This window comes from Rhipicephalus microplus, chromosome 7 (assembly GCF_043290135.1).
Source record: "Rhipicephalus microplus isolate Deutch F79 chromosome 7, USDA_Rmic, whole genome shotgun sequence".
Taxonomy (NCBI): Eukaryota; Metazoa; Arthropoda; class Arachnida; order Ixodida; family Ixodidae; genus Rhipicephalus; species Rhipicephalus microplus.
In genome coordinates, this window is record NC_134706.1 from 14,087,159 (window position 1) to 14,159,247 (window position 72,089).

Sequence of the window (72,089 nt, forward strand, 5' to 3'; positions counted from 1 at the left end):
ACTATCGGAGGCTCAACTCGATTACAAAGGACCAAACTTATCCAATTCCGCATATTGAGGAAAGGCTTGAGCAAGTCAGCAGTGCCAATTTCATCTCGACTTTGGATTTAGTCAGGGGATACTGGCAGGTGCCTCTAACTGAAAGGGCTAGTAGGCTTGCGGCGTTTATTTCCCCGATGGGAACATTTCGGCCGAAGGTCCTTAGTTTTGGATTAAAGAATGCCCCTTATTGCTTTTCTGGCCTAATGGACAAAGTGTTACAGGGTATGGAGGACTTTGCCCTCCCGTACCTAGATGATATTGCTATTTTTTCTTCTTCCTGGATAGACCACATGAAACACTTGCGAGCTGTGCTATGTCGTCTGCGTGAGGCCGGCTTAACAGTGAAGGTTGCGAAATGCCAATTGGGGCGCGCTGAGGTAGCTTATCTAGGGCATGTAATAGGCCAAGGCTACCGCCGGCCGTCAGAAGTAAAGCTGGCCGCAATAGACAACTTTCCCCAACCACGAACCAAGAAAGACATTCGGTCGTTTCTTGGATTGGCCGGTTATTATCAAAGGTATATCCCGCGTTACTCTGACATTGCAAGTTCCTTGACAGACGCTCTTAGAAAGACTGAACCCCAGACCGTAAAATGGGATGGGGCCAAGGAACATGCATTTTCTACGCTAAAGAAGGCACTAAAAAGTCAGCCAGTGTTGAGCGCGCCTGACTACTCTAAGCCGTTCATTCTTCAGTGTGACGCCAGCGACCGGGGTATGGGTGTCGTGCTTTGTCAGAGGGGAGAGAACGACCAGGAACACCCTGTACTGTATGCCAGTAGAAAGCTTTCTGTTCGTGAGGAAGCATACAGTGCCTCAGAAAAGGAATGTGCCTGCGTTGTTTGGGCTGTGCAGAAGCTAGCTTGCTACATCGCCGGTTCTAGGTTCACAATAGAGACTGACCACTGTCCCCTCACATGGCTACAGTCCATGTCATCGAAAAACGGCCGTCTTTTGCGCTGGAGCTTAGCTCTTCAACAATACACCTTTGATATCCATTACAAGAAGGGTAAACTCAACAGCAACGCAGATGGTCTGAGTCGTTGTCCCTAGTACCCCGAGGGCTTCAAAACGATTTTCTGCTTTCTATCCTCGATTTGAGGCCCACTAGTTTTCTGTATTTATCCAAACATGTGTCAAGTGTTTTGTTTAATGTCTTCAAAAGTGGCTGATGTGGTGTTGCGACTCGGCGGGGGCCACAGGAATAAAGTTGAGGTAGAAGGAAATGACTTCCACAGGTGAATCTAAGTCTGGTGATTCTGAGTAGGGAATTGCCGTGTGCTTGCTCGTGTGTGGGTGTGCTTTCGGCGCAGTTTCCGCAGTTCCTCATTGGTGGTGGGCGGAAAATATGGTGGAGAGGGGTCACCTCATCCCTGCGAGCAACGCCCTCTTGGTCAATGATCATCGGATCCAGTGTTCGGGACAAAAATAATAGAGGAAGAGCCGACAAGCTGCAATACAGATCCCGCTGCACAGTACCTGCTGGCCACTGCACCTCGGGATCTTCTTTCCCCGGCGGAGAGGCTGTTAGGACCGGCGCCAGGTCTGACAATGGATCGGCGTTCCTTTTGATGTTCCTTTTGAGTCGCCAAACGGGTGGGCGGCCGGTGTCCGCCATGTATTGTTCCCACCTGGCCGGAGGGTGCGGCGTCCTGCCGCCGCGGCGCCGTGAGCAGTTCGGGAGACCACCGGTGCAGCTTCTTCTTTGGAAGATGACGGCGGCGGCGGCGGCCGGGAATCGTCCCGCTAATTGAACGAGTCGTTCGGCACCCTTTGAAGCTTGTTTACGGCGGCCCTTTCGATGGATGCAGTCATCAACTCCAGACCCCTCGCCCAGCGACACACCTTGACGGGGGGGGAGCCGCGTTCGTGCCACATGGCCGTGCGGTGACCACGCTTCAGTTTTGAACGTTCGCGTGGACCGTGCGTGCTCGTCACCCTCGCGGGTAATGTGTGGTCCGTGATTGGACGGTGCCATCTGTACGCGGTCCCCGATCTAGGGATCTGGGGAGGACAGACCCTTTATAATGAGCCCCCACGGCTCATTCGGTGCTTTTTCGAGTGGAGAGCTCGCCATGTACGAAGAACGCCACTATATATCTAAACTTTCTTATTGACCTCTCTCTAATGTAAATAAACGTCTGTTCTCTGTTTTCCCATATAAGCATTGCTTCTCGCTATAAGGGACGAGTCCGATGGGAGCCAGCTACCAACGACGAGACCCACAGGACCCAGACCACAACAACTCCCTCACCAGAGAAGGATTGGCCACCCTGGTGCAGTATCTGGGCCCTACCTCCCACATGCATACGTCAAATAACTCACGGCCCTCAGTCCCCAGCAGCTGCGAAGCAACTGACCACGGCGGCGGTCAGATCTGCAACGCAGCAGAGGGTCCTAAGAATCTCTGGATCCGGACAGGCCGCCATTGGAACCTGAACTTGGCAACGTTTAACGCTAGAACCTTATCTAGTGAGGGAAGTCTAGCTGTACTATTCGAGGAGCTAGAAGGTGTTAAATGGGATATAATAGGGCTCTGTCCTCCTAACCTCAGTGAGTTTAGGAGGACAGATGAGGCCTATACGGTGCTACAGAATGGGCACATTCTTTGCTATCGGGGCTTGGCAGACGGAAGAGAACTGGGAGTGGGGTTCCTAATTCACAGAAACATAGCTGGCAACATAGAGGAATACTATAGCATTAATGAAAGGGTGGTAGGTATCGTAATTAAACTGAATAAAAGATACAGGATGAAGGTAGTACAGGCTTACGCGCCTACATCCAGCCATGATGATGCTTCAGTTGAAAGCTTCTATGAAGACGGGGAATCGGCAATGAGTAAGGTAAAAACACAGTATAGTGATGGGCGACTTTAATGCAAAGGTAGGAAAGAAGCAGGCTGGAGACCAGGCAGTAGGAGATTATGGCATCGGTACTAGAAACGCCAGAGAAGAGCTACTAGTAGAATTCGCAGAACGCAATAATTTGCGGAATTTGAATACCTTCTACCGAAAACGAGAAAACCGCAAGTGGACATGGAGGAGCCCCAATGGCGAAAATAACAACGAAATAGACTTTGTAATGAGTGCACACCCAGGAATCGTGCAGGATGTGGAAGTGTTTGGCAAGGTACGATGCAGTGACCATATAATGGTATGATCTCAAATTCGCCTAGACTTGAAGAAGGAACGACAGAAACTGATACGCAAGAAGCCAATCAATGAGCCAGCACTGAGAGGGAAAGTACAGGAATTCAGAGTGTCGCTGCAGAACAGGTACTCGGCTCTTAGTGAGGAAACCAACCTTAGCGTAGATACAATGAATGATAATCTGACGAGTATCATTACGGAGTGAGCAGTGGAAGTTGGAGGCAGGGTAGTTAGACAGGACACTGGCAAGCTTTCCCAGTAAACGAAGAACCTAATTAAGAAGCGTCAAATCATGAACGTGTCAAGTACAACAGACAAAATAGAACTGGCAGAGCTTTCGAAGTTGATTAATAGACGTAAGGTATGCGATGTAAGAAGGTATAACATGGAGAGAATTGAACACGCTCTGAAAAACAGAGGAAGCGTCAAAGCAGTGAAGAGAAAACTTGGGATAGGCAAAAGTCGGATGTATGCACTAAGGGACAAAGAAGGCAAAATAACTACCAATATGGATAGGATAGTTAAAATAGCGGAGGAGTTTCACAGAGATCTGTACAGTAGCCGAGACAACCAAGACATAATACTATAAGAACTAGCAGTAACCCAGATGACACCCCACCATTAATGATAGAATAAGTCAGAAAAGCTTTGGAGAGCATGCAAAGAGGCAAAGCTGCTGGTGAGGATCAGCTAATATCAGATCTGCTGAAAGATGGAGGACAGATTGTGTTAAAAAAACTAGCTACCCTGTTTACGAGGTGTCTCCTGACGGGAAGTGTACCAGAGTCTTGGAAGAACTCTAACATCATCTTAATACATAAGAAATGAGATGACAAGGACTTGAAGAATTACAGGCCGATCAGCTTGCTCTCTGTAGAGTACAAGCTATTTACAAAGGTGATTGCTAACAGAGTAAAGAAAACATAAGAATTCAATCAACCAAAGGAACAAGCAGGATTTCGAACAGGCTACTCAACAATTGACCACATTCATATTATCAATCAGGTAATAGAAAAATGCTCAGAGTATAACCGACCACTATACATAGCCTTCATAGATTACGAGAAGGCGTTTGATTCAGTAGAGATATCAGCTGTCATGCAGACACTGCGGAATCAGGGCGTAGATGAAGTGTATATAAACATTCTGGGAGAAATCTACAGGGGGTCAACTGCTACCATAGTGCTTTATAAAGAAAGCAACAGAATACCAATCAAGAAGAGTGTAAGGCAGGGGGACACAATCTCCCCAATGCTATTTACCGCGTGCTTACAGGAGGTTTTCAGAAGCCTAGAATGGGAACAGTTAGGGATAAGAGTTAATGGAGAATACCTTAGTAACCTGCGCATCGCCGATGACATTGCATTGCTGAGTCACTCAGGGGACGAATTGCAACTCATGATTACGGAGTTAGACAAGGAGAGCAGAAAGGTGGGTCTTAAAATTAATCTGCGGAAAACGAAAGTAATGTACAACAACCTCGGAAAGGAGCAGCGCTTCGATATAGGTAATAGTGCACTTGAAGTTGTAAAAGACTATGTCTACTTAGGGCAGGTAATAACCGCAGAGCCGAACCACGAGATTGAAGTAACTAGAAGAATAAGAATGGGGTGGAGCACATTCGGCAAGCACTCTCAAATTATGACAGGTAGATTGCCACTATCCTTCAAGAGGAATGTATATAACAGCAGTATCTTGAAAGTGCTTAGCTACGGAGCAGAAACCTGGAGACTTACAAAGAGGGTTCAGCTTAATTTGAGGACGACGCAGCGAGCAATGGAAAGAAAAATGGTTGGTGTAACCTTAAGAGACAAGAAGAGAGCAGAGTGGATTAGGGGACAAACGAGGGTTAAGGATATTATAGTTGAAATAAAGAAGTGGAAATAGACATGGGCCGGGCATGTAGCGCGTAGACAGGATAACCGCTGGTGATTAAGGGTAACTAACTGGATTCCCTGAGAAGGGAAGCGGGTTAGGGGAAGACAGAAGGTTAGGTGGGCAGATGAGATTAAGAAGTTTGCGGGTATAAATTGACAGCAGCAAGCACAGGACCGGGTTAACTGGCGGAACATGGGAGAGGCCTTTGTCCTGCAGTGGACGTAATCAGGCTGATGATGATGATGATGACGATGATGATGATGATATAGGGATATAGAACATCTACGTATAGTTTGTATGTCCAACCATTGGTGAGCACTCTATGCGGTCATCGAATGCATCATTGCAGGACAGTACCTTTGGGGTGACAATATATTGCAAGTACATGGCTCGTATGAGGGCAAGTGGGTTTAGCGTGCAATACTGGCTTTGCGGCTAGCATTAGCATAACTCTGTGCGCTCGTATGATTGATGTGGCTGAGCTGGAGGGAAAGCACACAGCCACCGAACAGTCGTTATCAGATGGACGCCGTTACGATGGAGTTTGCCCTTTTGAGAAAGTCACTTGGTAACAGCAACAGCATACGCTAAATGTAGTGTATACGTCATCACGTGTTCTGTACGCCATTCTACGAATGTGCTTCTTTCACTTTCACAGAGCAAATAATCTAGCAGGCAACTGCAGTGGTATACCATGCGCAGTATTCACAAAACATTTCAAACATTAATACTAATATAATAATAATAATAATAATAATAATAATAATAATAATAATAATAATAATAATAATAATAATAATAATAATAATAATAATAATAATAATATTGGCAGATCTCACGTACAGTGGAAATCGATGATATGCGAAGCACGAATGAGTATGGTTGATATGTTACTTTAAAAACAGCACAAATTTTCGAGGACGAGGTAAGTTGTGCCGTATTTGACTTCCGTGTTGATTATCTCATTTGCACGTGTCATCTACTTTCGTCATCTACTCACGTCGCCTGATACCAAATTCTGTATATCTGGAGCTAGTTAAACGGCCGCGAGCACGCTATGAACGTAGCGTGTAGTCACGTTTTTCTTGACACGCATATCACGATTATCGTGTTTCGACGTGCTATTTACTTGTGTCGTCTATTCAAGTCATGCTATATGAAATTTAGTATAAGTGGAGCTAGCCAAACGGCCGCACGAACGCATCATGGGCGTGGCATGTGGTCATGCTGTTACATGACACGCATCTCATGATAATCAAGTTTGCACCAGTTACATACCTTGGTCGTTCATTGCCGTTCTATATTACCGAATTTGGTATATGTGAAGCTAGCTAAACTGCGGCAAGCACTCGTAACGTTGACGCGCACGCACGCTGGGCACAGCGACGCTACGCTAGCAAAACGCGAGCGCGCCTCTCGGCAAGGCGAGGCGGCAACCGGCGCGAGGTGCGACATGCTGCATTTCGCGCCCATGACGTTACCCAGACTGCACCGCGTCTGCCTAGCTTCGCGACGAAGGGACGCCTCCTCTAGGAAGATGCCTGCCGCATGAGAAAAAAAAAACAGCTGCCACACCCTTTCCCTCCTTCATTTTGAAATTGTTCTCGGTCGCTAGCGTCACCTGTGGCGGACGGTGCAACAACTCAACACTTTTGCATAGCCTCCGAAACAGTGGTGCTCAGTTGCAGGTCTCGAACAACTCTCGACTGACGCGCTCCTAAGGGCCGCAGATGAAAAACGCTTAGTTCGTACCGCCCGTCGCCGTGATGATAGTGTCGGTCGCGAGCGCCACCTCGCGGAGCTTGTTTAAAACTGAAGGCAGGCCAACTCCGCTGGGAGCGCGAGCCATTCCTCAGGCATCTTTCTAGCGGAGGCGTTGGACGGAGGGACACCGGGGCGTGCCCAAACGCGCATGCGTCAGAGCAACGCAGCGCGGCGCGATCGGCGCCTGGCATGGCATCGCCAGCGTGACGCGCCAGAACGAACGCCGGCGCGCAAGCGAGGCTGGTCAAGTCGAAGTGTATTGGCGCCTAGAGCGTGGCATGTAGTCATGTTCTTACATTACACGCATCTCATGACTATCATGTCTGCACCAGTCACATACCTTCTGGATCAATTCCCGTGACATAATACCCAATTTGGCATATGTGAAGCTAGCGGTACGGTCACGAGAGCATCGTGAGTGTGGCATGTAGTCATGTTTTTACATAAAACGCATGCCATGATTATCATTCGGACGTGTCATTCACATATGTCATCCGTTCGCTTTATGTAATACCGAATTTGGTACAACTGAAGCTAGCGAAATGGCCATCAGCGCATCATGACCGTAGCATGTAGTCATGTTGTTATATGACACGCATCTCATGACTATCATGTTTGCACCAGTCATATACCTTCGTCACGAATTGACGTTCCGTAACACCAAAGTTTGTATATATGTGAAGCTCCGCGAAACGACTGCGAGCGTACCATGAGCGTGGCGTATAATCATGACCCATGACTTACATGACATTCATGTCATGATTTCCACGTTAGGGTGTGTCACTTGTATTCGCCATGCAGTCATGCCATACTATGCCAATTTTGCAACATGTCATGTGAACGAAACCACCGCAAGAGCAGCAAGACCATGAAATGTAAATCATGACATTCATGACATACATATCATCATAGTCATGCTATGACTAGTCAGTTATGCTCATCATACAGCCATGTTATGCCATACCATATTTGGTATTGATACCAGTACCGAAACTGCCAGCGGAGCTAAAGGTGTCGTAGGCGGCTAGATAGATAGATAGATAGATAGATAGATAGATAGATAGATAGATAGATAGATAGATAGATAGATAGATAGATAGATAGATAGATAGATAGATAGATAGATAGATAGACGGACGGACGGACGGACGGACGCACGGACAGACAGACAGACAGACAGACAGACAGATAGGCACAGATAGATAGATAGATAGATAGATAGATAGATAGATAGATAGATAGATAGATAGATAGATAGATAGATAGATAGATAGATAGATAGATAGATAGATACGCTCAAAATCATCGAAGTTCGCTTAGAAATTAGAAATGCTTTGCATTTAATAATAATAGGTAAAAGACTAAGTTCCCCAACCACGATATTATGATGAGACGCGTATACGCGCGCTTCACTGCAAATGTCGTCGAAAGACGATATTTTTTCGCCAGCGGTATTTTTCTCGCACAGCATCGTATTTTCAGCGCCGCGTAAAAAAACACTAGGGTCTTTAAAATCGCGTATATATCTATTTTCCGATAAAGGAACACACCGCCCAATACTCAGGTACTGATTTCGCTCCTCAGATTTGCGCAACATTTACTTTTCGATCGACAATGTCCTCAAGTCTGAACGCAGCCACCAGTTCAAGATGGCTGGGCGTTCAGCAAGCGCTTAAACTTTGGTCGGTTGGTATGAGTAGGCAGACGATGGTAGCGTTGTAACACTTTTATTGTGTGGCATTGAGGCCTACGGGACGGCTCTAAGCTCTCCCATAGTAGAGTACCAAGTACTCTAAATCGTTACCCACTTTCTTTAACCCCCCCCCCTCCTGTAAGATGGAGGCTTACGGGACGGCTTTATGCTCTCCCGTAGTAGAGTGCCTAGTACTCAAAATCGTTAACCACTTTTTATAAAGACACAACGTCTAATAGAAGGAAATGCAAACAGAAGCCCTCACAGCGGTTTATCACCGCTTAAGTGGGAACACACGAACACGCGCTTATGCAGTCGCAGGGATTTATACTCACTGCAAGCTCAATGCGTGCATGCAGTGTTTGCATCCAAGCCGCTGTTGCCTATCTTTTGTCTCGTTGGCAGTACTTAGCAATGCAGATAAGGTTGATGTGTACAGAACATTCGAAATGTTTCGCATTATAAGCCGTCTGAAACGATGACGTGCGAATGATCGCACAACGTTAGCTTCCAGCTTCTTTTGTATACACAGAGCCCAAACTGCGTTACAGTGTGATAATCCCCAATAAAACGGGGTATTCTCCACCACAAATGCGTTCTGGATTGCCATTTTGTGTGGTCTCCATAAGCCCAATCGGCGCTTATTATCGAATCGCATCTATTGATTTCTGCCACTCTTTATTTTGTCTACTGATTTTTTTTCTTTTTCATTTTCGCACTCTCGCTTTATCTCACTCAGACAGCCATAGTCTTACGTGGTGGCATGGCGCTCCCATGTGATGCATTTTAAGGGAGAAAACGTCCCCAGAGACGAGATTTTCGCCCGAGATTTTGAGCGCTTAAGTGGAACAAACGACGAAACCTTCGGGCACCCGGTGATATACTCGCAAAAAAAAAGAAAATAATAATAATAACCAAGCTCTGCAATCGGTGTGAGCGGACTGGACATAGAGATTTTTCCCCCCCTTTTTTTTCGGCAGCCATATTTATGCGTCGGGATATAAAGAAGCAATCGCACGATGCCTTCATTAAAATATTCGAGCACGGGAATGGAGTGCTGCGCTTTTCACACTCTTTTTTTTTCTTTATTTAGCGCTTTTCACACTCAACGTAGCTTCTGTGTGGTCGCTTCTTTTATGGGCGAAACTCCTTAAAGCGGCACCCGTTCGTCCCTCGTCGTAGTACATAACATGTGTTACGCTTTGACCTGCAAGGTGGTGCCGGTGGGAGATTTCTCCTGTGCGTTGTTGAACAATAAAGAATTCGCAGCTGCGCGTTAGCTGAAAGCCAAATTCTCCTGTCTATCTCTCATTCCCCATTAGCAGCCATTGGCATGTACATTGAGCACCATCTGACAAAAAAGGGTTGCTACGTTGTACTCGCTGGGCGTAACCTCCTTGGTTTTAGAAAGGTTTAGCGAGCATTTGGTCGCAGTGCCATGAATACAGTGAACTAGTACATACCATGAACTCGAGGTGGTTAAAGGTGGGAAGTAGACACGAAGCGCAAGCCGTAAGAAAGTGTGCGTGTGCAACCTCTCGTTTAGTTCTTGGAATGTCCGCTGGATGGCGGTGCTTCTATATGCGGAATATATGATGAAAAGATGCGAGATGGTGGTACTTGTAGTGTTGACTAGATGGACGAACGGACACACAGACAGATGCATGAACGGACGAAGGGATCGCTGCACGGACGGATGGATGCATGGACTGGCGCAGGGGCGGATGCAGGTCCGGATGCATACACGAACGCAGGGACGGACGCACAGATAGACGTGCGGATGCACGAACAGACGCATGCATGGATGGGTGGATGGACGCACGGACGGTCACACAGATGGACGGAAGCAAGAACGAATGGACGGACGGATGCTTCGCCCCACTCTCCATCATTCACCCCGTGGTTAAAGCTTTTCTTCTTCAGATAGTTGTGTCTCTGCCCCCTTTACACCGAAGTGTTTCCAGAACTTGCGAGTGTTATTTGAAAGGAAATTCGGCAGAGTTACGTTCAAGTAATGATCTTTTGCAGCTTTGGTTTTATCTCAGAGATCAGTTTTAACGTATTGCAGTTGTCGAACTGGTTTTGCTTGTTCTTTGCTGTTTTACGAAGACGAATGACGCGACGTTTCGAGTGAATAACTTTACGCGTGATTCATGGGTTTGACCTCTGCGGCTTCCTAATTTTGGGGGAACATACTTATCGATGCAAAAAAACAATATGAGTTGAACGTAATCGAGAGAGCGTCTGTGTCACGTGATGTGTCAGACGCGAGTTGTCCAAAGCTGGCGAACTACACTCTAAAAAAATAGAGCTAGTAAAAAGGGTGTCTTTTTGTCCCACAACAATAATCGTCATCTATATTGCGTTCCATCCTTGCGCTATCGCCCGGTGCCCGGTACATTCCGGTCACGATCGACATGTTTCAAGTTTCAAGTTTCAAGTTTCAAGTTTCAAGTTTATTAAATGCCCATTATCAGGGTTACATTGCATTTTCGACAGGAAAGTGGCCAGCGCCGAGTTTTCAAGAAAGGAAGCGCACGCAAGCCTGATCACGATTATTGTTGTGGGGCAAAAAGACACCCTTTTTACTCGACATTTTATTTTTAGAGTGTAGTATTCAAAGTCTGTAAGTATGCTGTTGCCACGCGCTCTGAAAGTCAGCAGTCACGGACACTTTGCTACGATTGGTTAGGGTATTAGTAATAGGTAAAATGTGTAGCGGTATGTCGTGGTCCGAAATGACTTAAATAACACTCGATTTAACAGCACTTATCGGGAAGTGTTGGCTGAGAAGGATAGCATCGAAAATGTTGTTTACGGTACCTTGCGTGCATGTACACTGTAAAAAAAAATGTCTCGGTACACAGCAAAAGCTGCTGGTAAATCGTTGCCGGAGGCATTCTGTAAATGAGTAACAGCAGGCTCCGTATCACGAAGTCTCTGTTATACATTTTTCCGTATTCTCTTTCACATCATATCTGTATTCCTGAACACAGCAGATCTGTTATTTCAAACACAGCAAATCTGTTAACCCAAACACAGCAAATCTGTCAACCCAAACACAGCAAATCTGTCAACCCAAACACAGCAAATCTGTTAACCCAAACACAGCAAATCTGTTATTCCAAACACAGCAGATCTGTTATTCCAAACACAGCAAATCTGTTATCCCAAACACAGCAAATCTGTTATCTCAAACACATCATGACTCTGTTTGTAGGAATACAGAATTTGCTGTATTTAGAGGAGGAATAAACGGAGATCGCTGTAGAGCAGTCTGGCTGTAAATTATTCCGTTATTATTAATGAAAACAGAAGCTTCAGTAAAACACCTGGTTTCGTTTAATGGCTTTTCTGTGCTTGACTAAGGTTTTGTGTAGTTTCTTTGCCTTGAAGGAAAGAGTTGTTTCACTGAGCATAAAATAAACTTAGTTTTGGTAGTAACTTAATTTGTGAAAAACTAACACAAGCTTTTGTTGACCAGTACTGTCGAAAAGCCGATGTTTTACGGGATGGAATGGAATGTTTATGTGGCTGCCTGTAGATTCTCATGATTGAGTTTTATGTCCAATTTTATGTACTGTTTCAACCTACACTAATGCAGTCTTTATGTACTGTGTGTGTGTAAACCACCCCTGCTGCTGCATACCAAATAAATAATAATGCAACATTAACAAAACACAGATGAATTTATTTACATATAATACATGTGCTGTAGCTTGCTACATCACCATTCTTCATCACTTCAGCATGTTTATGCCTGAAAAGAATGTGAAAAACAAGTGATCAAATGAATGCAAGAAGCAACTTACACACACTTTATAATGCCTTCTCTGTGTATGTATATGGCCCTTGATACAAAAAGTAGGGGCACGTGGTAGAGCAAAATGTGAAAAAAAAAATCGCTTTGTTTTCTTTGCAATTTGGGGAGGGGTGTCCCTTTGTGCATCCACATTCGTGCTTTTCATAAACAGCATTTTTGGTGGCTCAAAACCAGTTTTTCCAAAAGGAAGTAGCCAGTGAAAACACACTCTAGTGCAAGCCCCTTGCATTCGCTCTATGCTTACGGCCTAATTTTCTGACGTACAAAAGTCAAAATGCTTGTCTAGAGTCAGCTGTGTATAGAAGATTGTCGGGTAACTTCTAAAGCAGTCCGAAGACACTGTGCACCTTTGTATTCACAATCCGCCTTCAGAATACATAGGTTGGAACACTTTCAGCTCCTAGCATCATTACACCTTGCATTTGCCGTGCTTGTCGATAACCTTAGATGCTGGGGGTAAAGAAGGTTCTGAGGAAGTGTAAATTTCGTTGAAGCCCGTACAGTTTTCTTGTTAATGTGAATAAATCCCTGTGACGTACTGAGGTGCTGAACCAGCAAGCTCTTTATTGTTAAACCTCCCAGCCTTTTCAGCATCTTTCGAGGTGAATCACGTATATACATGGGGACAACGGGTATGCTCTAATGGACATGGACTAATATTTCTGATGCAACTGAATAACAATGTGTGAGAACGACTCAGTGTAAGTGTTGAGTTAATGGGAATTGAGTCACAGAATCTTTCCTTTCTTTGTTTAGGGTGAGAGTCCTAGAAATGGCGACATTGAATATTTTTTTTGCATTTAATAATGGTAGTATCACACGAGCCTCTATTCTGAGATAGGATTGAAGCTTGGCCAAACTACAATGAATTTGCTGGAAATCGTTGACCACACTTGACGATACGTTGCAGATAGAGCTGAATGACATCTCACAAAAAAAAAAAAACAAGACAAGCATTGCGAGAGGCTCCACGGCGAAAAATTGACTTTGGCAGTGATTACCAAGCTTGTAACTACTAAACAAAATAATTGAACAGTGTTTCTGACAGTGCGATCACTTTTCACCTGTTTTTGAACTTTATTCCATATCTCAAAACAGTTTTTTATTACTTAGCTACCATTATTTCCCATGTATTTTAAGATAACCAGTTGATTATTTTTTTTGTATACAGCTACTGAAGCAAAATAGAAGCTATGCACTTTACCGTTATTGTGTTACAAATTTTCATAGATGCCAATTAACTCAAAAGTCAAGCTCTAGTGGTAAAAAATTCACAAAAATTCTATATTATGAAGTTAAAAGAGCAAAAAGTTTGGAAGAAAATGATGTATGGATTATATGAATATCCCTTTTAGTCACTGAGAAAACTACCTAAAATCAGCAAAAATGCACAGGATGTATAGGGCCTGCCCGGCGCTCCTGAGAAGTTTCCCACTGGCTCTGATCATGCTCAGAATGAGCAGTTACATTTTCAGAAATATTTGTTGCTATTGTATAGCAGAATGCACGGGTGAATACCTATACTGATTTTCAACTTTGCATTCTGCTGTTAAGCTCTATGTGCCACATATAGCTACAAATTATGGCTGAACTTTCTTAATATAGATTTACCAGCGCAAAAAAAGACGGCACATATTTTAATCATGAACCAACTCGCCCAAGCAGCAGCTTTAGTGAAATTTTTTAAGCACTGTTTATTGATCACAGAATGTTTTTTTTCACTATGCTGAGGTGGGAGGGGGGGGGGGTTGAGGATCCTGTAAAAAAACTGAAAGAGCTTGACCTGAACTAAGAAACATCATGTGAATATACACTACACTTATTCGTAGCCAGGCGGTGGCACACCGGGCCCGTGCCTCTCCCCTCCTTCCCCCCAAACTTTTTTCTCCATGAAATACTTAGCGCAAAATTACCATTTGCCTGCCCAGACCTCTGGTTCAGATCAAAAAGGGCCCCCTCCCCCTAAAAAGTTCTGTGTATGCCCTTGGTTTAGATGAATGAATTTCCAAACCCTGTTTAACATAAGCATCAGTGAGATTAGATAGATATATGGGGTTTAATGTCCTAAAACCACATATGGTTATGAGAAACGCTGTAGTGGAGGGCTCCGGAAATTTCGACCACCTGGGGTTCTTTAACGAAGCATCAGTGAGATTGATAACTAGGATAAAATTAAGGCCAAACCTTCCATTTTTCTCTTTTCACAACATACTATATGTCCTTGGCACAATTCACAGTATATAGAAATCTCAATTGAGAGTGCATTTTCATGTGCTGGCTCTTGTGAAATAATAGCAGTATATTTTGACTACACTCCGAAGGACAAAAAAAAAGAAAACGCCAGGCTCATAATACTTACAAACAAATTAAATTGAAAATGCAAAGCCACAATCAAGATAATATTCAGCTCTAATAACCGGATATCATCAGAAAATGTGTATGATTCATGCTCACACTTTCACTGATTGAAACGCAGCTTCTGGGCCAACTTCATTATCTTTGTGTGCACACTTGTGCGAGACTTCTGGCCACCTTCGCACCTGCTGCCCTTTTTCGTGTTGGAGCCCTTTAAGGTTATCAAGGTGTGGTTCAAATGAAACATATGAGAAGAGCACAAGGATGGGTACAGACTCGTCAATGGGCTTCATTTAGAACACGTATGGTTACACGCTACAGTCTGCAAATTCCTCATCTATGCATCATAGACTTGCATTAATTCTTGTACAATCTGAGCCAAATACGCTGGCCCAATCATTTTCCTCCTGAAAAAAAAAAAGAAGACCTCAGCAAGCTTAGGAGCCAATTGGTCAAGGCTGCATCTCCGAATTTCATTCTTGCCAGTAATGGCTGTCATAGTTTCTGACAAGTAATCAATGGACTTTCACTGAAGTCAGAGGCAGATAAGACCCTTGTCAGGAATCAACAACTTGTGTTCCCTGCGCCGTTCATATATATATTGGCCTGTTTGATTGATGTAAACATTCCTCCTGGTTTGATAAGCAACTAACAAACTAAAAGGTGTGGCACTTAGTGCAATTTTACACACCCTACTAGTGGTTTGTACGCTCCCAAAATTTTTCCAAGGCTTCCTTTGAAAAAATGTGCAATGGCCTTTTTCAGTCTTCGAATACGCACAATCATAAAATAAGTCTTCACATGCTCGTGGTAAATATGTTCAGAATGTATGATCTGATGTTAAAGTTGGGTTAATATTAAAGCACAGCATTTTGTCTGGTGAGCTAGTTTGTGGGTGAAGGTTACTCTTCTGTGCCGTTCAAGGTAAATGCTAAGACCCCGCATTGCCTCTATGAGGTGTGCAAGATTGCACTAAGTGCCACCCCACTGAGTTCGACGTGCGCTCGTCAAGTAGGATAACGAAGTCACTCAGACATGGAGGAATGTTAACATTGGTCATACAGGTCAATGTATAAATGAATGATGTAGGGAACACCAGCCCTTGATAAAGACCAGACAAGGTTCTCACCTGCCCAACTTAAATGCATACGAATTGTTTACTTTTAGTAAACCATGGCAGACTTTACTGGCAAAGACAAGAATTGAGATGCAGTTGTGACCCAATGGCACTTGAGCTTGCCTAGGCTTTTTTCCTAATGAACAAAAGCAATGATTGTGTCTGTGATACTTCACTCAGACTATCAGAATGAACGCAGGTTCCCTGCATGAGTGTACTGAATAAAACCCAGTTGCAGGTCTGCCCTCATCTTCCACTCTTCTCCTCCGACAACATCTGTTATTTAAGTGTATAAGTATCTACTGCACCTTGTAGCTGGAGTTAGGCTCACACTCATGTTGTAAAATGTCATCAATTTACTTGACCTCCTCGCACAACAATCAACACATAATGATATCGACAAGGGAACTCACCCAGTGCAATGATTGTAGGCGTTGATGGCAACTCGGCAAGCTTTTCAGTGATGCTTGTTCCCTCCTGGATGAGCAAAAATATCCCATGTACACAAAAGCACAAAGAGATATGTACAGTTGCGGCCATTCCAATATATAAATCAGAGATGCGATCCCTGCAATTCCGTTTTCCACCATGGTTCCTGGTCTATTGCAGGCTGTGTGCACCAAGTACAAATTACCTACCTAGGAGCCTTGAAACTTGGAACAATTTTAGAGCAAAGTAGAATGGATAGCGAGCACGCAAAAAAACCTGCTCACATTTTGATTCATTTTTCTCTTTGGATTACAGCAACATCATAGACAACTCTGAATGATTGCAGGTCAATATATCAATGTTAGTGGTGATAGTATTGCTTAAAATTATTTTGCATGTGCGACAGCAAGGGACAAAGTGAGCAACATCTTGCAACAACTCTGGCCTATTCCCATTCTTAGTGCCCTCCTCACTGCGTCGTAATGAGGCACTACAGCCAAAGTGACGAGAAACATTGTTCTGCAGTGCATTGCAAAAAACTAATGCTTTGTGCATGTGGAGCACTCTGATTGCACACAAACACTTTTTTTCCCATTGAGCCTGAAAAAGGCTAGTAAACCAAGTTTGTGCACTGTGGTTCACCATGCGTGCACCATGCCCCAACACAGTTTTTGTTGCATGAAGTCTCACTTTTCACAGCGCTACGTTCCTTCTCATTCACTCTGTGAACTTTATAGTCGGATGCTTGGGGACTTCACTCCCTATCCTAGTGGCTCTGATGAAACAATGGCACCTGCCCGCACTAACTGTTGGCTCAAGGGCAGTGTATTTTTTTTTTCAGAACATTTTTGTGACTACGACACAATGCGGATAACCAAAGTAAGTTCCACAAAAAAATTGAAAATTGCCTTTTTTTTACACTATCTTCAAATGCTGATACTTGTGACAAAGCGCGTGTTCCGGTGTAATTTTAATGAATAATGCTGCTGTACAAAGCCACCAAAATTACCTTAAAATGAAGCACAAAGGCAAAAGATATGCAAAGCTACACTATCCTCCTTTTAACTTGTGTCCAGCAATTCATGAATTAGGTATTTTTGGATGTTTAGCATATTTGTTCTGTCAAAAAATTTTGCTGCAGCGGTCACTAAATTCTCATACGGTAGCATTGCACTTGTTCTTTATGGGAAGAAAATACATCGATTAAGAAGTGTAAAAAAGTTAAGTCTGCTCAAAGTTCAGAAATTGTGAAATTAGAAGAAAACTGATTTCAGCAGTCAAAGTTTAATTTTCCTTTATACAAAAGCAGCTTTTTTCACAAAATTCAACTGAAAAAGCTATTGTTTTGTGCTAAAAACCTGCACAGCATTCAGTCGATCCCAGATATATTGAACTCGAAGGGGATCGCGATATATGTAGTTCAATATATCGATGAGTCGAAACACAAAATATGTGTATTTAAGGCATAAATTAGAGCATCTCAGACCTAAAAACAGTTTTTTGAAATCCTAACAAGCACTTAAAGAATGATTCTCTCACAATATGATAAAGAACAAGGCCTGAACATCTACTTTTGCAAGTTATCGCACTTCATTTCACTTGAAAATAGTCTGTAAACTTTTCTCTCTTTTTGCGTGCCACCAAGTTTCAGTTGTCCTCAATATCACTGGACCCTTCCAAGTAAGCAAATTCAGCTCATTCGGCCACAACAGCGCTGAGTGGCACTGAATGCCAATGTAAGCTCCGTAGAGCGTTGGTGGCGAAAGCAATAATTCCACGGCACCGTCAACATTGGGCATCATCTCGGCATCCATGCAGTCAGAACCAGCGACGTCGTCTTCTGCTCCAATGAAGCCGCTCGCTGTCCGAGATGGTGCCCGAAAACACTAACAAGGCATAGAATTTACTGAGGCATTGTACGCCCTTGACAGCAGTCATGACGCACTCAAAGTCGTCACCTGGCACAAAGCCCGCAAAGAAACAGTTCACGACTGTGCTTTACTTGAGGTCGCTCCTAGCACCAGCCATGATTTTTATCGCTACGAGCGTATCAATGTGTAGCGCCGACTTCCAAATGATGATTTATCAGTAACGAGGCGAGAAGTACACAGGTCCACAAGCCACAAAAGGCGATGCTGCCCACAAACGAGCAAGCTCCCACCGTCAGCATGTTGGTGATAGCGATGTCACTTGTGGCTTTGTCATTTTGTAACCGACAGCTGTTGCTTTGGTGCGGAAAGCTAGAAAAAAGCGTAGCCTCCGAAATGAGCGTTCTAAAACCGGAAGCACCAAAATACCTCATGAAGTTGCACATCTCGAAGGCCACGCTTTTCAGTCCCACATGCCATCATACACGATTGAATGCGAACATCGCAATGAGATCACTAAACTTCCTTAAGTCATTCCACTTCGTTTTGGTGCCCTCGGTCATCACCATGCCCCCACGTTAAAACCTGCAGATCGCACATCAAGCATACCGGTGCACTCACAAGTGCTGTGCAACGAGCTAGATCAGCAAGATGGAGTTTCAATGTTTCACTTTTCAGCACCCCCTTTTAGTCACTTGCACGCGAAAAGGGATCGGAACTTGTCGAATTGTGGCTATAAATGATCATTATTTGTTAGGAAAAATGCAATTTGTGGGCTTTAGCGTGGCTCAGAGTTCAATTTAGCGGATGTTCTGCTGTGCGTGAGTTCGATAGATGTGTACAGCAGTCCCGTATTTTTGCATGGGAAATTCAAGGGGATCTCTCAACTTTTTGATATAGCCAATAATTCGATATATCATAGTTTGATATACCCGGGATCGACTGTATTCTATAAAATCTAGAACCTAAAGCTGTTCTCAACAAACCAATACATCACTTTCTGAAAAGATGTTACTGTCCAGTTTTGTACTAACATAATGCAACAAAGTGAAACTTACTTCAAATACTTGGTAAAGGTAGTTCTTGTCTTCCTTAAAATGCGCGCAGAGGAATGGTAGCACAGCTACCTGGACTGCTTTTTCTCTTTGTCCTTCGTCTCTCACGCGCACCACCAGTTCCATAGTATGTTTCGTCGGCGCCTCCTCCATCATCTGAAATAATGCAGGCGCACAGGCCGCCATCCTCTCCTGGAAGATTTCCTGCAATTATTCCAAAAATCAAAGTAAATAACAGTTACTTGATAATAGATGAATTCATCTGTAGAGATATTAAAGTGAAAACTGATTGAAATGTAGAACTATATTACCACCCTACAATTGAGTGCAACAGCTGTGACACGCCAAAAAAAGAAGACAAAAAACAGACTGGTGGGGAATACCACCCTGAAACTACTGCACCAGCTTACTAGAACATGTTGTTGGCTAGTAGGTTCAGGCTGAAGAAAGGTAGGGACGTAAACCACATAGACAAGAAAAAAAGAAGTGGACGAGATAGAGCATTGATTGCAACAGATTTTGTTTGCAAAATAAAAAAGGCTCCTTTTGTTTTTGTAAACACCAAAGCATATGAGCAGGAAAATGGCGTGCACTCCACGATTATGACATCACTATAAAAAAAAAAAGGGGTTCAGCGGCAAATCGCTGTCACAACCAGACTCCCTTTCACAGTTATCTCCAACATCAGCAGGGGGTGTGCTACTGTGCTCTTGATCTGAACTGGATTCAATTTCAGGTACTTCCGTGCACTGTGTTGCAGTTTTGCCCCGGTGATACCTTGAAACATGTGTTCTGAAGGAACCTGCTGACCTCAGCACACTACCACAACCCACAAAAGGACACATAACAGCATCAATTCCACTCTCCAGATGGGCAGCTATGTGACCAAGAAGCTCCGTGCGAGTAGGCACACTCGCCCCGCATGACAACACAGAGCAGACAAACGCATCATCAGTCTGTTTGCTGCATCGCTTCTTGTGATGTCTGAAGACGTGACTTCTTAGGCTCTGATAGTTTTTAAACAAAGCTCCACAAGGCTCACAAGGGCAAAGGGCACCGCCCAACACACTGCTGTGATAGTGGTAGTGCTCGAAGTAGTCGGTCAATGTTGAAAATGTCTGTGCGCAATGCCGGCAAGTGGGCATTCTTCATTGATGTTATGGCTGCAATGAAGGTAGAGCACTTATTTTGCTAAATTACATTCACTGGCTTGTGCACTTTTTCAGACCGCCCAATTTTATAATAAAAACACTGCTACAATGGTAATAATACCTTACAGTCTACAATAGTAGAATCATTCCAATATCTGGTTAGCATGTCAGGTTATGTTCAATTTCATATGAACATTAGCCAATGCTTTTTAAGCAGTCCTCTATATAAGAGCACAGTGAATATAAATATTCTTGACCTGCTACAAATGTTTAAACTAAGTTGAAGCAGGCGGCGCAAGGAAAAGAAATAATGACGGAGACTGTAACATTAACTGCACAAATTCTACAGAAAACTGCACCCATACTTGCGCAACTTGGGTCTCTTAAAAGGCTATTCCTGAATGTGCAGTCAAAAGTGAGCTTAGCATATGCTCCAACATTACACATGTTCACAACTTAAGTAATGCTATCCATTATATCGCTAATGTTGACAACAGATGTTCATATCTTGCACATATGTGAAAGCAGCTTCAGCCTCTCAAGTGCAGCCAGGTCCAATATTGAATACAATTACTTTAAAATTTTAGCTTGAAACATAATTACTTTAAACAATTACTTAAAGCTTTTTGTGATATATTGACTAATCAAACAGTTGATACCAAGTATGAATTGCACCGTAGCCTGCCAGTAGTACGCGCAAGAGATGGAAATGGGTGGCTTCAAGATAGGGCACCCAAAACTTCGCATATGCGATCGCTTGATTCTGTTGCCATACACCAACTTCTTGGGTACACACAAGGACTCCCATGCTGGATTAGCTGCAGTTAAGCAGTAGTATGGCTAAGTGACGTGCAAATTCGCAATGTTGTCGGGTGTAAGCAATGTGTCGTGCAATTCCAAAGAAATGAACTGCTGAGCACGCAAATCAATAGACACAACAGAACATGCATGCGAAATGCGAGCGCCAATCGTACCTCACGGCTGTCACTCAAATTCCGCCAAGTACGGCAAAATAAGTTTACACACAGCCAAGTGACAGTTGCTGCCCCTGTCGTCTCCTACACCTATTTTTGTAGTAATGGACGTATGACTTGCAAGCGATGCAGGCATGGAAAACACGAGTGCTTTGTCTGCGCTCGATAAGACGACAAAGACACGTACACGCCTGGTGTGTACGTGACAGCAGACTCCTGCTGATCCGGCTTACAAGTGCACCTTATAACAGCCATGTGCATGGGCACCGAGGAGATCACTAATGAGTGCGTGCACAAACTGACCTGTGACATCCTCAAACTACAAAGATGCAACTCAACAGCAGGCTTCACCACAATAATACAATTAAGTGACACTAACAAAGGAAAAATGCCGTTATTGCTGAGTGCAAGCAATGCTTCATATAATTCCGAAGAATTAAACTGTTCACTGTACTGCTTCCTGCATGCGCAACTCAATAAAGGTGCAACACAGCGTGCGAGCACTATGGTCGTACCTCATAGCCGACACTAAAAATCCACAAAATGCACTGAAATATGCCTACGCACAGTAATGTTACCGTTGCTACCCCTACTGTTTTCTGTGCCTAATTTAGTAATAAGGTATGTATGAGCGATGCAAGCATGGCAAACACGTGTTTCATTATTCACCTTATAATAGCGACAGACATGTTACATGCCTAGCTCGTATGAGCTGTGGCATGCGAGTGCACCTTATAACTGTTTATAAGATAGGTAATGATCGATAACGGTGAAATAAATGCCTACCTGATTGTGATGTGTGCCAGGTGATGGACTTCGCAGGAAGGTGAGAGAGCTCTGACAATAGCCGCCTGCCTTGACCACGTAGGGTGCCAGAGACCACTGAGCTGAACAAGTGAAGAGTGCGCCAAAAAACTTGACAAGTGAGGAACCAAACAAATGAACTGCTAGCACTACTTGGTCCTGAGCACGTAAATCAATAACAAGATGCAACACAACCTGCATGCAAAATGCGAGCACCAATCGTACCTCACGGCTGTCACTCAAATTCCGCCAAGTACGGCAAAATAAGTTTACACACAGCCAAGTGACAGTTGCTGCCCCTGTCGTCTCCTACACCTATTTTTGTAGTAATGGACGTATGACTTGCAAGCGATGCAGGCATGGAAAACACGAGTGCTTTGTCTGCGCTCGATAAGACGACAAAGACACGTACACGCCTGGTGTGTACGTGACAGCAGACTCCTGCTGATCCGGCTTACAAGTGCACCTTATAACAGCCATGTGCATGGGCACCGAGGAGATCACTAATGAGTGCGTGCACAAACAGACCTGTGACATCCTCAAACTACAAAGATGCAACTCAACAGCAGGCTTCACCACAATAATACAATTAAGTGACACTAACAAAGGAAAAATGCCGTTATTGCTGAGTGCAAGCAATGCTTCATATAATTCCGAAGAATTAAACTGTTCACTGTACTGCTTCCTGCATGCGCAACTCAATAAAGGTGCAACACAGCGTGCGAGCACTATGGTCGTACCTCATAGCCGACACTAAAAATCCACAAAATGCACTGAAATATGCCTACGCACAGTAATGTTACCGTTGCTACCCCTACTGTTTTCTGTGCCTAATTTAGTAATAAGGTATGTATGAGCGATGCAAGCATGGCAAACACGTGTTTCATTATTCACCTTATAATAGCGACAGACATGTTACATGCCTAGCTCGTATGAGCTGTGGCATGCGAGTGCACCTTATAACTGTTTATAAGATAGGTAATGATCGATAACGGTGAAATAAATGCCTACCTGATTGTGATGTGTGCCAGGTGATGGACTTCGCAGGAAGGTGAGAGAGCTCTGACAATAGCCGCCTGCCTTGACCACGTAGGGTGCCAGAGACCACTGAGCTGAACAAGTGAAGAGTGCGCCAAAAAACTTGACAAGTGAGGAACCAAACAAATGAACTGCTAGCACTACTTGGTCCTGAGCACGTAAATCAATAACAAGATGCAACACAACCTGCATGCAAAATGCGAGCACCAATCGTACCTCACGGCTGTCACTCAGATTCCGCCAAATATGGCAAAATAAGTTTACACACAGCCAAGTGATAGTTCCTGCCCCTGTCGTCTCCTACACCTATTTTTGTAGTAATGAACGTATGACTTGCAAGCGGTGCAGGCATGGAAAACACGTGTGCTTTGTCTGTTGCACTCAAAGGTGGTGTGGTGTCCATGTCGAACGCGGACAGCATCATGGGCACTTCGGCATTGGGGTCACTAGTAGCCGGCGTTGCGCCCGCGCCAGTGTTGGGTCGGCGCGGGTGCTTTGTTAGGCCTAGCCTTGAACGTACCCCGGGCGCGTCCTCGTTGTGGGGTTTTTTTCGCTTCTGTGCTTTAAGTCCCGAAGATTTTGGTTGCAAAAGAGTCTTAGCAGCTTTACTGACCTTGCGCACAGGAATCTTGGAGGCAGGAAGAGAAGTTCCGGGGCAATCCGGCGTTTTTGTGGGAGCAGATGCAGCCGTGACTGATGTACACGACGCTCGTAGCGCCCTCTTAGGCTACGAAGGGAGGCGCTCAGCTGAAACGGCACCGGCGGGTGGTGCGGCTTTTAATCGAACTCGCGACGCTCCCTTTGGGGCAAACTGACTACTTTAGCGCCTGCCTACAATTTGTTTTTGTATTCTAGCCGACACCACGATGCACCGATGCTATCTTGCACCCATTCTATTGGGCAGTGATGGCCGGACACACCGCAGCAGTCGTGTTATTTTGTGTGACCATCAACGCATTTTTTTTTCTTTTGGCCTGTTGTGGTTGGGAAGAGCTATGGTGGTGCAAAAAATTTATCGGTTATTCAGGAAAAGTGGTGTAAAGGGAAATAGTTCTGAAGAATCGATGTTCTCGTCGCAGGTAGTGAGAACCATTCAACAACCGATGAATTCTTCGGTGACGAAGTGAAGTCGCCGTCGGTGTTCACCGAGTAGACTCATGAATTCATAAAAAGAACAAACGTTTCCCCGAGCCTTCCAAATTTTATTATTGGGCTTGAGCTTGCATGGTAGGCTTGACGGTGCGAAACAGCGTGAAAACAACGAGTTCATACAAAGAAACAGCAAACCGCACCCTTTTAAAATACACTTCATTACTGTGTTTCATTGACTGCGTGTTAATTGGTGTGCCAACTATACAACGCAGCTACGATTATAGGATTGCTCTCACTAAACAAGTCAAGGCTTGCAAGCACGAAAAAAAAAAGGAACGAAAATAGGAGAACATGTACACTGTCTCTTCTTCTGTGTGTCGTGCATTCTCACGATGTGACGAAAAAAAAAAAAAAACGTAAACTATTATGCACACCATCAAGATTCACATATATGCAGGGATTCTTGGACGGGTATGTTTTTTTTTCACTATCTTTTGTCAATAAAGTCTCATAGACGCAGTACAAGTACCTGTTCGCTTTCAATCTTGCAAGATTGAAAACGAAGTGCAGCGCCTTTCGACGATATATATATATATATATATATATATATATATATATATATATATATATATATATATATATATATATATATATATATATATCGGAAGCGAAAAAGCACGACGTACGCCAAAACACCTTTACTAATTACAAATGTTTCGGCTGATGGGCCAGCCTTCGTCAGTGTGACCACACTAACGAAGGCTGGCCCACCATATCGTCTCGCTTTATAACTTTTTATGGCAACCCGACTTCGCTACTAATAGTAAATTTAGCTTCCCTTGCGGTGAAGTATCATAATGCTGTAATTATCCTCTTCCTTAATCGGTAAAAACTCTGAAACGTTCTCTTTTTCTTTTTTTACCGCTGCTATCCTTCTCCGCCTCTCCGAATATATATATGTATCCATACTGGCACTTTCCAGTGATCCTGCATGCAGCTCTTTTTCTCCATTGTGAGTTAATGAACAGTTTCTCTTCCTCATTCTCTCGTATTTCTTAGTCTATCTTCGAACCCAATGTTGCTCTAAGCTTAATTTCCTCATCAAAGCCTGCCCAGTTATCACACTTTCCGTCTTCGTTTTCTGACTTTCCATGAGCGTACAATGCGAATCTGCGCATTCCTTACACACTGTGGGACGCCTCATCTTAGTCGGCGACTGCAGCGTTGCCGCTGTATGTATACGTTAGCCACCCGCCACGATAGCTCTCTCAAGGCATTGTCCATGGCTATCGCTTAATTTTCTGTTCTAGTTCACTGTATCATTGTCGAACGGGGGGAATGGTCAAAGTTCAGCCAGTATGTCGCCGTGCACACAAATCACGGAAGCGTGTTCTTGAAGTACAGAAGACATACGTTTTTCTGGTGTTTTACGGAAGGAGCGAAAGAACGGAAACATCGACTGCTGCTTTACGGCAACTCCTGCTGTTTCCCATAAACCGCAGCACAGTTTGTGCTTTAAACGTCCAGTCTCGCTATTTTTCAGGAAACAGATGTTACTCTGTAGTTTCTACGGTCTGCTCCGACGTTAAAACACGGATATTTTTTACAGTGTAGGCTCAGTTACGATTTGCTGAAGTTTGAAGGCAAGTATAATATCAAAGGACTGCTGACGAGTGATGCATAGTATTGAAATCTGTGTCAGCAAGATTGAAATAATCCATAACCAGTACCAGTACTCTCGAAGTTCACACACTTTGATTCATGAATTATTGAATGGCTGATACGCTTCCATGACGTGATGACGGGCTCCGATAAACACACTCAATGAGCACAGTCCTTGAACCACACATGAGTTTACAAAAGACAGCTTCAGCTTCTAAATTGCGTGTCAAAACGTGGAAGGAAAGCACAATTCTTTATCAGTAGAGCAACGCCATCCCCCTTCGCGACTGACGATCCTTGCGGATTGCAAGAGTAACTTGGGGCAGAATATCTTGGGGGCGTTTATTGTGCGGAGGGGGAAAACGCCCTGCAACTAGATAGAAGTGCTTGGTGAGTTCGTTGTAAGAGAGGAGGCGATCGCTGCAGTCTAAAACCTGAGCACCTTCTTTCCTTGTGGCTGCGCGGTTGACAAGTCCTCGTGCAGCATTGTGGGGAGGAAACGTGGCGAAAGACCCCACTGTACTTTTTGTCTTTATTTTGTACTAAATTTGTAGTGTGTTGCGCTGCGTGAGGTTGAAGTAAGTCGGTAACATCGCCGTTCGTATCTGGTGAGCCGTAAGTACCAGAAGATATGGAAATGGATTCCTCCATGTAGGTATCAAACCTTTATGCGAAAGGAATGGACAAGGTTTCGCAATGCGACAAATAAAAAAAATAGCACCGTTGTTAAAAAGGGATTGCCACTGCACATGATCAGAATCACCAAATATTTCTTCAATATTCAATCATGCTCAAATAGATAGATAGATAGATAGATAGATAGATAGATAGATAGATAGATAGATAGATAGATAGATAGATAGATAGATAGATAGATAACAGATAGATAGATAGATAGATAGATAGATAGATAGATAGATAGATAGATAGATAGATAGATAGATAGATAGATAGATAGATAGATAGATAGATAGATAGATAGATAGATAGATAGATAGATAGATAGATAGATAGATAGATAGATAGATAGTAACCTATTTTCCTTTCATTGTAGAGGTGTGGACTGCTATCTTGGTTTCATCATCGTACGTGTTTCTTCATTTACGCTGCAATATTCATGAGCACCTAGCCAAGTTTCTGTACTCCGATTTGGCCAGCTTTCGTTACTTTTGAATTCATTTTACATTGGTAGCCCCCTTTTTTTTTGCTTTTTCGGTATCATCACTCGTGAGGCCAGTGGTGATCTATAAGGTATCTTTCGAAGGACGTTCGGTGAATACGGCCTTTACTGAGCCTGTCCGAAACGCGGAAAACCACATTTTCTCCTCCTCTATCATTTTATTTCTCTCTACAGCACAACTCGTTGTTCGCATTTTTAAAAGCGCGCTCGGTCATCCGAAGCGACCCGACTCTTCGTTCGGTGAACGATTCCAGAATACATTAAGCCAGACCTTTCGACAACTCTTCCTTTCTCTTTCTTACTTGAAGTCGCCATATTGAACAGGCTCGACATTCTGTTACGGGTAACAGGTTCGACACCCTGCCTAGGCGAGCACGTTTCGCAGAGTGCGAAACCCAGATCGGCGTTTTTGACAGCGGAGGTCTTTGAGAATCGTGTATATCTTCATGCGTAGTCTACGCAAAACTCGCCGGCTGCATGCACTGCAGAAAACGGATATGTGCGTCGCCTTTTTTTTTAAAGACGATAATCTTTCTTAGAGAAGTTATGAAAATAGGGAGGAAAGCAAAGGAAAAAGAGACTCCACGAAGCGTCAAACCAAAATAAGTAAGAACACACAAAGAAAAGAAAGCGCAGAGCAGCAGATGCAATAACTACAGACTAAAAGAGCATACACATGCACCAAGTGAATATCGACCATCTAGCCTCGTAGACCATGGCCACGAGTGTGGAAGCTCCGCCCATTTCGGAGCCACAGGTATCCTAACACGTCACAGACAGCAGGTAGCTGGAGAAATTGTTGAAGCCTTCCATATAAGAAGGAAAGGGAAATCGTGTGCCAGCAAGTCGTCGATCAACTTGAGTGACATTGAATGTGATTATCGCCCCGCCGTGGTGGTCCAGTGGCTAAGCTACTCGGCTGATGACCCGCAGGGCGCGGGATTAAACCCCGGCTGCGGCGGCTGCATTTCCGATGAAGGCGGAAATGTTGTAGGCCCGTCTGCTCAGATTTGGGTGCACGTTAAAGAACACCAGGTGGTCGAAATTTCCGGGGCCCTCCACTACGGCGTCTTTCATACTCATATAGTGGTTTTGGGATGTTACACTCCACATATCAATCAATCAATTGAGTGATTGTGGCAATCTACCTGTCATGATTTGAGAATGCTTGCCGAATATGCTCCACCTCATTTTTATTTTTCCATATACTTACTTCAATCTCGTGGTTCGGCTCCGTGGTTACCACCAGTCCTAAGTAGACGTACTACAGGCTGCTTTACAACTTCAAGTTCGCTGATACCTATCTCGAAGCGCCCTTCTTTCCCGAGGTTGTAGTGCATTCCTTTCGTTTACGTATAGACATCAATATGCATTTACTAAGCAGTTTTAGAATAGCGTGCGTAAATCTTCTCGCTAGCGTTTGCCGTCGCTGCACATGCGTCATACGCAAACTTCTTGCGGGGTCCGTTAAGTGACGGAAATAGCGTACGACCGCAAACGATCGATTACTTAGGGCATGCGCTATTCTAAAGCTCCCTAATAATTGTTGGTGTTTTATGTCCAAAAACCGGGATATGATTGTAATAGACGATAGTGGAGGGACCCGGGGATTCAGATCACGAGGTTTTCTGTAATGTGCAGCTTTAGATCCAATTACACGGTCCTCCAGCGTATTGCTTCCATCTAAATGCGCATGCCCTGGCTTGGATTCGATACCGTGACCTTGGGTCTTACAGGCGCGAACCTTAACCGCCACAGAACACCACCGGGAAGATCAAGACTTCGAAAATATTGACGAACGCCGCGCGCCGAATCCGAACGTGCTCCACGTTGCAGTGTATGCCACTATTCTCGATTTCCTAACTAGCAGCGCAGGAAACTGTTTCTTTTAAACTATACCGTTCATATTGCAGCCTTACACGACACTTTCTATTGGTTCAAGAAACGCTTGGAGTCATCTCCAGCACTTAAGTTAGTCCGACTTGGTTTTGAACTTTTGATTGTTAATCCCTTTTCGCGTTCTTGTGTTATTGAGCATTCCTACCTAGCTTCTTTGATGTAAATTCAGTGAAGGTCGAGTTGTTTTTAGTCCGCACACGCGCACTAAATTCTGTCTTCACGCACACTAATGTAGTCTCTCGGAGGTATGCGTGCCATGCAAGAAATCCGCTCGAAAAGTTCGCAGTCCTGAGCTCGTTCTATTTTTCATCGGTACGCGCATATATTATCCTACGCGAAGCCATACACCGAGGGCGGCATTCGCTTCGAGTATACGCAAATCTCTTTCGCTTCTCTTTCTTTTCTTTCCCTCACTCTTTTTTCTTTGTGGTTTCGAAACACAGTAACACTCTGAGAGTCTCGCACGAGCAGGCAGAAGGGGACGGTTTACAGCGCAGTGTTTCGACAGAGAATATAAGTCCGGCATAGCAGACTGCGCGTGCTTCGACAGTCTAAACTAGCTTGCGGCAAGATGCAGCCTTCTACATATCTAGGCGCGTCTCGTGTGTTTGCCCACGAGCGCCAGGTCTATGAAGAAACGAGATACAACGTAACCGCTCTTCTCTTGTTTGTCGCGCGGTACAAAAGAACCATGCAGCTTTCTTGAAGCGCGTGCTTCAACTCGTCGATTGCTTCGAGTTCGCTCTGTCGGAAAGTCCACGCATACGTGAACCGCCTTGTTTTGTTTTTTTTCGCATGCCGTAACCTGTTCACCGTAGCTTTCACTTGTTCCTCTTTTCTCGCTCCCCGTCCCACTATGGCGCATTTCTTTTCTTTTTTTTTGCGTATGTCCTTTCTTCAGTGACGTAGCCAAGGGGTGTTCAACTCCCTCATCCAGTGGCTACTCCAATATAACGCATGATAACCTGAGCTTGAAATATATGCCACAATGCACAATGCTCCCAACCATCTCTTTACTAGCGTAGCCTAATGTGACTTAGGCTGCGTTAACTTATTACCTCGCCCTGTCGCACAGTACGATGACCTGTCCTGCCCTCTATCGTTTATCCTATCACGAAGAACACAACGGTGCTACGCCAGTACAGTGATAAAGACTCACTTGCTCTTACTACAATATAATTTCCTACCAATGGTAGCATGAAGTGCGGTCACTTACTCTTTCGAAGCCACATAAGGTTACCCCAACCTACTTTATCTTTCCTGCCCTGTCAGATCCTAATATCAAGGTCCTACTCTTAATATCAAGGTCCTACTCGCATACTCTTTCAAAGCCACATTAGGTTACCCGAACCTACCTTTATCTTTCCTGCCCTGCCAGAACCTAATATCAAAGTCATACCTACCTACCTACCTACCTACCTACCTACCTACCTACCTACCTACCTACCTACCTACCTACCTACCTATCTATCTATCTATCTATCTATCTATCTATCTATCTATCTATCTATCTATCTATCTATCTATCTATCTATCACATACCCTTTCCGCCAGACACGTGCGACACGTACATGTATACCATGTGCTTGCGCCACAAGCGATTGACAGGTTATGTCTACCCCGAGACGGTGAGAACAAGTTAGTAACTTGGATGTGAGATAGTCAAGAGAAACTGGCATCGGCAGCATGAACTCGATGAATACAACGTAAAAAAATGCTTCCAGCTCCCCGAAGGAAATTGTGAAGAAATAGGAATGCATCGCCTAGCGTCCACAACGATGTTTCGTGAGAACCCAGCGAATACTGTTTTCTTTTTTTTTTCTTACACCGTTCAGCCAATAGCGCCGTTCGCCGCGCGTGGCGTTTTTCTGTCGCGAGAAACGAGGTATGCGTTTCCAGCTCTAGTAGCTGGCGTGCACCGCAGTGTTGCTATGGGAGAGGGTGGTGGACGGATCCCGACGGACGCCTGACATAGCCCCCCAACTAAGAAATGCATTAGCATTTAAAAATAATAATGAGGGTCTCAGCACGAATTGAATTAAAGCATTCTGCGTGGCAGTGAGGTATTCTACCACAGAGCCGTGTCAGGTGTTGAAGACTGCTTTGAAAAAAAAAAAAAAAACACGAAGGAAACCGTACAGTGCAAGTTCAATGGTTGTTAAAAAGCTGGCTACCTAGTTTTATATTAAGACGATGTGTAAACGTATGACTCAAGCGTCATGTCAGGTTAACGTCAATAGTGGCTCTGTTGTTGAGTGCACTTTTATAGCAGTCTAATAAACATTACATTTGTTTCGTACCGTTCAGTTACAGCTATATACAAGCGTTGCTCTACTCCGGGGGTGTAGTCCAGAAGTGGCACTCCGGGCTCATGCCCCTCCCGATTTTTTTTTCGCCGATTTTTTTTTTTCGCCGTGACATAGAGAGTGAAAAAAAGATCGTTTGACCCCCCCCCCTCCCACAAAAAAAAAGGCTTCTGGTTACGCCTTTGCTCAATTCCGGGAGAATGCGCTAACTAAAGTTACGTGTGATCGTCACACTGCCGCTCCGTACAAAGCGTGCTCCGTTTGATGTGCTCTAACGTGAGTGCCGACGTTATGCCAGACCCAGTGCAGTCACCAGTAAACGCCAGTGTAAAGGAAGTTTCCTCGTAAGCCCGCGATGTGCAGACAACTGCTGATCGTAACGTCGGTCCATTTCATAACAGGTACCTCGAAAGCGAAACAAAAAAAAGAAAAGGAAAAAAATCACAGCATATATCCACGGAGTGAATGATGATTGCTGGGGCGCAGCGTTCGTCAGTCTGTCTGTTCATTCGTTCTTGCGTCCGCCTATCTGTGTAATCCTTGCTACATCCGTCCGTTTGTTCATTCGTCTGTCTGTCCGTCCATCTCTTTTTGCGGCCACACCTCTGTGTGTCCATCCGTCCGTGTGCCCCTCTGTCTGTCCGTCCGTGCGTGTGTCAGTCCGTTCGTCCGTCCATATGTCTAGAGAAAACTCCAAGCACAGCCATCTCACATATTTTCATCATGTATTCATCATATACAAGTGCCCCCATCCAGCAGACATTGTAAGGACCGCTATTTCGGGTATGTGCCACTGGTGGTTACGTACTACGAGGGACGCACAAGCCACGCCATAAGGAGCTTCGCCCCTAAAAAAAAAAAAAAATGGCTGCGTTTGAGCATTGGGCTCCGCGTAAGCAACGTCACGGACTAACACACGAGGACAACATTTGAGCCAACCGCTAATGGCGCTGGCTGGGCCGACGCTAGTGGCGGCGTCGTTGCGCAGCTATGAAGCACGAGTTGTTTGCATTTGCACGTTGTCTAGATACGTGAATACCTATAAAATTTCTACACATGTTTATCGAGTAGTACATCCATCCACATCGTAGCGTTATGCTCATTTGAAAAGTGCCACATAGAAAAGTTCTTGATGTACGTATCGCATATCATTGATTTCCGCGGTAGGTACCTGTCATGTGCCGAAGCTTTTCTTTTTTTTTTTTTTTTGAGAACTGTACTGATTTGTACGACGCGGTAACAACTTAAGATGCATAATGATGGAAAAGCAGCTAACCTCGGGGTTGAATGGTATTTCTCGGTGGTAGATCAAGCACCGAGAATGAAACGCAGGCACCACCGGCGTCCACTAACTCTGGTAGTTAAATAATTAATTAATTACATTTACAGACAGAGCTACACGTGAACATGTTTTCAGCGCATGTAATACCCTTTTCCACTTTCCGAAAGGGCCACTGCCTCCCGTACAGACCTTGTACTCTCATGATATTTCCATATGCAGCGAATGTAGATAGCAAAAAAAAAAGAAGTAACGAATTGTCAATAACAAAAATCAGCATCGATGTAGCTCTGTTGTTCCGGCATTTAGGCACGTTCTGGCACCTAGCGGAGAAAACAAACAGCTCTTGTCTGCAATGAATATGAGCCCTCTTCACCCCCCCCCCCTTTTTTTTTTTCAAGTGTTTTCTGGCGTGGTTCCGACCGGTCGCGTGCTTCGAGATCATGAAGAGTCGGCCTCTCTCTGCAATGCACCGCACATAATAAGAGTAATGGTGTCGCGGCTACGTTCGCCTTTGGCACGGGCTTCGAGATCGATATGGGCGTGACCCCTTCAGCCGGGCGTGCTGTTGCACCCTTTGCTCGGCAATATGGCTCGTCGACATATTGAAACGAGTGAAGAAACAACGGCATCCCGACCAGGAAGCAGCGGGCAACGCGCCTTATATTTTATAACCAGGGTGTGGCGCTAGTAAACACTCGCATTTGCAGTGTATACGACACGTCAGCTTCAATATTTCTTGCTGAATGACCGCGTATATTAATGGGGGGCGTTCTCGGCATGTATTATGAGAGGTTTCCGGCAGTGCGTAAAGGGTTACACGTTACGACGTCAAGCTTACGCGCATCCAGGCACACCTGGACGCTTTCCAAAAATTAGGGCGCACCTCTTTCATCATTTTCTTGTAAACGTGTGAAAGCTCGCCCGGTCTTTCGACCTCATTAAAATCCCTTCCTTTATGATCAGCGACAATCGAAGCTCGTTGGCTTTGTCGAACTTCAAAACTGCCGCACACGGGTTTTCGTTTAAGATAATACGTCACTACCGCCATCTGTCGCGCGCTCGAAAACGCGTGCGGAAGGCGGGGCTGAATCGCTCGGTCGGCCAACATGGCAGCGTCCGTTGTTATTGTGGTGATGTGCTTCTCATCGTGAAGGCTTGCCGGCGATCGCTGGTCCGTGCCAAACGCCGCTGACTCGGCGCGTCTGCGCTAACGAGGGTGGAACGGCTCTCCGTGCGATCGCGTCAAGTCAGCCATGAAGAGGCGAAGCTCGAAAGTCAAGGCGGAGAAAGCCGTCAGCCGTCGCGTCAACAAGGTAACCCGACTGCCCGGCTGTGCAGGCACAGGCCTTGGTTTTGCTACTGCGTTGTAGTGCGCATTCGGAATAATTCCCTTCCGTCATGATGATGGGATACTTTGATCACCAGGTAACGCAAAGTTGTCCTTTCGTTGTGGCGTGTTTTGATTCAAAGTGTGACGGGCTGTGAAAGTTGCATTGAGCGTCTCTGCACTGCGAAGGTTGCTGGTTGCCATTGACCTCAGTTTCGAGGTTGCTGGACTGGCGTGCCCTCGGGGGTTGACCTTTAATTTCAGTCTTTGACAGTCGCAGTCGGACTTGCTGTGTCGTTGAAGCTCATTGCGCAGTCGTGTTGCAAGCACTCTGCCGAAGAAACAGCAGTGATGCGAAACTAGACCCACTGATAACCCAGGGTACTGTGTGTGTTGGTTTTGAACGTTGCCGGCCCCAATTCGTACTACGGCGACAACGAGTGCTTCCGCGTAGATTGCAATACTCCCCAAATTGGCACGGCTGTTGCGATCATTCTGTTGGCCTTTGGCTAGCGTAACGTTGCGTGTTTTTTTATCTCTTTTTATTTGGTTCAGATGAGACGTCGATGGGCATAATGTTTCTAGTTTAGCTTTATTTCGCTTGTTACCAACAGAACCTTTTTTTTTTATCTTCGCTATTCATAGAACCGCACTTTTACTTACTTGGGAGCCTGTTGCTGTTGCTTAATTCGCAGCTTTGGTATACCGATGTTTTATAAACGCCTTTACCTTAATTTGTATTGGATAACTTGCATCCATAACTTGTATTGGAGAGCCGGTGATTTATATTTGATATCTGGACAGACCTGCCTCGGGCCATTGTCCAAAGTTATCGAGGGGGAAAAAAAGATTTTCGACGGCAGTTAAATCAGTTGAGTTGCTTTCAACCCAACATGATGGGGAATTTAAGAAACTGTTTGACACAGTTTGTACGTTTCTACCATGAAATCATTATTGCACTCAATATAGACTGTATGATCTTATTTAGTCGGAATTGATGTTAACTAAGCACTGTTTGAAGCAACTTTCACAACACGGGTGGCAAGATGCTGATGCGAAAATCATCATCATCAGCCTGTATAAGCCCACTGCTGAGCAAAGGCCTCTCCCATGATCCGCGAAAATAGCTGATGTTTAAATAGCTGGGCCTAACAAATGACAATATGTGCGTGTTTACATCAAACTGTTTCTTACAGGCTTTCTCAGTGTATTTGCATTGTATTCGCAACGTTTTTGCATTGTAGTGCAAAAATGTTGCTCAGACCATGTCTTTTTTTTTAGAGTATACAATCAAATAGATGTGGAACAAATTTACTTAAATATTGTCATGTCAGTGTATTTCCTTGACATGTTCATAGAAGCATGAAGCTTAAATGATGTCTTCAAATGGTTTCTTGCAAAAACACAAAATAAAAACTTCCTTGTCCAATGCAGAGACTCTGAAACACTCATTAGATTGTTCTAATCACAACTAACAGTATTACCAGCTGTGTGTTTCAGAGAGCTTATTGTTCATGCCGTTGCTTAAAAGCTTGTGTTGTTACTATTGTTAGGCTTGTGTTATTGTAAATGATTTTTATTATAATTGTTTGCTTGCCATGCCTGGTTTTCTATGCTGTGTCCTTATTGTTTTCTTCTTTTTGTACTTCAACTCTGGTATAAATATACCACATTGCATGCTTTCAAGTAATTCTTGTTTGTAAATGCAGCTGGAGACATGCTCTGTTCATGTGGGAGCATAGCACATAGAAACTAAGTGGATCACAATGTAGGGATTGGTATTGATGTGTCTCTTGGCCCTTTGATAATAAAGCTATTTAATTAGTAAAGTTGTTCACTGATACTTAGCTCTTTGAAGAACTGTCTATAAGTACGTCAAACTTTTTAAATGTTAATATTCTACTTCAAATAAAAATGTTTTACAATACTTTTGAAATGTTTGTTTTATATAGTAACTAATTATATTAAATTGTAACTAAATATATTTTAATCCTAGACTGATTCAAGTTTTGTTTTTGCGTCAATAGGGTGTAATTTTAGCCGAGAAATATGGTGTCAATTCAATACCTTATGTGTTCATTTTCAGCAATGAAAAATTCTACTTTTTATGTTGCTCACAAGAAGTGGGGTTTTGCATGACTCATCAAACATGATAGCGCCCTGAACAAAGTGAACGTATGCGATATTACACTGCAAAATGAAGTTAAATGACTGCATATTTATTGCATAGGAGATTAAATTAATTGAATCGTCCAAGTATCGAGCTTCTTATTAACCACTAGCCAGCACAGCTAGCAAAAAAAAGGGCCAATGTGCCTATTTGGGTTTCAAACACCTTAAAGGGTTAATAACAATTCTAGCTTCATTGTGTTTGTGCTAACGAAAGTCTGAGCACTTACCGTTTGAGCGATGCAGTTCGGGGAAATGAAGGGGTTGTTTTGTTCAAGACGCATGTGGCACCGCCGGAGGTGCTGGAGGACTTGCCGCTGGCAATCAGCAACAAGATCACCATGAGCGACGAAGAGCTGGTGCACCTGTCAGTGCGTGACCTTAACCGGCAGCTGAAGGCGTCTGGCCTTACCCGGTCTGAGATCGTCAAAATGAAACAGCGCCGTAGGACACTAAAAAATCGAGGTTACGCAGCAAGGTACGCAGACCATTCCAGCAGCCTCGCAAGCATTCTAGCATACTTGTGGTATAGCGAATATGTGCGTAAGGGCTGGTTACCCATTTGAAAATGGCTGCTGAACATTACGCTTGTGTTTGCTGCTTAACGGCTGTGGCGACCACACACAAGACGGTTATTTGCATCAGTGTTTTTCATAAAGAACGAGGCTGAGCACAAATGGACGGGTTATGCTCGTCATTTGGATGCACTAAACTTGCTAAATAGTCGGAAACTGGTTAGTGTGCTGATTTTTGTCATGCATGCCTTTTGTGTGTCTTTTAGTGAACTCTGCTTTGTCTTATAAAGAGAAATCATTTAGACCAAAAACAAGTTATTTTCATCTACTACTGGTTTAATGAAAGTTATTGTACAGCACTTTTCTTTTACATAGTGTTCATGTAGAGCCCAATAACTAGAGGGTGTAATTGCACTGAATTGCCATTGCTGCTCCTTTGTGATGACACACTGTTTTTTGATGCTGTTGCAGCTGCCGTAACAAGCGGCTAGAGCAGAAGGATGACTTGGAAGGTGAACGGGCAGTCGTGATCCAAGAGATTTCACGCCTTCAGGAGGAGAACAAGACGCTCGAGGGGGAAGTGGACAACCTACGCTCTAAGTACTCCACTCTGCTGGAATATGCTCGCAAACAGGGCGTTCCCTTGCCGTCAGACTTGAACACAAACTTCTAGCTGACGTTTTTCTTCATCTGCCATATTCCACACATAGCATGCTCAACGTCCTTGACTATTTCACACGTAAACGAAAATGAATGTTTCGCTTTATCATGGTGCAACGAAACCACGGTATCACTGCGGTATCACGATAGTATCGGTGTGTCAAAACATGTGATAGAAACACCTTGATTAGTGTAAAATTCAAATGAGATGAAATTCTTGAGGAAGAAAAAAACCTTTTTTTTTAAGGATGAGAAGTATCAGCCAGAAATTGTTGCTGACATATGTGCTCTACTGTCATTCCTCACTTGACAGCTTCTCAGCTTTAAAATGTACATTTTTAATGCAATCCTTTGAGGCCCCGTGTAAGCTAGTAAAGCTTATTGGCCACTTATGCATGGATGAGTTGTAAAGGAATGCCTTGCTGTGTACTTCATGGCAACATTGTGCATGGAACAAAAGCTTATTTTCACACAAACCTATGGCCCCTAGTACGAATGCCACAACATGGTAGTTGCTTTTCCTGGACATCTTGAGTGGTATTTTGCCCTGTTGGGTGTTGTTTTCTGTCATCATTTTATGATTTCTTTCTGCCGGCGAGAGTTGCCTGTGCTATTGAAGATCAGTGCACATTTCTTTTTTTCTACATGACGAGCTTCACAAAGGGTCAAACCTTATGAATTTAAAGCAGTGTTGTCAGAGTCTGCATAATTAATGCAGTTCAATGCCCGATGAACTATTGCCCAAATAATTGTGACTCTCACGCTGTTTGAGAACTCAATTTGCTTGTTTTTTATTGTTGCATGGCATATAAGGCATGCAGTCATGCTTTTGCATGCTTCATTGTTGATCTAGTGGATCGATTGCCGCTTGTTGTACATATACACTTTATTTTACTAGGGTCGTTGTAGGCCATCGATTGTTGCTTGTTGTACCTATACACTTTATTTTACTCAGGTCTTGGGGAAGGCGCATGTTATCACCATTTATTTACCTTTTGTCAATAAAAAAATCATATACAGAAGTACTATATTCAGGTGTCTGATTGGCCATATGCTGAGTAACACTGAGTTTGTGGGCAAGACTGAATTCTGTGCACAGGATTTTTTGATCCAGTGTTTCCCAATGGTGCTCTGTGTGATGGCAAAGCAGGTAAGCTCGAAGGACAAGATCAGGGGCTTGTTGGTTGTACATAGCTGACACTTGCGATGTGCTGTTTGAACAAGAAAAAGAACTCGTGAAAACCACAGGTAGCACACAATGCGAGCACGAGCCAACTGTTTGTTTGATCAAAACATAATGCACAATAGGGAGTTTTCGAATATGGGCCCAAAAGAAATAGCGTCAAGACCACTGCTCACGCGCCATACCCAAACCCTGTTTTGGTTTTGGGTTGGGGACCCTATTTCTCGAATTTATCGGGAGCCCCAAAGCCTGCCCCAACAGTTTTGGGTCAGACAAACGTGACGGCACCCACTGAAGTGACGACTCTCGGCCAGCACTAGGTTGTCGTTAAATAAAGGGAGTGTCCAAAGCGCCGCATACCCTATTTTGGAGAACTCTTCGCTCCTGGTTTATCAAAAGCGTTTATACGCAAAGGGCTTTGGGACCCCAAACTTTTGGGGCTCCCATTCGAAAACTCTCTATTAACAGGGTGAAAGGAAGAAATCATCAGCCTGCACAAAGCATACGATAAAAAAGCAACCATCTGTGTCTTATGGTCACTTAATTTTTGCATAGAAATTTAGGTTGTATACGAGGCCAGAATTCACGATATGACGCAGATGGTTGCTCTCGTGTTATGCGCTTCGTGCTGGCTAACGCTGTCTTCCTTTCACCCTGTATATATGTGTTGTGTTTCCATCAATTAAACTGTGTTTAGTTTGCATTCCTGTTGTGCTCTACCTGTGGTTCTCGTGTGTTTTTATTCGTGTTCAAACAGGGCGTCACATGTTTCAATCAGAGGAGCTCTTTACAGTGCAATTTGTTGTAGCTCAGCGGTGCCAAGATTGTTTGTAAAATTCAGTCCGTTCCATGAATCATAAATTGTACATTATACTGCTGGAAGCATGCAGCATTCATATGACAAATGTACTTTTTCACAGAGATCAACCCGGACAGCCATCTCTTGATCAGTTTTGCATTATAAAATGTCAAGTGACTCACAGAAATTGGAAGTTCGGAAAGGCGGCCTCCGTATTTGCTAAATATAATATACTTGCACCGTTGGGGAACTGCACAAACTGCATTTTACTTTTCGTTTCAGTGTGCTGAATAAACCTTTGGAAGTGCAATGACATGGTCTAGGTTGATATAAGGGGAGTAAACAAATTTGGATTGCTGGGATGACGCCAGCAGACAAAAACGATGGTGTTATTTTTTTGTCCTTATGCAGTACTCTTTCTACCCACTCCTTTTTTTTTTTCTGGTCCCTCGGCCAATTCATTTTACTCCTCTGCCACGCTGGACATCGTTTGGAGTGCAATAACATCTTCCCAATCTTCACAAATTTTACAGACGGGTTTCGGTGCTGCCTTACTCGGCCATTGACTTTGCCGTTCATAACTCAAGATATACGGCTGCGGCAGGAGCATACATATGAAAGCGGTTAGGTCGGTGCATCCGACATTTTATGACTTCGCAAAGTTTATGCCGTGGCTAACAAAAAAAGAAAAACGAATACTAGTTTACGAGACCGACATGGCAGCGTCCGTTTTTTGAAAGTAAGAGCGTCTGTAACTGACCCTGCTCCCATTTTATTCATGTCTAATATTTTATTTTACAAACACACTAAAAAAGTTCCATTTGCCAACAATTTATTGACCTGAAAAAAAACTTAGCACTGTCGGTTCCCGAATCGAAATGTTGATAGTATAATTAATTCGTTGCTGTTTTTTTATTTTAGGGTTTACATTATCACAATGAATAAACATGTTACCTACACAACCTGCATAGATATAATGTTTTAGAACGTTTTGGAACTCCACATATCATCATTAGATATAATTTTTAGGATTGCATTGTGCGGTATGTACAAACCTCGCCACTCATTTGTGACGTTCCTTGCTGCATACAATGCCGAACAACGACCTCATCCTTTGCCCTTCATTGTGTTCATTACAAGAAAGGCCAAAAAAGTTTGGCAGTGACTTAGCTCGGCTATGCCAGGATATAGGTAGCGTGTGCTAATTGACGGATGGATTAACGAACCACGGACGGACCGACCAGCTAGTGAGCAAACGATCTCACGCGAGTGAAGCTCCACCGCGGTGGTCTAGTGGCTAAGGTACTTGTGTGCTGAGTCGCAGGTCGCGGGATCGAATCCCGGCTGCGGCGGCTGCCTTTTCGATGGAGGCGAAAATGCTGTAGGCCCGTGTGCCCAGTTTTGGGCACACGGGCCTACAGCAAAAAACCCAGGTGGCCGAAATTTCTGGAGCCCTCCACAACGGCCTCTCTCACAATCGTATGGTGGTCTTGGGACATTAATCTCTTCGTATCAATCAATTTGAGGCCTTAGGCGCACCAGCTGCGAGCTGTGTGACGTCACTTCACCTCGCGCTTGCGCAGAACAACTCGCCGTAAGCCACGCGAAACTGCGCAACCTCGTGGCACGCCTGGGTTGCGAATCTGGGCGAAAGAACCTCCTCACGGACAATTCTACTCAACCATATACTAACACTAACCGTCTTAGGGGAGGCCAGTAAAGCCTCACGCCAGAGCTCAGACCCGGAGTTGGGTTTCGAAAATAAGAGTTTCGTCTCTCTCTCTGTCAGTGCACTACAACAACAAAAAAGAAATCACTCCCCCACTCTCGCCCCCCCCCCCCCGAAAAAAAAAAATTCACTGGTCAATCGAGAGGCCACCAAAGTGTCGTGTGGTCGTGACACACGTATTGTGTGCGCGCTATTTCCCGTCGCCGTCCATCCTTGCCGAGCCGAAAGTGACCGATAATTTCGAATCGCTCGTCGGTTGCGAGCCGTCGTCTAGAGAGGCTCCACCCTTTTCCGGAGTGGAGGGGGAAAAAAAAAAGACCCGAATCGTTTGAGCGTGCCATAAACGGGAGTTGTTCACCTACGTCACGCACGTAGTAGTTGTCGAGGAGCAGCAGTTATTGGTGGCGCGAGAAAGAAAGGCGTTCCGTAAGTGAAGGAAAGCGGAAGGTGTGGCAGTGGGTTGAAGAATCGACAGCTGGTTTTTGTCGGTAACCGTTCTCAACCTTCATGAAAATGGTGCAGAAGAGAAAAAAAAGTTACAGCATATTCAAGGAATTAATGATAATTAGTGGGGCGAAGCGTGCGTCTGTCCGTCCGTCCGACCCCCACTTTAATCAACTATAAGAATGCCCTATCAACGTCTAGTGATCCTATATACAATTTTACTCATACACACACTGCGCCATCTAGTGAGCAATTCAATAACTAGAGCTGGCTGCATACCGTGTACGTAGGAGAAAACGACCCACACCCTAAGGAGTTTCGCCCTCTAAAAAAGTGAAAGTTTCTCCGACCCGAGCAGACGAATCAGCTATCCGGAGACGCTGGCGTTCAGAGAAAAGCAAGCGCCGCGTTCGAAATGTGCAGTACTGCTCGGCTTAGCATGTGCATAAAATGTGCGACCTGCATGACATCAATGTGAGACATGAGACGACGACAGGGTGGTCACTTGAGCTGTTCCGGTGTGAAAAAAAGAAAGGACATACAAGAGAAGGCAGTGTGGTGTGTCCTTCTGTTTGTTCCTGTCCGAGTTGCACTTTTTAAAGTATTTCTTGGGACACTTCATTGCAAAAAAATTGGTCTGTCTGTCTGTCTGTCCGTCCGTCCGTCCGTCCGTCCGTCCGTCCGTTCGTCCGTCCGTCCGTCCGTCCGTCTGTCTGTCTGTCTGTCTGTCTGTCTGTCTGTCTGTCTGTCTGTCTGTCTGTCTGTCTGTCTGTCTCATGATTCAGCTACCCGGTCAAAGTTGAAGCACTTTCTGAACTCCCAGCCATTTCGAACTGATGGCTGCGTTCATACTGACAAACATTGTCCGTCAACAAGCAAACAATATTGTTATCTAATGCGCAACATCAATACGTAAGTATTAGCTAGCGTGCTCATTTACAAGAAATTATATATATATATATATATATATATTGTAACGACGAGAGAAATAAGACACAACGCCTTTGCTGCAGGCCGGCTGTTCTTATTCTGCTTCGTCTTCGTCCTCTTCCTCCTAGCATGCGAGTCTGTGCCAGAGAGAGTTCCAGTTTCGGTTTTCGTCATTACACTCGGCCATGACTGCTAGCGCGCAAAGGGCAATTTTCTCTGGAGGGCGGCACTGGGAGTGCCGTGGTAGTCTGTCATGTGCACGCCTCGAGCTGTCCTGTGGAACTGTCCTGTACTCTGGTGGACGACCCTGGCTGTGTCGAGGTGGTCGTTGCAGGTCGCGTCCGCGCGGCAAGTTAATGTAGTCACCTGGAGAATGTAAACCCAGCAGGTGATACTGGCTGGTGCGGAGTGATCGCATTGGTGGCGGACCATCGCGATGACTACCCCTTCGCTGCTTGGATGACATTGCAGGGACACCAGTATGCAGTACTGCGGCCCACACTGAGCGGGGACGCCTGCGTTGTTCAGAGCGAGGGAAGGTACGATGGGCTATATCGATAGATATCAGCGACATCGCTGTGTAGACTTTGCGCGTAGACTTGCGACGCAAGTCGTGCTCTAGCGTCTTCGCTGATGCACTGCTGGTCGAAGTGGAGGTTTTTGCCAATCCGTCACGTGCGTTCATGTCGACATGGCCAGTTGCCTCGCCATCCGGAGCAACCGTGAACTGCACCGGAATGACTTCGATGGCATCCTCCTCAGGTGGAGTAGGCACTTGTGGCTCGTTAGGGGAGACGGCATTTGGCAAGTTACGAGCGTCCACGCACTCGGCCAATGACGGCAAAGGTGGCAGGGGATGGTGCGGCTCCTTACTATGGGTCAAACTGGCCGTTGTGACGTGTGCTTGGTCTCCGGCTGGTTGTGAAAGAGCCGCCGTCGTCACGCAGCAGGTCAATGGATCCAGGCCATTTGGGGCTGACCAGCTTGGAGGCTGGCTCACTGGCTTCTGTGCTTTATAGGCGGTCCTAAGTTGGGTCAAGGGTAATTGTGTGTCAGGTGTCGACGCGGAGTCAGAGATCTGCCCGGAGGAGTACACCGTCCAGCTTGTCTCGATGATTGCCGCAGGGTACTCTGGGAAGCTGTCCGGGGAGGGGGCACGCGGCACAGCTGTAGGGGGGCGCGGCGCCTCGTGAGGTTGATCTCCGAGGTAGGGCAGGTTGGCAGAGGGTGCAGCTGCCTCGTCGTTGTGCTTCTCAATAGCCCCTTGCTCGGTAGTGGCGAGGGTAGAATGAGAGGTAGCAGTGAGGTCAGACTCAATTCTTCCAAACGCAGCAATGAGCTTGGCGCTCCAGTCCGCCCAGGACTGCTGCCGCACGCCTTCGTACCTGTGCCACGCAGCAGCAGGATTTTGAAGGCGGTCTAAGGCCACGCACCACTTCTGATTGTCGCTCCATCCCTTGCGAGCTCCGAGAGCATTGATGGTAGCCACCCAATCGACGGCATCGTCCTGGAAGCCGCGAAACTCGGGTAGCTCGGAGGCAGCCGGTGGTGGTGTCACGGCAGGCGAAGCTCCAGAAAATAGCGACGCCACACAGCCAAGTTGGTGTGAAAGAGCCGCGAGAGTATACTGGAGCTTGCTGCGGCTCTCGGGGGAAGTTGTTGAATGGTCTTGCGAGGCGGCCGCGGCCAACGCCTCATCGATAATGTGAAGTCCCGGCAAGGCAGCAGGGAATATCGCAGAACTCGACGCTGTCAGGGCGCCGACCTCGAGGCGGAGTCGCGCAATGGTGCGCGAAAGCTCGGTGGCACTCTCGGGCGGCCCACATGCGGAGCCAGTGGGGACGTGTTCCCCGATCAGCGTACTCACTGCTGTGGTACCCTCGGCCGAGGGAGCTTGAACAGCACCCCTGAGCGGCTGAGGTGCCGATGAAGCACTGAGCAGGACGTTGTCGCAGTGGGAAGCGTGAACGGCATTCCCGGTCAACGACAGGCCATGTACTGTCGTGGTGGGGCCGGGGCAAGCCTGCCCAGGAGCCATCGAGAAGGCCTGGACGCCGTCCCCGAATGGCGGCACAGGTGCTCCCGGCTGCAGGAGGGCTGTCGGCTCCATGATCGAGGAAGCGTGAACAGCGTTTTTACGATGAGAGAACCACGCTGCCGATGATCCACGAGGGTACGGACAGGTGGCTTGTGCCGCAGGGTTCACTTGTCGACCTGTGCTCACGGCACAATCCGTGGCGAAGGACGCGTAGACGGTGTCCCTTTTCATGAAGAAATACCGGTGATGGGTATACTAAAGCCGCCGAGGAGGCCTTGGCGCCATCCCCGAACGGTGGTGGCAGTGGCGGCAGGTGAACAGCTGCTGAGGAGGCCTTGACGCCGTCCCCAAGCGACGCTTACCGCATCTGCATGTCGGCGGGCGTCCTGGATGACGAAGCCGGGACGTATGACGTCTTCTTCGTCGACTGCGCCATTGTAACGACGAGAGAAATAAGACACAACGCCTTTGCTGCAGGCCGGCTGTTCTTATTCTGCTTCGTCTTCGTCCTCTTCCTCCTAGCATGCGAGTCTGTGCCAGAGAGAGTTCCAGTTTCGGTTTTCGTCATTACACTATATATATATATATATATATATATATATATACCATCGTATTTCGACATTTTCACTGAAGCGTGTAGGTACGTTGCCATTTTTTTGTGTACGTACTTTTTCATGATAATTACGAATGCTGATGGATTGAGGCCTTCCTGGACCTGGAGCTCTCGGTCGTATACTACGGCACGCCGTTGTCGCCTTCTTCTGAGAGGTCTTCGCGTCTCACGGAAGAGCTTCGTGCCCTGTATAGTCTGGCTGGCCACTTCGGAGAAACTGCCGAATCGAAAATCGAACTCGTAGGGGCAGACGACAACACCTATACTTCCCCCCTACCACTCCAGTACATAGCTGCCTCCCTGTCGCTGAAGGCTTCTGTGGTCGATGCGGGAACACACCCACTTCCCATGTACCATGCATCGACAGTTTCTTGCACGCTACGCGCCCTGCATACCGGCGAGGCCGTAGACAAGGATAGAGAGTTCGCGGCTCGGGTGGCGAAAAAAAGGACGCGTCATTATGCTAATATTATGAATCCGCACTTCCCATTAATTTCCTGCTTTCTTTTTATACCGCGCGATGAAAGGGTGCAGGAATCGGGAGTCTGCTGCTATTCGGGGTGTGTTTGTGTGCCTGTGTACACTGTCCTACGTCCGCCCCGCCTTCTGGCCCTTTTTTTGGGGGGGGGGGGGGGAATCCGCCGTGTCTGCCTACCTTCCTCGCGCTTTCACGGTGATTCGGTATTCCGGGCACGGTGACCGCTTGAGTAACGGCGAGGGCTTGTTACCATGTTGGTTGGTTGATTGGTTGTTCCTCAGGGTCCTGGCGCAACCCACCACGGGGGATCGGCCATGAAACGGACGGTGCCTCATTTGTGAGGTGTAGTTGTTCTACCACCCTGATTATTTAGATAACGATGTTTAAACAAATAACCAATTGGAAAACGGTAGATTAGAAATAAAATAGAGGTAATAAAAAGAACGAACAGGCTAATATAATTTGAAATAAAGTGAATTCATGCCTCAGCTTAACATTCTAATCGTTTTGTTGCCTTTAGAAAGTCGCATATGGCCTCGTAAACATTCCTGTGGCTAAATCCCTTTTCAGTTGCTCGAAAGGAGAGGACCACCGGAAGAGATAAATTTAGAGCCAACCTACGGAGAGGTTTTTCTAACAGTCTCCTCCGTTGGTTTGTGTATAACCTGCATGTTAAGAGGAAATGGTGAAGGGATTCACTCTCGTTGCAGTGGAGGCATATATAGGGGAGACTGTGCCAGACCAGACCATGTACAGTCGAGACCATGTCTGTGTATAGCGCGTGAGCAGCCGGCCTTGCTTTGCGGTGCGACACCTTGCGGCAGTTGCGGGTTGTGAAGCCGCGTGCAGAGGAGCATGAGCGGCCTTACAAACACGCTGGCCTGCTCTGCAGGGTTGACAACGTTGGAAGGTGTGCTGTTTTAACAGAAGATCCGTGCTCGTTCGGGGCGCTGATGTCGCTCAGGGCGATATCGTGATGTATATTTCATAAGAGTTTCCCAAAATGAACTAGAGGGGACTCTGGCGCTGCGATCGTTCAGCGACCATGGGAATGATGGGTAGTACACACATTTGTCTATAGTCTTTGTACTTGCGGGCGGCGAATCGTTCTTGCGGCTTCGTTTATTGCTGTGTTTCGGTTTTGTTTCGAAAGAAATATTCGACCCTTTTGAACTTCGTGACCCGATTTGGAAAGGTAAGTCTAAACGAATGAGATGGTGAAGCGCAACCGCTGAACATTTACTAATATTTGTTTCGTGAGAAAACAGCTCCAAGCCACACGAACACGCACGGAGACAGAAGCAGGCCGGAAGTACGAATATTAGACAAATGTGTCTACTACCCATCATTCCCATGCTCGCTGAAGCGCCGTGCGTTGCAGCTCCCATAGACACTAGCGCCAGAGTTCCCTCTAGTGTATATTAGGAAACTGTATGGTATACTTGACAATATCATCCTACTGAGACAGCGTTGCTCTTGTATGACTCTTCGAAGCGGCTTCATTTCCTGCGGGCACTACCACCACATGGAAAAAGAGCACCGGCAATCGTATCTTGTTATTAGAAGGAAAGCCCACGGAAACCAATAGTGAGCGCGGAAGAGGAAATTAATAATATACGGTGTCGAGGCGCACGTGAGAACGCCAAACTCGTTCAAGCCACGGGGGAAAAGAAAGACGAAAAGGAAATGAAACATCCGTAGAGCGTTATTAGAGAGTTTGAGAATTGTGACTGCAAGGAGCTCGGGGACCCAAGAAGCCGGCGACGTGCCAGGGCGCATGCGCAGAACGCAAGGTGATCTTGGACTCTTGCGTTCGTGCTGACCCAAGGCCCAAAACCTTTTGGTTTCAGCACTACCAAAGCTACGGGGTGTAAAAAAAGCCACACAGTTGCGCAGAAAATCATATTCCCAGATACATTAAGTGCCTTAAAATTGACCGGCTTGACTAAAATTGGCGTCTGTTTGGTGTACGTTACTCCACATTTCATTTCATTTATTTACTCTCAATGCCGTAAGGCATTACAGAGAGGAGGGGTACAATATTAAACAATCAAGAGAAAAGACAACAGCGGGGATGGTTACAAAAAGTGATTGCTGACAGTGAACCTGAAGTGCGCAGCGTCGCTGATAGAGACGATGGAGGCTGGAAGGCGATTCCACTGCACACTGGTCGTTGGGACAAACGAGTTCAGGTAGAGGTTTGTTCGGGAGTTTGGCACACCAACTTTTAACGGATGATCAATGCGGGATGACACGTATGATGGAACTGAAAAAAAGGGATTGTTTTAAGGTCTGATTGGTGTAAAATATTTTATGGAAAACACATAGGCGGGATATCATACGACGGGTTGCAAGATCAGGTAGTTGTACTACTTGTTTCATGTTAGTGACACTGGATGACCGGGAATAATCAGAGAGAATGAAACGAGCGGCCCGATTTTGGGTAGCTTCAAGTGTGGAGACAAGATTGGCAGAATGTGGATCCCATACAGAAGAGGCATATTCAATCTTCGGCCGTACAAGCGTATCACATCGTGATGTGATACGCTTATTGTTCGCATTCAGTTTGTACGCGTGAAATTATTTTTGTCTCTTACCCCCGGTAACTGTGTTTGACTATCGACATTGCAGCATACATGCAGAAGCGACCGCCCGCTTTGATCCGAACTTGCTCTTGCTACACACCCACAGCGCTGACAGCAACAAATGAATGGTGAAATCTGCCATAAGTCTGTTTCTCTGAGGATTAAACATCAGGTACGTGCTGTCATTATTAGCGAAATGTGCTGGTTGCTTAGCCGCGCGTCCTAAGACTAACGTGCCGAGGTAGGGCTTGGGCTGCGTGTCGCTTCAAACATGCAACATGGCACTTCGTTTCGTGCGCGTCTGATCCTCCTTAGATGGAAACCAAAGAGAGAGAGAGAGAGAGAGAGAGAGAGAAAAGAAGCATTGTAGCGGGAGATACGAAGGAACGCGTCGACGGAGAAGCAGCTATACGAAGGCCACAGAAAGTCTCGTAGATAAACGGGCCCGAAGGGCAGTTATCCGCCGTCACGAGCGTCTACCGATTTTCAGCATGCAGAGCAACAAATCGACACTTCAAGTTCCTGGCGTGAATGTTTCTTTCACAGTTTTACTGTACAAGTTAATAAACCAGTCTTATCTGCAATAAGTGTGTATAGACCGTTCGGCGAGCAGATGTCGTGAAGATGGTGAGCAGACGACATGGGGCGGATGAATACATGTGGAGAGGCAAATCGCCCTTCCTATTGGCTTAGGGGCCCTGCAGCCTCCACAGTGCTGAAGGGTGGCGCGCCAAGACGTCTTGGATCGCCAGCGAGACCAAGCAGGCGCAGCACGTGCTACGATGCCGTATGGCCCGCGTCTCGCATAATTTTGAATTTGACCACGGGTGGCGCCCCGTGCGTTTGACCCAGTGCAGCCTGCGTTTGGCCCAGTTCTCAAACTCTCCTGATCCTGCGAACGCAAGAGCGACCTATCCAGCGCAGCTTGGGGACCCAGTGTCTTGGGCCCCCAATTCTCAAACTCTCTATTAACGCTTCAGGCGACGCCGTATACATTTAAGAGCTTAGCCCTTCTTAGCGCGGCACTTGTGAACGTCTAGAAAGGTAGGCGCTAAACTTGCAACTGTGTATTTCATGCCCTTGACATCCATCTTATAGATGCGTAAAAACACAACTCATCTCGCGCGTGGGGTCATTCCAAGAAACGCCACTTCTTCACCCGTCCGTCCAATTGACGCTGAACTCGCACACAAGTTTCCCAATTTCTGCTATAGCTTCAGCTTCTTTCATTTCACGTGTCAGTTGATTGCGAGACCGGGCGATAACAGTGCAGCTGTACAGCTCAGGAGAGCACCCATAATATGTACAGCTGCACCGTTATCGGCCGGTCTCGCAATCAACTGACACGTGAAATCAATGAATCTGAAGCTATAGCAAGAAAGGCGAAACTTGTGTGCGAGTTCACCATCAATGGCACTGACGGAAAAAGAAATGGCGTTTCTTGGAATGATACCACGTGCAAGATGAGTTGTGTTTTTACGCATCTATAAGATGGATGTCAAGGGCATGAAATAAACAGTTGCAAGTTTAGCGCCTACCTTTCTAGACGTCTCTGTCGTATTTCCCGTTTCATTTCCATATGTGCCGCGCTAACAAGAGCCAAGTTCATGGATAACCAACTCGCCCGAGCCACAGCACTTTTGTATTTTCAAGTTGAGGTCAATATGCGAGACAGGGCCGTACTCCGGAATTTTTTTTCGTTGAAAAAGGGGGAGCGGGTTGTGTGTAGAATCGCGGGTTTTGTTGCTGTGGGGGGCGTGCCAATATTTTAGCATCACCGGAGAAGTTTAACGTGTGAAAAAAAAATGGTAGTGAAGGTCAGAACCTTCTCAACCCTTCCTCTCTAATATTTTGAACCAGATACTTTACCTCTCGTGACGGCCCCGGTCGGAGACAGTCTCTGCGCGCTGGCAACTAAGAAACAATGATTTAGACGTCATTTGTGCCAAGTAAGTTGAAATGCTTTTAGAAGAAGTCTGTGCGCCGTGACGACGTCACTTTGTATCCAGAAAAAAGAGCACTAAGAATGCGCGTACCGTAGCCGTTCTTCTGCAGCTTCGTTATTTCGCGTAATAGGCTAACCACAAACGAAAATATGAAATACCCATGCCACACGGGCAGAGAAAATGGCATTTACCTCCTGATGCTTCCAGATTGAAGGTCAATTGCGCGGTGCCACACGGACGAACGAAATGGCATTCGCCCAAATGTCATTCGTCACCCAATGCCATCGCCGGAACTCATTAGACTGAGAAATGCGTACTATCGACCGCATATCTGATGAAGTAATTTTATAAAATGGCATTTGATTCGACTGGAAGCAAACCTTTTGCGTAATTTATCTACACTAATCACTTAGACAACTGCTTAAAAACTTCTCTTCAGCTGGTATAGGCGCTGTAAAATAAATGCGCCAGGCGCCATTTTCTTTTTACGCTGCGTATCTGTCTAGCTTTGGCTTAAGTTGCTACACGGTCGGTTACAACGTCATGAAACAAAGTAACGAACGAAATCTAACGGCAGCGCCGTAATATGCTTACTTATGCTTTTAATTATTATCGGATGCGTATGAACCTTGCAAACTCTTGTTTATTTTTTTATTGCTACTCACCCAATGCTCACGGGGAAGGTGCTGCGATCGACCTCACCAAGTCGAATGTCATTCGCTTTGCACATGTAGCAGCGCCGCCAAAAAAAAAATGTCATTCGGAACTGAATGCCTTCGCTACCGAATGTCATTTTCAATGCCCGTTGGGCACGGGTATTTTTTATAGCTTAAAGCTGGGACTACTTGGTGGTGCCTGGCTTGTCGTCAGAAGGTTGGTCCGCCGATAAAGTGGTCGCAACCCTAGTTAATAAATGATCAGTTTTGGTTTGTTGATTGTGGGTATTTTCATTTGAAAACATTTCTTTGGATTCAGCTAGAATACTCGCCCTCTTAGAAAACTTTAGGGGGAGGTTAAACCGTACTGTATTCATGTCCATGCGTGTGTTTATATGTGTGCGTGTGTGCAACAGCAACGTAAACATCTTCGGGGGGGGGGGGCGTTTAAGCCTCTGCCCCCTCCCCCCTAAGCGCCTCCCGACTAAGCTATTGCTATCCAAAAGCGACTAGAGCTACGCGTGGCATACTCTGAGTCACTGTAATGACCATTGCTTGTAGTATTTTATCTGGAATATAGGTGAGATAAAAAAGAAGAGCATGAAAACAGCAGAGAAAATTGCGAGAGCTTAGTTTCGAGTACCGAACTGGTACGGTCACATTGAACTTCAGTACGTGTGGCATCGTTCACTTAGCGCGAAGAAGACGATGAGAAAGTTGGAATCGTCCTTACTTACGTAAAATGCAGTACGGATACGGCACTGTTTTCTGCGTTCGGGTTCGAAAATTTGTATACTTCTCTTCACTGCTTGTTTCTTTTCTTACAAAACATGCGAACGCTGCTTCTTTTTCTGTTTCTTTTCTGTCTTTTCTTTTTGAATGCAATAATCGCGCTGAAATGGTGCTTTCAGGATTATTGCTCGCTACGCAGGAGACGCCTCGAAAGCTTGCTTTCCGGCAGCAAGAGTCGCTGCGCGGCGAAGCCGCCTTGTGCAACGCGCTTTACAATGCAGATTTTCACAGACGATGTTAAGAGCATTTCGTAGCGTGCGTGAAAGAGAGAGCGTTACCGTGGCAACAGTAAGCGTATTCATACAAAGTGATACCCGTGGTATGAAAGCGCATTATGCACGATCGAACTTGCGTTCCTTTCCATGGCGCACCGCCATGGCGTTGATTGGTTGCTTAGATACGCTATAGGGTAGGTGTACCCAATGATTTGAGAGTTGGCGCAATACTCGTGTTTGGGGGGTAATGGATATTTCGCTGCACGCGTGTTCAAGGTTATTCGTGTGCATCGAGCTATGTAGAGATGTCGCCCCTCCGCGTTGGTCTGGTGGCAGAGGTACTCGGCTGCTGACCCGCAGGTCGCGGGATCGAATCCCGGCTGCGGCGGCTGCATTTCCGATGGAGGCGGAAATGTTGTAGGCTTGTGTGCTCAGATTTGGGGGCACGTTAATGAACCCCAGGAGGTCAGAACTTCCGGAACTCTCCGCTACGGCGTCTCTCCTAATCGTATGGCGGTTTTGGGACGTTAAACCCCACGTATCAATAAATTATGTGGGGATGTCGCCACAACAGCGCAAAACACACGACACGAAAATAAACCAAACAAATGAAAAGTCTCACGTCAACGATAGGTAATTTCAAATAATTTGTGCACTGCACCTGTTAGATCACACAGACAAATTGGACATAATATTTTGCCGTGAATTTGGTGTATTGTTAATTGGAGACAAAATTGTGGGTTTCATCACGCAATATGAATTTCACCCACTTCTGATACATCAATTTAAGCGTGACTGACATATTTCCGATGTCAACTTCGTTGATGAGCCTCGTGTTTCAATCTGTCTCAATTTAGTGATATTCAACCATAAAAAAGAGTACTGCTGGCATAAAAGAAAATAAAATCAGACCGCTTCGAATTCGCTACACTGAGCGCCGTTCAAAAGCAATATCAGTTTGACCGTACCTACAAGAACACTGGCTTGATGGAAATGGCAAGGTCGACGGCCTCCCTCAATACCTACTTAATAAACGAATGGAATGGTTTGGACGTCGATTGAGATGTATTCTCAGAACTGCAAGAAGTGATTCGCCGTGCCGACCTTGAATTGCACTCTCCAATGAAATCAGGTATAACCCGAAAAAAATGGAAGGTAAAGTTATGGCGTATTCATTAAAACTGGAGTGGCTGACCAATTTGGGAGACGTGACTTAGAGCTCCACAGCGCTTCTATTCAACTCTGAGCTAGAAAATCTCTTGTATAGAAGAAAGTAAAGAAAACGCAGACAGAAGGATGAAAAGAAGGGAAGAAGTTAGACAATGTACCTTTGTTTGGCGTTCTATTTCCGGTGCTGCAGGCTCAGATTGGGCAGTGTCGACGTCGTTTAAGGTAACTGTGGAACCATGTCTGTAACGATTCGTTTCCTTTTCCCCATTTTCATTCTTTCGGATCATTTGTCATGTCATATCAGTTAGAGGGGGAAGGAGGAGGAGAAAGGGGTGCGTTGCGAATGTTTCCGATGAACGTTTCGCCCGTAGCAGATAACGGTGAGGGTTTATGAAATCGATGGTACACATATGTGCCACGCAAGTTCGGTTGTTCACGTGGTAGCTGGATAAGCTTAACTAACAAGTAACTGACAACTGTCGTAGTTGTCGCTAGTTGGTTGCTTGGGGGGGGCTCTGTGTTGAGCACCGTCTCTAATGAGGTTCCTGTTTACTCTGCCAGTTGCGCGAAACAATGGTATCCAACTGTGGCTTCGACGGAAATGAATTGAATATAGTGCAAAATATAATTGAAAACTAAGAAAGCACAAAAATTCCCCACAAAATGGGGTCACTGTTCCTTTCCTCTGCATAGTTGTTGTACTTCCGAGTGGTTGTTAGTTTTCAGATTAACTTTCTGTTCGCGATTTAATTGCTGATTGTTTTATTGTTGGTTCATCATCACCGACATAATTGGTATTTGCCTTATTCACCCATTGTGAAGATGCGTTTAGTTAAGTCTATTTGTGTAGACCGGTCCTAATAACTTGTTTATTTTTTGGTCGTTTACACAATCAGACGCGCAAGTTAGCGTTGTCTCTTTCTGTACATTTTACATTGTTCTGCTAATATTAATTACCACCGCAGTGCTAAGCGTGGGAAATCACAAACAAAAATATTCGTACGCCGCGCCTTCGCGGTTAATGAAGGAACCTCATTAGGTCGAAAATTAAAAAGATTTTACCCACTGCGGTTTGCCTCGTAATTAAAACGTGTATATTTCGGGTACTTAAAACAAGAGAATAAAGATTCGAAGTTTTAATTAAAATTTTGCGGCGGTGTGATGTCACCAAACTGGGTTCATTAGTTACGTCTTCGTGCTTGTCTTTACCTTTAAACGTTTTCGTAAGTTTTATTTTTTTGTGTTCGGAATAAAATAAGAGCAATTGATCAAGTACTGGTTTTCTTTCTGATGTCACACCTAACCATACCTACAGACAGTGAAGCCAAGGAAAGTATACTACTGGCAGATCTTAACCGCAGTGTAGCAATTGAGACATCGATGTTAAGAAATCGAAGTACGCGGAAAGACAGCTTGCCACTTGCGGGTTCGAACTAGTGACGTTTGCATAACGCGTTCGATTCTCTACAATAGAGAGCTTTAGTACTGCGTACGCTGCGTACGTGGCGGCGTTGCGTACGTAAGGACGCCACGTTCTGCGTAGTGCGCATGCGCAGACCGCAACGCGCACGTATCGCATTACGTACGCAGCCGCTACGTACGCACGCATGAGATGCGTGCGTGCGTACGTATGAGGTGATCGCGCCGCTCTCGAACAAGTTCGCGAAAGCGCGAGACTTCGTTTTGCAAAATGACAGCATCGAAGGCAAGCACCGATTGGCTCTGTGGCTTAAAATATGGCCATAATCTGGCTACAACACTTGGATTGGCTCACATTGGCTGTCAACAACACGTGCTTCTATTTCGATCTACCAAACGGCGCAACACGCTTCACGCTCGTTACGTACACGGGTACTACGGCGTACTAAAAGCCGATTAGTGGCAAACGACGCCACGTAACGCAAGGCGCTTGCGTGATGCGTATGTAGCACCATTCCGCAGTACCAAAGCTCTCTAATGTTGAGCTACGGTGGCGGTTCCTTTTACACTGTTGGGTATTTATGAGCATAAAAACCTACGAGTGTGAGCCAGTGCCGCTTGCAGCCGCGATGGTGGATGGCTTTTTTTTTTAGGGGCGAAGCTCCTTATGGGGTGGCGTGTGCGTCCCTTGTGGTAGTGTGTAACCACCACATACCCAAAAGGGCGGTCCGCTAGATGGCGGCACTTGTATATGATGAATACATGATGAAAAGATGTGAGATGGCTGTACTTTGGAGTGTTCACTAGATAGACGGACGGCCAGAGGAGCGGCTGCTCAAACGGACAGAGGGTCGACGGTTGCATGAACAAATGCATGGATGGACAGACAGACAGAGGAACGAATGGACAGATGGAAGAATGGACGTACAAACGGGTGCATGAACGGACGCACGGACGGTCACACTGATGGACGGACACACGAATGGACACACACACTCTAAAAAAATATCGAGTAAAAAGGGTGTCTTTTTGTCCCACAACAATAATCGTCATCAGGCTTGCGTGCGCTTCCTTTCTTGAAAACTCGGCGCTGGCCACTTTCCTATCGAGAATGCAATGTAACCCTGATAATGGGCATGTCGATCGTGACCGGAATGTACAGGGCGCGGGGCGATAGCGCAAGGATGGAACGCAATATAGATGACGATTATTGTTGTGGGACAAAAAGACACCCTTTTTACTCGCTCTTTTTTTAGAGTGTGGACGGGCGGAAGCATGGATGGACTGATGACTGCTTCGCCCCACCAATCGTTATTCACTCCGTGACTATACTGTGATTTTTTTTTTGTGCGAGGCAGTGTAGCGTAATTCTTTATCTTTATTTCGAACTGGCAGCTGGCGTTGAACCTTACTTTCTTGATTGCCACTTCCTATGCACTGCCAGCTCACGCACATAGAATGATCACTGGAAACATGGATACTTATAGTGATATCATGAATAATATAGGGCCCACAATTAGTGCTCATGTTAAATAGTATTCACAATTAGTATCCAGGTTAGTACAGCTAGTATCCATGTTCATCGTGGCCATGCTATGTGTGTAACGCACATAGAATGGTCACGAGAAACATGTATAACAATTGTGATAGTACGAATAATGAAGGGTCCACAATTAGTATTTATATTAATTAGTACGTAGGATTAGTATTCATACTATCACAATTTCTATTTATGTTTCTCGTTACCATCCTATGTGAGTGACGCATATAGCATGTTCACGAGAAACATTATAGAAATTGTGATAGTATGAATAAGAAAGACCCCACAATTAGTATTCACGTTATCACTATTGGTATCCGTGTTGCTCGTGACCATTTTATGTGCGTGACGCACATAAAACATAGAAACTAACTGTGATAGGATGAATGATATGGGGCCTCTGAACCACACGCAGTTCGCAGGCTAGACATATAGTTTCTTACCATATTTGGGTGTAACGCCGCGTAACAAACTTTAAGAAAAAGTAGTTGACAGGAAAGAGGCCACGAGAGAAAGAAAGAGGAAGAGACAGGGAGGTTAACCAACTAGCCTGCATATTCTCCTCTTTTCTAAGCCTTCCTACGAGCGCTGTCTCCTCCTCGCCATTTATTTCTTGATAAAACACGTGGATTGTCAGCAGTGAGCTTGAGCCAGTCCGGATTTTGTGCTTTTCGGCCACACGCTGCTATCTCAGATTGCGCTATCGCAATCACAGATAAATGAAGTGAAATAAGTTTATCGTGCGTGGTAGTAATGCTAGACAAAGCAGAATGGCAAAGCAGGCTGGAATACAAATCACAAGAGATACATCTCGTATAATGACCAGCCGACAGGTCATTTAATCCTGACGTCACATGAACTAACAGCTGGCGTCGCGCGTCGTGCCGCAAAGACGGGAGACGCCCAAAGAGAATAAGGAGCTTTTGTCTTCGTATTCCGAGAGGTTGTTTAGGGGCCCTTCAAGAACGTTTCTTCGCTTAGATGTTGCTCCGCGTGCACCCTGACATGGTTCGTACAGACATTTCTACTTTCGCATCTATGCTTACAGCCAACATAATCTTGACCCCAGCTAGTGTCAGTCGTACGGTGGCCGGCTTGGTTACGTCGTAACTGATGGCCAGCCAACACCCGCAACCACCACTACCAAGAAGCGTTTTCGCATCCCGGCTGCGGCGGCTGCATTTCCGATGGAGGCGGAAATGTTGTAGGCCCGTGTGCTCAGATTTGGGTGCACGTTAAAGAACCCCAGGTGGTCGAAAATTTCCGGAGCCCTCCCCTACGGCGTCTCTCATAATCAAATGGTGGTTTTGGGCTGTTAAACCCCACATATCAATCAATCAAGAAGCGTTAACGACATGCTGGACACAACAGTCTCCGTCCGTTCCATGCGATGGAACGGGCCTGAATGCATGGCTACTCGCCGCGAGTGATCAAAGTTCGGATCTGCATTTAGGCCTAGCAAGCAAACGTGGCTCGTAGCTGTCCGCCGTTTGTCTGTCAAATAGAGTTCGTGCCTTGCAGCTTGTGTGTCCTTCGCAGTAGAGATAGAAAGAAGGCCATATCTGTGCCTGTGAGATGAACTAAGGCGCGACAACAAATGACCACTACTTTATGCTGGGCAGGAATGTAAACTGCTTTTAACTTACATCTTATCTTGGATCTTACACCGTATATATGTATATTTTTCCCTCAATAGGTGCGAAAAATTTGGGCCGATATTGAACAACATACGCATGAGCAATTATATGCGAACATGCACATAATTACATTTGTTGAAACTGATTGTAGATCGTTACTATTGTGGCATGAAAGAGCTGGCAAAGAATAGGGCAGTTTGAAAAAAAAAATAATGAACAGTTTTCAGCATTGCGTTGGCTGGAATGAAAATACGCTGATTGAAGAAAGTGAACCTGACGAAAATAGAATAAAATATAAATTCAGAACATCCGAATGCGGAATATTCAAAATAGTTTCGGAACAAAAAAAAGATTTTTGATAAACTGCCTCAAATCATTAAATATTGTTCACCCTATATTTTATATCAAAAGAAGCGCAAAAGTTCCCGCCACGTCGCCCGGGACTCGAAGTACAGAAGTGGGTAAATTTCACGCTGTCAAATGTTTACGAAAATGGGAAGCTATGTTTTCGAGGTTTCTTTTTTTTAAGCATGACGAAAGAAATGAAAAAAAAAACAACACAATTTTCAGCTTCACGTTCGCTGCCAGAACAAACCGGACAGTGTTGCTAGACCAGCCCACGCACTCAGATATAACAGGGATAGAAAAGGACAGTAATAGTGCGCCGCGCACTGTATGTACGAAGCACGAGAAGGCATATACGTGCCATCTGCGTCCTTTCTCACGACGACGGTTCGAGGCGCGGCAATCTTTCGCTCTGTCGCGTCATCACTTATTGGTCTAGAAAAACGTCTAGGCGTATACCATATTGGTAGACGAAGAAAGTGCTTAACAGCGCAAACGACAGGAAGGGATAGAAGAGACGAGAACAGAGCGCTGAACTAACAACCGAACTTCATGGCAATCCAACTGGAATATATAGGAAAACAGAATCTGCGCATAACTACGCAGCAAAATCGGACATACATGTGCCGAACGGCCTACCTTATCAGGAGCCAGTCATATCGGGGGACCCTAGATAACGAAATTCACAGCCGTGAAGAAAAATAGAAGGTACGCTAACACAGGGAGCACTTTCTTCGTCTACCGTGCAGCACCAACCAGCCCAATCAAGCTCCTTGTTATACCGTATATATACCTATTTGTTCACCGAACGAGATCCTGTCCACGCGAGGCGCATGAATGACGTACACATATTGGACCTCCAGTGCATGCCGCTCGGCGTCTTGCATCGTCTGTAAGTGCATCCTCAAACCTCGCCAACTCGGTTATAGTCAGGCTACATGCGGCCGGGCCTCTGACCAAAGTGGGTCCAAATTACAGCTCATGGGACAAGTGCGCCGGTTGTGTCACCACTGCAAGTGGGACTGCGTGCCTTTCCTTATCTTACGGGTGCGTCGACTTTGGGCTGTATTGGCTAATCCATGTTCTCAAAAGGGTATAACGTATATGGTTATGGTCGTTGCAATATATATTTGGAGCTTGGTTCCGTACGCCGATTTCCGCTGGGCGATAAGGCTGTGAACACGCACGCACGCGTGCATGTACATAGATACATACACACAGCATCAGCCCTACATTTCGCGACATGTTCTAAGAAATGAAAAAAAAAATATGGAGCCTTAGTCTTACCGGGAAAAGAGGGGCAAGTGAGGTTCGGCGTGTCTGTACCGGACGTCCAATCTTACTTTCTTTCTTTCTTTCTTTCTTTCTTTCTTTCTTTCTTTCTTTCTTTCTTTCTTTCTTTCTAGGGCAACACTTTGTTCCGTCTTGACTTTTTCTTTCGTATATATGCCGGGAATGGGACCTTCACGGTTCTATGCAGCGCAACACCTTCACTTGCCGCAGGCATTGACGACGCGTTCATGCGTCTACATCCTGGCGGCGACGAAATGCGGCAACGTGACAGTGCCGAGTCACCCCGATAAATCAATCAGATTGGCTTATCAGAAGAACGGCTGCCCGCGGCGACAAGCCCGCGACTCGGAGAGCGTCAGTTATCGGAAGACGCCGGCGCGTGTTATAAGAATACGCAAGTGTCCGCCGCACCTCGTAGGGCCGAATTCCTGTACGCCCACCGGTGGAGGGTTCGTCGCGTTCGACTCCGTCGCCCGGATCTGTAATAATAGATAACATGAGGTGTTTGTTGTACGTCCCGAGACAACGATACGAATACGAGAGACGCCGCGTAGTGGAGGGCTGCGGAAGTGTCGACCGACCACCTGGTGTTCTTTGACGTGGACTGAAATCGCACAGTTGACGTGCCTCTACCATTTGGCCTCCGTCGTAATACGACTGCCACGGCCGGCATCGAGCCCGCAGCGACCTGCGCGCCACCTGCTGAGCACCGTAGCGCCACTGCACCACAGCGGCGGACGACCGAAATCCGTGAGTCATAACGAACTCTTGCCTGAGACAGCGCGCAATACATTACGTGAGATGCGGCAGTGTATAGGCACCTTACAGCCACCCCTGCCAGGCAGACGGGAAAGCCCATCTCAACTTGTCTTTGTTAACCGACTTGGGCAACGCGAACTGCGTACCCCCTATTCAGTTCTAATCGCCCGTCGCTTCTGTTACGAAGACATGTGTGGAGCTTCACACTCGGCACGTGTACTACAAGGGAAACCTAAACAACGGCAAGCTTTCGCAAGTGCGCGCCCGCCAGTCTTGCGCCTGTCATCTCCGCTGAGAGGCGCTCGCGTCTGGTTTGGCAGCGCTGCGCATATGCGCGCCGGTCTCCTGACCGGACTGCGCACACTACACTATCGAAAACGCTTGGCGCTGTCCGGGTTTCATTTGACGCCGACATTATACGTTCAAGGATATCGACAACTAGTTGATGAAATGAAGAGGTGCCTCTTAATTCTAGACTATTTTACGAAAGAGTTTGAGGGCCGCCAGGTTGGGCAGCTAACACTTGTGTTTTGCATTTTTAACAATGAAATGAAACAGTGTTACGGTAGACGCGCACGCATGAAAACGGTTGGGATGTTGCGTACGACGTTTTGATGCCTTTATGAATTCACGTCGCAACACGCAAAATGAAGAGAACACTGGCTTAACAGCCCAGGAATGCGGCAGCCTGATGTCTTACGGAAATTGTCTGATACGTAGCATGCGTGATTTGTGTTGGTCATCTTGCTCCAACTCGTTTCAGTATGACGTGCTACATGTCGCCGCTGAAAAGAAAAGATGGTTCCACAGTCGCCTTCATGGCTGCGGGCGGCGGTGGCTAACATTCTTAGCATTACACAAAACATAGATACCGAATCTAGCGCATGGGGAAGAGCGACCGCTGCAGTAGCTCAATAGGTGGAGCATCGGACGCTTTACGCGAAGGTTACAGGTTTTCTCCGTAACCTGTAAGTATATTTTTCGTGCACCTCAATTCATTTTCATCTATGTCCTCATCCCTGTACGAAAAGGCGTTAATATTTCCCACGGCCTTGTTCAGCTTCGTGGTCTGTTGATTTCATTGGGTTGTGATGAAACGAGCCATCGATAAATCGCCCCTAAGCTACGACAGTGTGTGTTTTGCAAATCTGATTCGACTCTGACCGCCTGCCGAACGCATAACTTGTATACCGCCAACTGTTGAATACGCGGACGCAGACCGCAAAATCGAAGTCGAACTGAGCTCTAACATGGGGTACCGTATACGTTCGTCTTTCCACTGGCAACGCATGGTCGCTACGTGATTGCCACAGCTTTCTTTTCTACTATCGATCGCGATATCGATGGCTGCACGAACACGCATGCACGCACAGCAGACTCAGTGCTTCAAGCGGCGTCTCATTTCTCAGCAAACGCTTGTCTGCCGAGTTTCGCTTCGCTTCTGATAATCTTTTGCTACGCAACGACGGGCCTCTTATCTCGACTAAACAGCACCATGGCGACAGTTATAAAAGTGGTGCCGTTAAAGCGACAACTACGAATATGCTTCGAAGCGAGGTGATCCACGCGTTATCGTTTATTCATTCTATCTGTCTTTTTATGAAGGATGTCGTGCTGCTGCGCGCTTGCAGCGTCTCGTTATGTATAAAAAGAACACAAAAATATGACCCGTTTGTTGCCAAGTCAACAAAGCACTTGTTGCGAGGGTCATTTCTGAAGCGTCGCTTCTCTGTTTAGACCTACAGTAAAAGCGGCGATCGATAATGAGGTCGAATGAAACTCTTCTTTGTCGTCCGTTCGAACGCGTCCAGATAATTACTTCGAAAGATTTTGCTGCTTTCAATTTTGTACGTACGTGCGTATTTGTATACTTACAGTAACACGTGCATGCAAATGTAAACAGCCGCGAGCGTCGTTTCACAAGGCGCCGCGTATTGCGCGTTTGCTTATATAGTCGCCAATTATTATTATATGCACAGCTAAACCTCCTGGCACAGGGTAAGTGAGGTAACGTGGCATATAGGCTTTCATCTTGCAGTGGCTATAAAATTGGCCGTGTTTGTTGATGATTATTGTGACAGCCAGGATCATGATACTCGCCATTGTATAATACACCGCAAGTGGTCCTCAAAGACAACTTTTTTCTCGCTATTTAACTACATCCGAACCTTTCATATATCGAAATCACACGAAAAAAGGGGGAATTAGTTCGATATATCGCATACTTAAATTTGCCATAAAGTTTTAATTGGATTCTTTGTATTTTTGGTCCAGGATTTGATGGGCAAATTAGCTTTGTGGCACTACTTCATGATAATGTGAGGAAGCGACTTCAGAGCAATACGCCAAGATTTTTTTCTTTTATTTCTGCCACGGGCAAGTTGTCTTTTAGTCTATACTCTTTCTTCCCATTTATGCCATAGTTACTACATCCCATATACGTTCTTTGGCTTCGTTGTCTTGTAGTCTTCGTTAATATTGTGTCATTAACAAAGAAAAACAAAAGTCCGTAATATCATCTCCTCTTTGACACAGTCTCAATTCTCCTGACTTCACGCGCAACTAGTGCTAGTTGTGATGACGTGAGTTACCTAAATATTCAAAATCGCCCTTTGCACTGCTCGCAAAAGCATTCAAAATGATGGCTTTTTTGTCATCAATGGAGCCACGGAGCGCAGAGGCCATGGAAGCGTCACGATATCTAGCGCGAACACGTGATGTAAAGGTTGTTGTGACGTCGTCGGCGCTGTAGAAACTGACGCTTATGTTTTAAAAACACACGGTGACTACATTATCACTCTGCACTGACCCTTAGCAGTAACTTTTCGGCTCTTGGGGTGCTGAGCCTCTCATTAGATGCAAAAAGAAAAGAAAAAGATTGAAAGATTTCTGTCTGTACAAATTTAAATCACTTTGTTGTAATTTACTCTTAGTCAAATCATCAATTATTTGTGTAACATCACATCAATTATCTATGTTTAGAGTTTATGCTATTAGCTGCTCATCTATCTCCATGAGAATTAACAGACAATATTGCCAGGTAATTATTGACATTATTACGGCGTTAATCCTGGCATTATTGACGGTTAATTTTCATCAATACTGCGTCTAACCAGGAAAGTGAGCCCTTAAATTTACAATTTCCTTCATTAATCTAAGTCCACTCTCTTATGTATAAATGTAGCTAAGTTAGCACAATTAAATGTCTTTATATATATATTGTCTTTTGGCTCTAATTGTGCACACCCTTTTAAAAACTCCGTTTGATGTTGACATTATACTGAAAATAAAATTGGGGGACCCTTATGCTTCGCCTTTAGGAGTTGAACGCGATAGCGAAATCCGGCCGCTAGTGCACCCTTCAGCCGCTAATTGCATACTTATTAATATGTTTTGTTACATACACACTCACGCACACAGTAGATCGGACCAGCGCGCGCGCTGTTATCGCCGAATGGGCTCGTTTTTGTCGTGACACCCGTCGAACAAAATGCGTTATAGGAACCCTAAAACACTTTTTCAAGTAACCATGAAATGAATTCACTAGAAGAGCTTATTGCCTCTCGAATTCAACGCCGCGAAAAATTTAATGATTCGTCTAGTGTGAGTGGAGTTACGAAGGTTTGTCGCATGCTGCGATATCATTATCTCTTTTCTCGTCCCGACGAAAGCGCTGGAAGCTAAGCGGGGAGGGATGACAGGGCAAAGAAACTACCGCGCCTCGTGACCTTGAGCGCTCTTTTTCTTCGAATGCGCGGCTTTGTCAGTGCGATCTCGCGCGCACTTGTGGACAAGTAGCGGCATCCCGTGGCTATCTCGGTAACTTGATTTTTCGGTTACAGACGCACGGACGATTTTTCGCTCACAACCAACGGGGCCGACGGTGGCGGCAGGTTTTCTGCGACACGAGCTCTTTAACGCTATCGCTTTAAAATAAAGACTCCATTTTCCGAAGAAAGTTCCGCTCTTTCGGATATCGAAACTGGCCTCGAGGCAGGGTGATGCGCCGAAAAAAAAAGGTGCAGCGAGCATCAATAATATAGTCGACGGTGTAGTGGATACACCGTGCCTTTTTTTCGCCGCTTCCCGCGTGTCAGTGCCACCGAAACAAGCTTTCAATGCTTCCCGCGTACGCTTGTGGATGTCTCTTCGATTATTTTGCTTTTCTTACTTTTTCCTTGCAGTACGACATGGAACGAGCTTGTTCTGTGGCAACCTTGAGGAGCTGTCGCTGCGCGACGAGTTTGGCGGCGGGGAAAAAAAAAGTAAGTCAGGTGTTGTCCCGTCGTTGTGAGTTGTTTGTTACACGTTGCGCTGCTGTTAGTAGCTGTTCGACAAGATCCAGTTAGGAAGCGTCACTAGCCAGCGAAACAAGCGTCGATTCACAGTGTTGCCTGATGCCTTTTTTGTCGCTGCGCTGTGTGGGTGCGGCGACGTGAAAATAAGTCACGTTCTGTCTGATTGTTGCGAGGAAACTGTGTCACACCTTGCGACTACTGTTCGTTCCTGTCAACAAGAGAGAGAGAGAGGGAGAGCAAGGAAACAAGAAAGAAAACAAAAAGGCGTCACTGGAGAACAGAAAAAGAAAGCGTCGAATCACAGTGTTGCCTAACGTATTTTTGTCTTTCGCGGGGGCGCTTTTATTAGGGTTATATTTAGAGCTGTGGGCCGGGGTTGAGTAGCGTGCTGGTGGGTAATATCGACGTCTGCAGGGTATCACAGACACACAAAAAAAGGGAAGAGAAAGAAACCAGAAGCAGCCAATGCGACTTCGGCTGTCACGTTTTGGCGTGCTCTGATTGGGGCAGCGATTGAAATCGAATTTCTCACTCTCTTTGTTTTAGTGCTGGTCTTGCGCTTCTTTTTGTTTAATTCAGTGGTTCGCACCATTAGTGTCAGGTTAATGGGTAGTACAATGTATGCGGACGTCACAGGTGACGCGGCACTATAGAAAATCACTGTCTAATACACAACTCCCCCCCCCCCCAAAAAAAATGAAAACGCACAAAGAGCAATATTTATTTCTTCTAACCCAGCTGCGGCTACAGCAGCTGTGTCTTCTAACACCTATAAAACGTGTGCTTATGTATGATAGTTATTAAGAAAAATCCATAGCGTGGCAATCTAACAAAGACGACGATCTTGTCAGAGCAGGCTTGAATTCCTCCCCACTTTGTTTTTGTTTTTGTGGAGCAGAGGAAATTGTGGAGCACTTTTTGATCTTTTGTAGAAAGTTTTCAACATTAAGAAGGGTATCGCTAGAAATACCGTTACGAATCCTTGGCTTAGCTTTGACAACGTCAAATTTACTATCCCTAGGTGCACACACCTTAGGGCGCAGCAAAGGGAAAGTGTGCGCGGCCGTGCAATATTTCATTGTACAGTCTAAGAGATTTACATAATAACTTAAATACCAAAAGGTTCTCAATTGACCCATGTAGGCTATATAAAATTTTCTTTGGTATCCATAATTTATTGCTCATTCAGTATAAACTAATTCATCTAAGTTTTTCTCAAGAATAATTTACAAAAATATCAGTATTTGTGTTAATTTTCTTTTCGCCAGCGTTTAAATATGAACACTAGCTTTTTTTTTCTTAAGCCACCCGATTCTTGGCCGACCCCACGGGGTGGGTGTAAACCACAAGTTTAGGATGTACATCTACGTGACCATCTATTAAATTCAAGATGTTGAGAAGGTTCTCTTGAATAGTGTGTGTCGTTTTTAGCGATCCGATCGAGTGCGTTTTGACATGTTGAACGGCACATTCAACCAGTCGAAGCATGTATACTACTAGTTGTACTACTACCAGTAGTATACCACCGGTGAACCAGAGAAATCGAGCAAAGTGCGTTTATTTTCTCTAAATTAATAAGTGTTGTGTCGCCCGAATCGATGCAAGCCTGAACTGGTCATAATTTATTTGCCGCAGGTAAAAACAAATCTCGACAGATGCTGGTGTACGTTTCTGTACAGCGTGCGCAGCCTATATTAGCAAACTTTCGATAATTTCATTTTTTTTTTCAAACACACACGTCAGTTTAAACCACATTTTACTATGATCACTGGCATCATCGTCATCAACCGGTGTTCTCTAACGTTCGTGAATCCAGTCTTCTCTTTCCATAAAGTGAACATGAAACAGTTTTGGCGATCCTGTACATTGGGCTGGTCGACCAAGTTCTAACGGTCATTTAGAGACCAATTTGAGCTCTCTGCGTAAACTGTGTAATTTTTTACAACGCTTCAAAGCTGCAAATCGCTGCGGGTCGGTGCAGACCGCTGCGACTCGACCAAACGCGTTTTCAACCGCCCATTTACAGAGCGACATGCTCTGGCCAGCTGGCGTCACCGTGGCTGCTGATCTGATTCGTTATCATGGACTGTAGAACGCACGGAAGTAAGAGATCAGCTGGTAGGGTGGCGGCACCTGCCGGAGCAGATACGAACCACTCCGCGATCTTCGTCTCTGTTGCCAGACGGCGAGCGTGCTGCCGGGCGCACTGTGTGATGGCTTCTAAAGTTACTCTATATGCTACCTTACAGTAAGGGAGCATATACAGTAACTCTAAGGGCCTCTGATACTGCGCGCAACCAATCGCCGTGTGATCTCGATCTCGGACTAGTAAACGCTCAAATTCTCGAGTGCCCTCATGAAAACTCTGCGATCGCCAGCGATGCCAGCGTTCCTCATGAGCTGAGGAGACCAGGCCGGGGTATGATATGAGTGTCCGTAGCGGCCTTGGCACGCGACGTGTTACCAAATTTGTGGTTCGAATGGTTTCATGATCCTCTAGTCTAACGTTGACGAAACTTTAGAAAATCGTTGTCCGTGTGTCTCTGGTCTGTTGTAACTAATGTCGTGTTAGTGAACTTAAAAAAAACACAGGATTATCGTTCCAAACGAAGAACATGTTTATTTGGCCTTTGACAAAGTGATACAAAAAGCAGCTCCGAGAGTATTTTGTTCTTGTTTTATAAAATACATCAAACCCGCTATAAAGCCGTCGGTGTTCGTAAGAGTGATGAATGAGATGAATGGTCACGTGCAGTTTGCTTTAAAAATACAACGCTGTCATCTTTGCAGCCTTTGTCAAAAACGTTTCTGGTGCCCCTACTAATATCGAGGAGGTTTGTCTTCGGGTCATATCTCGCTGTTTGTCTGAACACGCTTAGCGATCTGTAAACAAAATCTATATGTGTGGTTAATTTACACTGTATACAAAAAAGAGCACCTAATGCGGCTTGGTCATTTGGCTTCGTTTCGCTTGGGTTTTGTTTGACTGTCTTTCCAATCAAGAAACGAGCCCGCCAATCCGTTGCCCTTCTCTCGTACCTTGGAACAGACTTTTCTACAGTATTTACGAGAGAGAATTCTAGCTCTGCGATCGTTCAGCCGACAAGGCAATGACGAGTAGCAGATGGATATGCCTAGTCTTCGTGCTTGTGGCTTCGGACGCACTCTTGGCTTTATTTATTGTTGCGTTTTGACTTTGTCTCGGATTTTAAAAAAATATGAATATGAATAGTTGTGAACTGTGGGAGCTGATTGAAACTGATCAGTTTTAAAGAATCAAGCTAAGGAAGTGGGACTGCTGAACTTCGTCTTGAGACCATAGCTGTTGCAGACCACCTAGAGCCGAAATAACGTATCTTCAGTAAGTCCTGGCTTGTCTATGTACTACCCATCGTTCCCACACCGTAGCTGAAGTGTTAGACATTCCATTTCTAATAAACGCTAGCGCCAGATTCCCCTGTACTGTAGTGTTGTGAAGAAATATGCCTTAGACTATGCGACAACCGTAGTCATCGGCTCCTATAAGGACTTGTCCTGGCATGGGTAAATACTCAATTGGCCTTGCTCAAATGGTTTCAACAGACCTCTTCGATGGTTACTTGGCTTTGGAACTTTTGACGGAGACTGTAAAGCGATAACTCCGGATTCACGACGGGTACAAAGCGAGGCGCCGGCAGATTTACCCTTGTCCACATGATGTTGATAATCCACATTGCTCTTTTTAAATGTATGCACAACTTTTGGAACGCGGTCAGTGAAACAGGGAGGCTGGATCAAAAATGAGTGTAGTATATAACTGCGACACTTCTTTTACCTCTTCTGTTTATCTCAGTATTTGCAGAATACTCAACAATATCTTTAAGCTGCTATTAAAGGGCCCTTAAACCTCACCAAGTTCCATGACAAGAGGGTGGTTTCCTTCCCGCCTTCTGTAACGCTCCATCAGGGCGCTCCCCCCTCCTCGCCAATCATTTTCTTCACAAAACACGCGTACAATGTAAGCGCTAAGCATTGAACTTATCGTGATTTGGACCTGTTTGCCTACACGCTGTCATTATCTCGCCTGCCTATAGTCGAAAACGCACACTATATGAAGTGAAATCGACTCGTCACGCGCGCTAGTCATGCGAGACACTGCAGAGCTGGCAGGCGACTGCTGCAAGGCAGGGCAGGAGAACATTCGCTGATGACCACCCTCATGTATTGACCAAGGAGGATTAAAGAATAATTGCTGGAGTGGAAGCTCCCGCAATGCCTTGCCAGCAGAAGTGAAGCCACCTTTGCCACTGCCAAGATGGCGGAAACATTCTCTTTTCTGATAGTGCCCACTTAAAGATCAAGTGGCTTTCATTTGTTATGTAAATGCTACGTTAGTTCTATATTTAAAAATAGTTGTTCCCAACGAAATAACACACGAAAACAAGTATGGATGACTAAATCTCCAAAGAACTTTGCCTCCAATGAGAGGCTCACTAAAGAAAACTAGTAACTTTAAGACGCACTTCGAGCACTATATGACCTGAAGAAGTTCCCACATTAAACTCGTTGGGCGTGCGAGAGCAACGCTTCGTTTTTAATCGCTGAACGGTGATAAAGATAAAGTATATTCTAAATCGTTACCTACTTTTTCTATCCCCCCCCCCTGAGCGGCGATACTTTATCATGCCCTTAGTAAGATGGCCGCCATGGCTGCCATCTTGTTAGAGGAACGGCTTCACTTCGGCGAAGTTATTCCCACTCCAGCAATTTTTTTACATCCTCCTTCGTATTGACCACATCAAGAGCGTGTGGCTTCATGACCTCATGTGAACACACTGCAGGTGTAACAAATCGGTAATAATAATAATAATAATAATAATAATAATAATAATAATAATAATAATAATAATAATAATAATACTTTGGAGGGGGGGGTCGGATAAAACTACGATGTCAGGGACGCCATAGTGAAAGACTCCGGACATTTTGACCACCCAGGTGTTTCTAAACACGCTGCTAAGTTGAAGTTGACGGGCGTCAAATATTTAGCCTCCGTAGAATCCAGGCCGCCGCGGCCGGGATTCGATCCTGCGACCTTCGGGGGCCGAGCGCCGTATGCCAGCTAAAGTACCGTGGCAGGTAAAAGCAAGGAGAGATGGGCTGTATCTTTTTTTTATCTTTAGTGGGTGTTTATGGGCCCTTTGAGTACAAAGAAAGGGGGATACGAAAAACAAAACTAAGTATAGAAGCAAGCAGGACATGGGGAATGGGAAGGACGGAACGAGACGAAAGGGTCGATACGACCCACGGGGACGGAACAGGGACCGCCGCATGCAACGCGCATCATGAATAATCGTTCACCTCCGCGAAACGAACGCACCACACCGTACAATACGCCACACGCACTCTTGTTGTGTCACGGAAGCAGCCCAGGCAACGAGGCTTAGCAGCAGCCATGGCGTAAGCATAATCAAGGTCACGGGCAACGCTGGAGGCCCGTGTTTTTTTTTTTTGTTTTGTTTTGTTTTTCTCCGGACATTCAAAAACGATTTTCGAAGGTCGCCAATGGTTGCACCTGTCCTCGTCTCTCTCTCTCTCCCTGTGTTGTGTTTAGTTGCGCCCTCACGATGGTTTCTATGTCAAAGCCCCAGCTCGCCCGACAATTCAATCCTTTTGGCGCAACACGCATTGCCACTCGATCAATATGACACCACCGTCTGTTTCGCAGAACTTCCGTCCCTAAGCGGCTGGTGTCGCACTATATATGTGTTCCACCATCTTGCCCTTCGCTTCCGAGGGAGCCGTCTGACTCTGTGTACCGCTGCAAAGGGACGTCTGACGGAGCACCGTTGCCGCGCGTACCTCTACGCCATCTTGTGATTGTTGAGAGAAATAGAAAGAGGGTTCAGGAAAGGAAAAGACGCAACTTCCGCAGCCCTAATGGGCTAGATGAGGGTGTGTAATGCTCCCTGTGGTCTTAATACCCTCTCCACTTAATCATTTTTTAACGGACGATTAACGAGTTAAGCTGAAACACGCGGCCACGATTAGTATCACCGGCTGTGGTCTACGAAGCGCCTTCTGTAGTAGCTTTTGACTTTTTCGATCATATATGTTCAAGCAATGCGCTCTTTATTCTTTGCATTTGGTGGCGTTAGCTTAAAGGACATTAGGGACGCCTGAAAGCTTCGTACGATGGGCGCTTGAAGCTGCGGTCGGTGTCACTCCAAGCTATATTTGCTGACAAAACCTAAAGAGAAGGTACTGAAAGAGCGGAGACTCCTCGAAGTAGGGTATGCGAGCATTCAGTTTTGAGCGATGACGGATTTCGCCGTCGCATAGAAAAACAATGTCGTGACGAACAATGTAACACATAAATGTGTTCAGTGTATATATGACTTTTTCAGAAATAAAAATTCTCTTAAACAAGAAGGGACGGCTCTCAGCTTTCTCATAGTAGAATACCGAGTACTCTAAATTGTTAACCACTTTTTCTAAACACTTAAGAACACCAGAATAGTGCCTTAATCGTCCTTTGTGTATCAGAGGTTTACAGGACGGCCTAGTGCTCTCCCATAGTAGAGTACCAAGAACTCGAAATCGTTAACCACTTTTTTTTCTAAACACATACTTACATAAAGAGTGGACACTCCCGTAGAACCTGTGGCCCAGCTACTGCGCTGCTTTCAGCGCCACGAGTGGTTGGTCGGACCCGATAATGATGTCTTCAGCATAAATAAAATAACCTTTTTTTTTATTTCCGACGCTGGGATCTGAGCCCGTACCCTCATGCTCCGAAACTGAGAGTCTTTGCCACTAGGCTACACACCCATGCTTCCTCAAAGTAAATACATATACAGTACATCTGAACCACATGAATGTGCCTCTTTGTGCAAAACAAATGCAGAAAGACAACACTTTCAAGTCATATTTTACAGTTTTCTGTTGTAAAGCACAGTCCTCCTTGGGACACGATGTAGAATAGATATAGAAAATTGCACATATTACTAGGATTTCTTCTTTTGCAAAAAAATCATGCCAAACTTGGGTATTCATTGTCCTCCTGAGGATGCTATTAAATGTCTTAACAAAGGAGTAAACGTGAGGATGGGTACGCCATCTAGCGGTTGGTCAGACCTTGTCTTGCTAGGCCGTGAAAAGGCTCCAGTGGCCACTCTTTATATATTATATTTCTCTATGGTAAAACTATGAAGTCGTGAAAAGTGTTAGAGTGTCCCTTTAAGTTGTCACGTGTACCCCACACAAGACCGTTAGAGTGTTTAGAATAAAATGTGTTCTATCGTGGTACGGAACCGTTGTGTTTAGAAAAAGTGGTTAACGATTTTGAGCACTCGGTACTCTACTATAGGAGAGCAAAAAGCCATCCCGTTGCCGAAGAAGCACCAATGCTGCAGTGCGAGTGTTACATTGGACAAGCCCGTTAGATGTGTGTTTGTTTGTGTTTAGAATAAATGTTTAACGATTTCGAGTACTTCGTACTCAACAATGGGAGAGCACTGAGCCGTCCTTCTAATAGCAAGAAGCATACAGAAAACAGCTAGGGGGGGTTAGAAAAAAGGGGGTAACGATTAAGAGCACAGGTACTCTACTATGGGAGAGCTTATAGCCGTCCCGTGCTTTGTGATGGTGTGGATGAGATCCAGCAGTGGTGTTGGGGGGGGGTAGATAAAGTGGGTAACAATTTAGAGTACGGGGTACTCTACTATGGGAGAGCTTAAAGCCGTCCCGTGGCCCTCAAGGGTCACAAGAAGAAGAAGTCGACTGGGTGTTGATGCATTGTTTAAGGCACGCATGCGTGCCGAAGCTTGTCCCCAATGTAGAAACAAACACATACTGATCTGCGAAGGTCACCGTCGTATGTTTACAAGTGTCACTGACGACTAGTGTTGGTATGTAGCTGTTCGAAACGCAGTGAGCTCATAGGCGGAGCTGCTTGAAAGGTCGTGAGTATCCCGCGACGCGGTCCTTTAATGCGTTCACTCTCTGCTC

The 72,089-nt window shown here is 45.4% G+C and overlaps 2 protein-coding genes across 3 annotated transcripts; one reads left to right on the forward strand and one right to left on the reverse strand.

Moving 5' to 3' along the window:
* Positions 1–12,195: 12,195 nt before the first annotated feature.
* Positions 12,196–26,380, reverse strand: LOC142767173 (uncharacterized). Its single transcript, XM_075868391.1, has 7 exons — positions 26,336–26,380; positions 23,753–23,886; positions 23,113–23,213; positions 22,084–22,184; positions 19,176–19,376; positions 16,234–16,297; positions 12,196–12,285 (listed from the first exon to the last, which is right to left on the reverse strand). Exons 1-7 carry the CDS (start codon positions 26,378–26,380, stop codon positions 12,266–12,268), a joined length of 666 nt encoding a protein of 221 aa, XP_075724506.1. The 3' UTR covers positions 12,196–12,265.
* A 7,271-nt stretch (positions 26,381–33,651) lies between these two features.
* On the forward strand, positions 33,652–38,253 carry LOC119179693 (transcription factor MafK). 2 transcript variants are annotated; one of them, XM_037430810.2, is made up of 3 exons: positions 33,652–33,873; positions 36,335–36,534; positions 37,043–38,253. In XM_037430810.2, the coding sequence occupies exons 1-3, from the start codon at positions 33,814–33,816 to the stop codon at positions 37,242–37,244; spliced, it is 462 nt and encodes a 153-aa protein (XP_037286707.2). In that variant the 5' UTR covers positions 33,652–33,813; the 3' UTR covers positions 37,245–38,253. The 2 variants fall into 2 exon arrangements, with proteins under 2 accessions (XP_037286707.2, XP_037286708.2); XM_037430811.2 differs by having other exon boundaries at positions 33,856–33,985.
* Positions 38,254–72,089: the final 33,836 nt, after the last annotated feature.

Coding starts and splice junctions, on each gene's coding strand:
- LOC142767173 (XM_075868391.1), bottom strand. CDS start 26,380: ATGCTGCACGAGGACTTGTCAACCGCGCAGCCACAAGGAAAGAAG. Junction 22,185..23,112: donor CTGGCACACATCACAATCAG/GTAGGCATTTAT, acceptor TCACTTGTTCAG/CTCAGTGGTCTCTGGCACCC. Junction 16,298..19,175: donor ACCTTTACCAAGTATTTGAA/GTAAGTTTCACT, acceptor TTGCTCATCCAG/GAGGGAACAAGCATCACTGA.
- LOC119179693 (XM_037430810.2), top strand. CDS start 33,814: ATGAAGAGGCGAAGCTCGAAAGTCAAGGCGGAGAAAGCCGTCAGCCGT. Junction 33,874..36,334: donor TCAGCCGTCGCGTCAACAAG/GTAACCCGACTG, acceptor GTTTTGTTCAAG/ACGCATGTGGCACCGCCGGA. Junction 36,535..37,042: donor AATCGAGGTTACGCAGCAAG/GTACGCAGACCA, acceptor ATGCTGTTGCAG/CTGCCGTAACAAGCGGCTAG.